This window comes from Bos indicus x Bos taurus, chromosome 13 (assembly GCF_003369695.1).
Source record: "Bos indicus x Bos taurus breed Angus x Brahman F1 hybrid chromosome 13, Bos_hybrid_MaternalHap_v2.0, whole genome shotgun sequence".
NCBI classification, from domain to species: Eukaryota; Metazoa; Chordata; class Mammalia; order Artiodactyla; family Bovidae; genus Bos; species Bos indicus x Bos taurus.
The window spans coordinates 30278793-30346722 of NC_040088.1; the positions used below are offsets into that span (position 1 = coordinate 30278793).

A 67930-nucleotide genomic window follows, 5' to 3' on the forward strand; every position below is an offset into this window, starting at 1 on the left:
GCTCCATTTTGCAGGTGGGAAAATATGCAGATGGAGAGCGGTAGAAAAAGGCTGTAACAAGAAACCAAAAATGGAAGAGAAATTCAAAGATGGAAAGAGAGCAGGCTAATGACATTATCAGTGATTGGAGAGTTCCCCGGACTTCACCTTGGGCATTTCAGCTATGTAAGTCAATAAATCCTCCCCTTTACTTAAACCAGCTTGAGTTGAATTTATTTCTCTCACTTGAAATTACAAGTCTTCTGATTATTATGCCCCTTGTATATAGTGTCTTTAAAAAGAAGAAAAAAGGTTTCCCAGATGGCTCAGTGGTAAAGAATTTGCCTGCCAACCAGGAGACACGGGCTTGATCCCTGGGTCAGAAAGATCCCCTGGAGAAGGAAATGGCAACCCACTGTAGTATTCTTGCCTGGCAATTCCCATGGACAGAGGAGCCTGGCAGGCTACAATCCATGGGGTCGCAAAGAATCAGACATGACTGAGCAACTAAACAACAATATACATATACACTAAATGTTATATATATAACATTTTAGTTCTTGTTTTACAAATTGCTCATTTAAAAAACCGAAATCATACAGAACTATTTAAGGTATAGAGTTGGGGTTAAGCAACTCTATGGTTATATGAACATAACCAGTGAAGCACATGGGCTTCCTCTGACCCTCCTAAATTCCCACTACAATTAAAGAGGTAAAAGATGTGGCCCACAGGGTGGGGAGAATGAGGATGAAGATGACAGCAATAACACTTAGACACTCTGTAGCAATGGGCAAATGGTGACTAACAGCCAGTCTAAGAAAGTTGAACCCTGTACAAGGCCTCAGAGAAGCAGAAAACCCATCAGATTTATGCTCTGGATCCTCCCAAAGGCTCAGGAATTGGAGATGTCATGTGCCTTTTAAAATAGGGAACAGAGAGGGAAGGAAATGGCAAGTTTATTCAAAGTCCTTAAAAGAAGTGATTAGGCCTACGTGTGAGGACCTCTCGGTCAAGCAGATTAGACGGTGTCTTTCTGGCTTGAAGCAAGAGACTCTGGCCTTGGGATTTCCATCTGGAAATCAGGGAGAGGCTGAGTTAAGAGAGAGGTATAATCTGAAGGCAGAGACCTCATTATCCTCTCTTCTCTGAGAATCAGGCTTTTACTCCACCAGGCAGGTAACTGGAAGGTTTCTAATATGGGAAAAATGAGCAATCCAAGAGAAAAGGCCTCCAAGTACTCAGAGTTGAGGCTTCCCTCAAATAAACAGCCCAGCCAATCAGGATTTTCCCAATCATCACCTTTCTCCTATGCATTTATTTACATATATAATACTTACAACGTGGGCAAGGCTGTAATTATCCACATTGTTCTGACACTTGTTTTCTTAATCTAATTATATACTTTGGACACAGCCTGGGTATGTTGTACACTTAAGCATTTATGTGCAATAGACTTATATGTATGAAGAACAGGATAGTCATGTAGTCTCCAAATGTCACTGCAGAGGTTCCTTATTTACCAAAGTTGGTGGGGGGGGGATCTTTTCCAATAAGAAATCTGATGAACACTGGTTTAACCAAAGGCTCAACTTTGGCATCACTGATACCACGTGTCTTTTTATGTGTTGCACGACCAAGGACATATTACTTCCAAGTCTTTCTTACGGAAAACACACATCCTGAACCTAACCCAGAGGAAACAGATAAATCCAGAATGTGAGAAAGTCTCCTAGATGCTTCAAAAAAGTCAATATTATGGGAGCAGGGGGGAAAAAAGTTGGAAATCTCTTTAGCGCTGCCTTCTAGATTGAAGGCAACTAAAGAGACTTGGCAACTAAATGTAGGGGAATTTTAGACTGGGAAGAAACTAGCTAAAAAGGAACTCTGAGGGACAATTGGAGAAATTTGAATATGGAATGTAAAGTTGAATATAGAATGTATTAATGTCGAATTTTCTGAGTGTAGCATAAACGGTGAAACCAGGTAAAAGATGAATGGGCATTCATTATACTTTTCTTTCAAGTCTTTAGTAGGCTTGAAAATTTTCAAAATAAAAAGCTGGTGGATAAGGCAGTTGACTCTGGAGTCTGATCTACACGATCCATTTGGGAAGGTGACTCAACTTTTCCAAGAGCTTCTCTGTCACAGGGTGATAATAATAAAACCTACCTCATGAACCTGTTGAGTTAAATGAGATGATGCCTGCAAAGTGTTTTTCAGAGTTCCTGACATAGTAAATGTTAACTGTCATTATCATCTGCCTCCTTCCTTTTAATGGATACATAATTCCATTGTCTTGAGTTTCTCTTGATTTAGCAGGAAAGTCATCACCCAGCTAAAGAGTGCTGCTTTCTTGTCAGCACAAGATAAGGTGGTCACAGTTTGTGCTGTGGGGTGGAGCAGAAGGAGGTCTCACTCCAACTGTTGAATCTGGGTGCCTGACTGCTGGACACCTGTGGTTTAGGGCCCCTTCCTCCACCTGTTTTGATTAATAAAAACCCGTTTATAGCTGGGAATCAACTCAATGTGATTTGAGTTGGGTTAACCCTGCTTCCTCTACTGCTACCAGAGCAGCCACCCACCCAGGTTCACATAAAGCTCCTTCCTCCAAGCCACAGTGCTTACTTTAAGGATAAGAAACATCTTGCCCAGGGTTCTTCCTGGGAAACCTTTGCTGCCACAATCCAGAAAACACCTACGGTGACCCAGAAATACAGAAGTGGATATATCCCAGCCCTGGCCCCAGGATCCCCTTGAGTCTAGAAGTGGAGACTGACAAGCTGCAGATCCAGCTCTCCAGAATCCCAAATCCCCAAAATATCAATGGCTTTCACTTCTTTGTCATTTTTTCAAATGAAGCAACTGGATTTTGAACTTCTCAGAAACGGGCTTTATCGGCAAGGCAGAGATTTAAGGTTCCCTCCAGAAGACCCTGAAGGTAATTTCCTCCCAATTACCATGAGTTTCTCATCAACACCATTCCCTTGGGAGGCATTACTAAAGGGGAGATGGTACCGGATGATAATGTCAGAGAACCTGCACTATTAAATAACTTCTGAAAATTCCCAAGGTTTAATGGCAATGCTTTTCCTTTGAACTCCTTACTTCTTTTTTTAATGCACTCTTCATTTTATTGTGTTCAGGCCATCCTTTGACGCAAGTGGAACAAATATAGTCATATCCGTTCCTCTGAAAGCAGAGAGGATAGTGCAGTGTCGCAGAGGGAAGCGTGGGCTCTGGCGTCAGACTGCCTGCAATCACTCTTGGTGCTGACAAGTAGCAGCTTTGTAATCTTGGGGACTCTTTCTTTGAGCCTCAGTTCCCTGATCTATCAAGTCAGGTGAAAAGTACTTTCTTCATAGTGTTGTCATAAGCTCAAATGAAATAATGAATGCAATAGCAAAACCTGGCACACAGCAAGGGCTCAATAAACAATAGCTATTACTATTATTGTTCTTACAGACAGTCCTGGGGTGACAGAGGTGGACGAGCAATCGGGGAGATCTGCATGTGGTGTTAGACACGGAGATAGACACAGAGGCAAGAAAACTGTCCTGCTCTTAAGGATCTCACCTTTAGATTAGGGGAAGGGCAAATGCAAATTAGGGCAAAATGCAGCAGGAAGCAAAACAATAATGCAAGCAATTAAAAAGGAGTCCCCTATAAAAGATGTTTTGAGGTAGCACTGATGCTCATGCAAATAGTAGGCGTTGGAGTGAGCTCCACAGAGTGAGAATGGAAACCGCTGCTGCTGCTGCTGCTGCTAAATCGATTCAGTTGTGTCCGACTCTGTGCGACCCCATAGACGGCAGCCCACCAGGCTCTCCCGTCCCTGGGATTCTCCAGGCAAGAACACTGGAGTAAGTTGCCATTTCCTTCTCCAATGCATGAAAGTGAAAAGTGAAAGTGAAGTTGCTCAGTCGTGTCCGACTCTTCTCGACCCCATGGACTGTAGCCTACCAGGCTCCTCCGTCCATGGGATTTTCCAGGCAAGAGTGCTGGAGTGGGGTGCCATTGCCTTCTCCAGAGAATGGAAACTAATTCATCTCTAACTGGGAATCAGCCTAGAATCAATCTCATGCTGATGCTCAGGTGAATACAAAGACATCTGTTACAGACAAACATGTTTTGAGATGTGTCCTGCCGAACTCTCGCAGGAAAGTAATGTTAGAGATCATGGAATTGGCCTGGTCTAGAATTCAGATCTACCTGATGCCAAAGCTCCTAATCTTTCTATGACATCCCATTGTCTTCACTGATTTCTCTCTACATCCTCACAAGTTCTGAAGCATAACAGCTGCCCATCCTATATTGGTGGAGAGGATGGAAGGATGGATAGATGGTGTGTGGTGGGTAGATTGTGAAGAGATGGATGGAACATGAATAGGATGTAGAGGAGAGATGAAGGATGGTAGATAGATGGATGGATGGTGGCTAGATAGACGTAGAGTGGATGGATGGGTGGATGGGGCCTGGAAGAATGGTAGGTGGATGGATAGTAGGGTAGTTGAAAGATAAATTGATGGTGAGGAGATGGATGGATGGAAGATATGTGGACAGAGGCACTGACTTGCTTTGTACTTATAAGCTCATGACAGTAGCCCAGGGTAAAGTGCAACAAAGTACAGCCAGGTACTTAACAGCTCTGTTGCTCCTCGTTAAAACAACATCTACTTAATGGTAGTTGATAAATACTATAGTTCAGTACTTGCTATGTGCCAAAACCAGTGTTAGGCCCTTTACAGAGATCATTTCACAAACGTCCTGAGGTCATTAATATTATTTGAAAAGGAACTAGAGCTTACAGAGCTGCTCCAAGATATACAGCAAGTAGCTGGCAGAATCAGGACTCAGGCTGCTAAAAACTCCAAGCTTCTGTTCTTAACCTGTGTGGTCAGTTTCTGTGATAGACTTTTTCTTTATGAGGAAGCTCATAACACCGTCTAGGAGTCAGGAAATATCTATCAGGGAAGGAGACACTTGAGCCAAGTCTTAAAGGCCAGGAGAATAAAGGGCTTTCAAGACAGAACAGAGAGCCTAGTGCTATATCAGTTCCTTCCTACAGGTGATAAGGAAGCAGGAAAAAAGACAAGATAGAAAAGGTAGGCTAGGACCAAGTCATGGAGGGTCTTTGAATGCCATAGACAGAATGATTAATGGTGATATTAGTAGCAATGAATGCTATGAGTCAAGCTCTTTGCTAGCTGCTTTTACTTGTATCCTCTCATCTTAACCTCTCAAATATGTGAGACTAATTGCTACTTTTACCCTAATTTGCAGCTGAGAAAGCTGAGCATGTGATTTAATAACTTACTAAAGGTTACATAGCTAAAATGGCAAAGTCAAGACTTGAACCCAGGTCTCTCTAACTATAGAGTTCATGCTTTTAACCACCATGCTATACTGCCCTGTGTGAACTCGAACTTTATCCATTCCATAAGAATTTTATTTTCATCCTGTCCAATGGGAAGCCATTGAAAGCTTTTAACAGGAAACAACCTGAATAATGTATACATTAGACATATCCCATCTGATGACTATGCAGGTTGGACAGAGTAAGACAAAACTGGTCTCTTCTGTAAGTCCACCATTTCTGCATGCCTGCCTTTGCCTGCTGCTGCTGCTGCTGCTGCTAAGTCGCTTCAGTTGTGTCCGACTCTGTGCGACCCCAGAGACGACAGCCCACCAGGCTCCCCTGTCCCTGGGATTCTCCAGGCAAGACATGCATTTTACCTCCCAGGTCCCTGAGTCTGTTTAGTGACTGGATGAAAAGCCAAGACAACTAACTTGCTGTGTGACCTTAGATAGCACCTGACCTCACTGGACCTCAGATTTTTCACAGGATAGGAAGGGGCTGGCTCATAGATTCTTAGGGCTCTCTCCAGCTCTGACATTGCACTTCCCTCTGTTCTCTGGGATTATGTGACTAAATGTGCCACGTTTTGCCACTCATAACAACCTCAGGAAAGTTGACATCTGCAATTTTTTTCTGCACTATCTTGAAGTTCCAAAGCATAGAAGAGTTATTTTTGGTCACTGTTCAATATAAAGCTTTGTTCTCCTGGCCCTCTGATGTCATTGCCAGCTTGTCTCTACACAATCCTCTTCAAGACACCTTGGCCTTCCAGACCCACTAACTCCAAGGAAGAAGCTATTTATAAACCTCTGACAGGGTATAATTGCTAACTGCATCTAGCTGAGGAGTTATCAACAAGTAGCATTAGACCAGAGATTGGCTCCCCAAATGCCCGCAGACGTGTCAACAGTCACTTCCTTGAGAATTGAGGAAAGTTCACACTCCATTTAAATGCAGTCTAGGAACTAAGCTGGAGAAGGCACTGGCGACCCACTCCAGTACTCTTGCCTGGAAACTCCCATGGATGGAGGAGCCTTGTAGGCTGCAGTCCACGGGATCGCTAAGGGTCGGACATGACTGAGCGACTTCACTTTCATGCATTGGAGAAGGAAATGGCAACTCACTCCAGTGTTCTTGCCTGGAGAATCCCAGGGATGTGGGAGCCTGGTGGGCTGCCATCTATGGGGTCGCACAGAGTTGGACACGACTGACGTGACTTAGCAGTAGCAGCAGCATCAGGAACTAAGCAGGGTGGGAGGATAGTTGTAAACCAAATAATGAACACGGCCTCTGGCTTGTGCCCTGAAGAGTACTTGAGTAGGACTGACCCCTCAGTCTTAGTGGAAAGACAGGTACTAATGAGCATGGGACAAGAGTGTGGGCCTCATGGATGTGGACTTCGGAGTCAGACTGCCTGTATCCCAAGCTTGCTTCCAGTTCTTACAGGTGATACAACCTTGAGCAAGTTACCTAACATAGCTGTACCTCGGTTTCCCCATGTGGATGTGGATGTGGTGTGTTTGAGTGAGTCATTGTGTGTGACATCATAAGAACAGTACATAGTACTTAGTACATAGTACATGGTACTGTACATAGAACTTAGTACATAGTACATAGTACTTAGTACATAGTACAGTACAACAGTACAAGTACATAGTAATTAAAACTCAACATTCAAAAACCTAAGATCATGGCATCCGGTCCCATCACGTCATGGCAAATACATGAGGAAACAATGGAAGCAGTGACAGATTTTATTCTATTGGGCTCCAAAATCACTGTAGATGGTGACTGCAGCCATGAAATTAAAAGATGCTTGCTCCTTGGAAAAAAAGCTATGACAAACCTAGACAGCATATTAAAAAGCAGAGACATTACTTTGCCAACAAATGTCTGTACAGTCAAAGCTATGGTTTTTCCAGGAGTTGTATATGGATGTGAGAGCCGGACCATAAAGAAGACTGAAGAACTGATGCTTTTGAACTGTGGTGTTTGAGAAGACTCTTGAGAATCCCTTGGACTGCAAGGAGATCAAACAAGTCGATTTGAAAGGAAATCAACCCTGAATAATCATTGGAAGGACTGATGCTGAAGCTGAAGCTCCAATACTTTGGCCACCGGATTCGAAGAACTGACTCATTGGAAAAGACCCCGATGCTGGGAAAGATTGAAGGCAAGAGGAGGATAAGATGGTTGGGTATCATCACCAACTCAGTGGATGTGAGTTTGAGCAAGCTCTGGGAGATGATGAAAGACAGGGAAGTCTGGTGTGTTGCAGTCCATGCAGTTACAAAGAGTCAGACACAACTGAGCAACTGAACAACATAGTAATTGCTAAATAAAATGTTGGATTATCATTATTATTGGGGCTCCAGGGGCCATGAGAGTCCCCACTAGCCTAAAGAAATAAGTATAGCATAAGACTGTGATCCTCAAAGTGTGTTCCCATCCCAGCCTTACCAAGCTTGTTTCTAACAAGGCAACTTGTTAGAAATGCAAATTCTCAGGCCCTACCCAGACCCACTAATTAGATGCTCTGGGGGTGGGGACCACAGATTTGGGCTTTAACAGACCCTCTGTGTGACACTGATACATGATAAAATCTGAGAGCTGTAAGCATGTCTCCTAAAACACCCCTCATGGTGACTGCTTTAAGACAGACAAACATAGTTGCAGTGGCGATGACTCAGGTGGGTCTTTCTCTCGCCTGAGCCATTGTAAAGTGTAAAATGGATGAAATGGGTGAAAACACAGGGTTGTTGTGCAGAGCCACCGAAGTCAGGGAAATGACAAGCCTGTTGTTGGCCCATTCTACCTGCTTTGTCTTCCTGGAAGTCCTTAGGAAAATGTCTCTGGGGAGGTAAGGTAGTCCCCTGCTAGTTTAACAGTTTAGTTCACTGGCTTTGGAAACATGCATATCTTTATAGTAAAGGGAACTCCAACAGAGAGGAAAGGCTCTGAGTGACTCCTGCAGGTGGCTTCCTCCTCTCTCAGCTCCGGTTCCTCCCAGCAATTTATAAACCTGGGAGCAGAGGACCTCCAAACCAGATGACTGAGGGGAGAGGAATGGCTTCCACATGACCAGAACTCAAATCTTGGCTCCAGGTGAGTGACTTGGGAGCTTTACCACACCTCTCTGAGCTTTTCCGTAAAGTGATTATCATCATCTTCCCCATTCAAGGTTGTGGAGACAACTAACTGAGATCGCTTGCCCAAGAGACTCTTATTAAGAACCTACTATGTGTAGGCTCTGTTCTAGCCCTTCAGATACAGTGATGACAGTGATCATGATCTGCCCTCATGGGGCTGATGTTTTAAAGAAGAAGATGAATATTCCATGTCTAGCTACAAAGTTAATTTTCTTATTATAATTGTGATGCAAACATGATGACATAAAGGGACCTAGTCTGATATATTGGAGAAGGCAATGGCACCCCACTCCAGTACTCTTGCCTGGAAAATCCCATGGATGGAGGAGCCTGGTAGGCTGCCGTCTGTGGGGTTGCACAGAGTCGGACACGACTGAAGCAACTTAGCAGCAGCAGCAGCAGTCTGATATATGGGGTAAAGGGCAGGTGAGGAAGTAACGTTTGGTCTGAGAACAAGCCCGACCTTAGCAAAAATATTCTACAGCAAAAGTATAGAATATTTAAGGCCTCTTTGAGAATTTTGAGTGATAAGCAATAAAAGATTTCAGCAAGAGTGTGAAGTGATCAAATAAGAATTTTTGAAAGAATCCTCTTAATAAAAAAAAAAACAATAGACCATTCCAAGAGCTGGTAAGGATGCAGAGCAACTGACCTCTCATACAACTCTGTGCAAATGATCACAACTATTAATACTTTGAAAATCATTACACTGTACACTTGAAATTAATATAATGGTGTATGTCAATTATACTTCAGTGTAAATAAATAAACAAAAAATAAGAAAAGCAGTTTGACAGTTTTATATGAAGATAAAAATACTCTTACTATGAAGCCCAGAAATCCCTCTAGGTATTTACCAGGTGAAATTAAACACATGTTCACACACATCAAAAAAATAATAGAGATGAATGTTTGCAGTGGTTTTATGTATATATAATCACCAAACACTGGACGCAATCCAGATGCCCATTTACTGATCAAGGGATTAACTAACCACAGACAGCCTTTCAATGGCATGCTCCTCCATAACAACAATACACACGACAACATGGATGAATCTCATAAGAATTATACTGAATGAAACAGACTCAGAAGAGTACTTACCGTATTATCCTATTTACAGGATACTTCAGAAAAGCCATAACTACATGGATAGAAAAAGGATCAGTGGCTACCAGGGAGTAAGGGAAGAGGGTGGGGTTGACTGAAAAGGATCATAGGGGAACATATTGGCTTGACAGAACTGTTTTATATCTTGACTATAGTGGCAGTTACCTGACTCTGTGTGTTTGTCAAAATTCACAGAACTGCACACTATTTAGTGTTCAGTGAATTTTATTTTCTATGGATGTGTGTGTGCTCAGTCACTCAGTTGTGTCTGACCCTGCAACCCCATGGACTGTAGCCCACCAGGCTCCTCTGTCCATGGAATTCTCCAGGCAAGAATACTGGAGTGGGTTGCCATTTCCTTCTCCAGGGCATCTTCCCAAGTCAGGGATCAAACCTGTGTCTCCTGCATTAGCAGGCAGATTCTTTACCACTGAGTTACAAGGGAAACCCTATTTTTTTTTAATGAATAATACCTTTTAAAAATAACACATTTGCTATCAAGAAGGAATAGTTCGGGTTGGAGGACAATTAGAAGGCCTTTACAGGTAAAAGATAAGAGATGATGGTGCCTGTTTTGGCACGTGGTGGTGAGGATAGAGAAGTAGGCAGGTTTAAGAGCCAGTTCAGGCCACTCCTTCCAGGTCAGCCCACTTCCATGTCACAGGAGTGTACTCTGCTCTTTTTAATAAAGGATTTGTCTGCTTGAGCTGTAACTGAGCTGTAACTAGTCTGTTGTTTTGAATCCTTGCTATGATAACACAGGAGCCTAGGAATCCTGTCTGAGCTGTAATTAGTCCATCATTCCAAATCTTTGTTACAATGAGGCAAGAACCCATGGAGAGAAATATACTGACCTGATGATAATAATGTATCAATATTGGTTCATTGACTATAATAGATGTACCATCAGTCAGTTCAGTTCAGTCACTCAGTCGTGTCTGACTCTTTGCAACCCCATGAATCACAGCACACCAGGCCTCCCTGTCCATCACCAACTCCTGGAGTTCACTCAGACTCATGTCCATCGAGTTGGTGATGCCATCCAGCCATCTAATCCTCTGTTGTCCCCTTCTCCTCCTGCCCCCAATCCCTCCCAGCATCAGAGTCTTTTCCAGTGAGTCAACTCTTCACATGAGGTGGCCAAAGTACTGGAGTTTCACCCTCAGCATCAGTCCTTCCAATGAACACCCAGGACTGGTTTCCTTTAGGATGGACTGGTTGGATCTCCTTGCAGTCCAAGGGACTCTCAAGGTCTTCTCCAACACCACAGTTCAAAAGCATCAATTCTTCAGCGCTCAGCCTTCTTCACAGTCCAACTCTCACATCCATACATGACCACAGGAAAAACCATAGCCTTGACTAAACAGACCTTTGTTGGCAAAGTAATGTCTCTGCTTTTCAATATGCTATCTAGGTTGGACACAACTTTCCTTCCAAGGAGTAAGCGTCTTTTAATTTCGTGGCTGCACTCACCATCTGCAGTGATTTTGGAGCCTCCCCCCCTCCAAAAAAAAGTCTGACACTGTTTCCACTGTTTAACTAATGTTAAAAAAAAAAAAAAAAGAGTTAGAAGGGGAGGCAGCTGAAGGCTGGCATCTTGCAGGCTCATTTTTGTTGCTCTCTTTGTATCATATATATGAGCCATAAGCATACAGAGTTGTTTAATTGTTAAGTCACGTCTGACTCTTTTTGACCCCATAGACTCTAGCCCTGCCAGTCTCCTCTGTCCATGGGATTTCCCAGGCAAGAATACTGGAGTGGATTGCCTTTTCCTTCTCCAGATCTTTCTGATCCAGGGATCAAACATGCATCTCCTGCTTGGCAGGTGAATTCATTACCACTGAGCCACCAGGGAAGCCCGTAAGTAAACATAGGCAGCTTTCAAATGTATACTTACAATTCCTGTAATTTAGAGCATGCTAAGGCCTCATGCTATTTCAAATCCTGAAAGATGATGCTGTGAAAGTGCTGAACTCAATATGCCAGCAAATTTGGAAAACTCAGCAGTGGTCACATGACTGGAAAAGGTCAGTTTTCATTCCAATCCCAAAGAAGGGCAATGCCAAAGAATACTCAAACTAGCACACAATTGCACTCATCTCACACACTAAGAAGGAAATGGCAACCCACTCCAGTGTTCTTGCCTGGAGAATCCCAGGGACAGGGGAGCCTGGTGGGCTGACATCTATGGGGTCGCACAGAGTCGGACACGACTGAAGTGACTTAGCGGTAGCACACACTAGTAAAGTAATTCTCAAAATTCTCCAAGCCAAGCTTCAGCAATACGTGAACTGCAAACTTCCAGATGTTTAAGCTAGTTTTAGAAAAGGCAGAGGAACCAGAGATCAAATTGCTAACATCTGCTGGATCATCGAAAAAGCAAGAAAGTTCCAGAAAAACATCCATTTCTGCTTTATTGACTATGCCGAAGCCTTTGACGGTGTGGATCACAACAAGCTGTGGAAAATTCTGAAAGAGATGGGAATACCAGACCACTTGACCTGCCTCTTGAGAAACCTGTATGCAGGTCAGGAAGCAACAGTTAGAACTGGACATGGAACAATAGACTGGTTCCAAATAGGAAAAGGAGTACATCAAGGCTGTGTATTGTCACCCTGCATATTTAACTTCTATGCAGAGTACATCATGAGAAACGCTGGGCTGGAAGAAGCACAAGCTGGAATCAAGATTGCCGGGAGAAATATCAATAACCTCAGATAGAAAGTGAAGAGGAACTAAAAAGCCTCTTGATGAAAGTGAAAGTGGAGAGTGAAAAAGTTGGCTGAAAACTCAACACTCAGAAAACTAAGATCATGGCATCTGGTCCCTTCACTTCATGGGGAAATAGATGGGGAAACAGTGGAAACAGTGGGAGACTTTATTTTTGGGGGCTCCAAAATCACTTCAGATGGTGATTGCAGCCATGAAATTAAAAGACACTTACTCCTTGGAAGGAAAGTTATGACCAACCTAGATAGCATATTCAAAAGCAGAGACATTACTTTGCCAACAAAGGTCCGTCTAGTCAAGGCTATGGTTTTTCCTGTGGTCATGTATGGATGTGAGAGTTGGACTGTGAAGAAGGATGAGTGCTGAAGAATTGATGCTTTTGAATTTTGGTGTTGGAGAAGACTCTTGAGAGTCCCTTGGACTGCAAGGAGACCCAACCAGTCCATTCCAAAGGAGATTAGTCCTGGATGTTCATTGGAAGGACTGATGCTAAAGCTGAAACTCCAATACTTTGGCCACCTCATGCAAAGAGCTGACTCATTGGAAAAGACTCTGATACTGGGAGGGATTGGGGGCAGAAGGAGAAGGGGATAACAGAAGATGAGATGGTTGGATGGCATCATCAACTCGATGGAACATGAGTTTGAGTGAACTCTGGGAGTTGGTGATGGACAGGGAGGCCTGGTGTGCTTCGAGTCATGGGGTCTCAAAGAGTCGGACATGACTGAGGGACTGAACTGAACTGAAGGCCTCATAGGTTCACAAGGGGAAGGAGACAGGGCCAGTCAGGTGAATGGGCAGAGGCATTGTTGGGAACCCAGTGGAACAGAAATTCACATATGATCTCACTTGTATGTGGAATTGAAATGGTAATCATTTCACAATACATATAAATAGCAAATAACTATATTGTATACAATATATGTTGTATGTCAATTATACCACAATATATGTTGTATTAGAGAAGGCAATGGCACCCCACTCCAGCACTTTTGCCTGGAAAATCCTATGGAAGCAGGAGCCTGGTGGGCCGCAGTCCATGGGGTCGCTAAGAGTCAGACACGACTGAGTGACTTCCGTTCACTTTTCACTTTCATGCATTTGAGAAGGAAATGGCAACCCACTCCAGTATTCTTGCCTGGAGAATCCCAGGGATGGGGGAGCCTGGTGGGCTGCCGTCTTTGGGGTCGCACAGAGTTGGACATGACTGAAGCGACTTAGTAGTAGTAGTAGTATATGTTGTGTATCAATTATATCTCAAAAAATTTATTATTTTTTAAAAGACACACCTAGGGTATGAACAGGGTCCCGAGTAATAGCTAGAGAGGGATAACCAGCCCCTGTCCCTGAGTAAGGACCCCAAGAATGGTGAAATATAATGCCATAGTGAGCAAATTCATTGACATAGTTGATCTTAATAGAGACTCCAGATATGTGTCATCTCATGCCCCTGGAGATGTCTCTGCTTACTTGGTGATTGACTAAAACAAACCAAGAGCGAGCGTCATCGAATGAGACTGGGATGCCAAAGCTGGGTTTATATGCCTGAATTATATGGAGGAGGAAATTCAAAGGCACGGGGATGTGAGAAGTTTGACTGGATTTATCATGTGCAGCTGTCACACCCACCCACCGACTGTGTTCATGAGAAGGCCTAGGAGACACTGCCTTGACTAAGGCCTTGAGATGGGAGCACCTGTGTCCCTGAAAGCTCTGTGGTTGATCTCTTTGAATGATAGGTTGAATCCTGGGGAATGTCACTATTGATACAGCCTCCTTGATTTCAGTCAAAATGATGGAATCCTAAAGTAGCAGAAGACAAATGGTAAGACTTAATAAGGACCAGGTGGACACATCTATCTTAAAGGGAAGGAGGGAATGTCCCAGTTATTAGACTGTCTTGGTCCACAGAGGGCTTTGATAATGTTTAATTGATCATAGAGTCCTAGGAATGAAATAGATGGGTACCCTACTAGAAAACTATTTGATTTCTGTAACTGGAAAAAGTCTAGATCCAGTAGCCAAAAATCTGACAGTCTCCACCACGAAGAATCATGGCTTTCACTCAGTTTTGAAACCTACATCAATTTACACAGCAACAGTGCTTCAGTTGTAAGGGAGGCTCGGTGTTACTGAAGAGTTGTTCTGTGCCATTGTCTCAAGAGCATACAGTAAATCTTCCTCTAAGCATTCCCCAAAAGGACCTGCAGCCATCTGCTAGAGTGACTATGTTGGGAGGAAAAAGAAATTTTCAGAGATTACATGAGCTCTGAACTGATGCTAATTCCTGGGGTTCCAAAATGTTCCTGTGGCCTCAAGTGGGGGTTGTAGTGTCAAGTGATAGCCATTCAGCTCAAGTCAGACTCGTGGGAGACCCAGCTTGTTCACATCTCCACCCTGAGCTCTGTTCTCGGTTTCTAAATTTATCATTTAAGTTGACACACTTGAAAACTCACAGAACCCGCATGTTGGCTCTCTGAGTAATAGGGTGAGGATCATTATGAAAGGGAAGACTACAAAGAAGTCCTTGCAACTTTCCCTTTTATTACTGTGGTGAACCTGAAGCAGTATCACATCACTGAGGAAACTGCAAAGATGAATGCTTTCGAAAAAGTAGGAATATTGTTACTTATTTTATCTCCCATTTAGCTCTCCAGTTTCTCTTAGACAGAAGTCATATGGATCTGGAAAAAAATGAGTGTGAACTATTATAAAACTAATCAGGTGGTGATTCCCATTGAAGTTGCTATTTCAGATGTAGTATCTTTACTGGAACAAACCAACATTGCCCTGGCACTCAATAAGCAGCTACTGAATTGCCTAATGCCTCCCTACCCCCCATACCAAAGTACAAGGACAATCAGAAGCAGCTTGCTTTTACCTAGTAGGGAAAACAGTCTACCTTCTCAGTCAAGCTTCAATACATCAATTCTCCTGTTCTCTGCCATGATCACGTAACCAACCATAGAGATCTTTATTTGTCTTGACGTTCCATGAAACATTACACTGGGCTACTCCATTTTGCTCACTGGATCTCATGAGCAGAAAGTAGCAGGTACTTTAGATGCCTTAGAAAGACTTATATGAATAAAGAGTGGGAGATAAAGTGTTGAGGAGTCAATAGATTATCAAGGAGTCAAGAAGATTATCTCCTCTAAAGTGAAAAACAGGTTACTCTACCTTACCACTTACAATGAAAATAGATACGATACTTAGTAGGCCTTTTTTGGATTTTGGAGGTGATATATATCATATTTCAGAGTCAGACATGACTGAGCGACTAAGCACAACACACAGCACAGCACATATCACCTTTAAGTATGAGATTAGACCCCTCTAAGAGTTGCCTGTAAATCAGCTTCAAGTGAAAGCCAGAGCACAAGAAGGCTCTACAGCAAGTCTAGGCTGCAATACAAGCCACTCAACCACTTTGGCCTTGTAATCTAGTATATCCAATAATATCTGAAGTGCAAATAGGGATGCTCTGTGGAGCCTCTGGAAAGTACCAACAGGAGAATCACAGCCCAGACCCCTAGGATTATGGAGCAAATCTATGACCTTTTCCACAGATAACTATTCTCCTTTTAGAAATAGCTTCTGACTTGCCACTGAGCCTTAGTAGAGACTGAACATTTAATTGCAGGACATGAGAAGCTGAGGTTCTCATCATGAACTGGGTGTTGCCTAACCCATCTAACATAAAATTGTGCTGCTGCTGCTGCTAAGTTGCTTCAGTCATGTCCGACTCTGTGAGACCCCATAGACGGCAGCCCATCAGGCTCCCCCATCCCTGGGATTCTCAAGGCAAGAACAGTGGAGTGGGTTGCCATTTCCTTCTCCAATGCATGAAAGTGAAAAGTGAAAGTGAAGTCGCTCAGTCGTGTCCGACTCTTAGCAACCCCATGCATGGACTGCAGCCTAATTGTGCATATGCAATATAAATCTATCATAAAATGAAAATGGCATATATAAGGCCAAACTCACACATGTCCAGAAGGTACAAGTAAGGTGCATGAGCAGATGGCTCAGACTCCTTTGACATAAACTTTTATTGCATCACCTCCCCTCTCTTAATCAATGCCTTTGGCTTCTTGAGTGTTTTTTTTTTTAATAATCAGTTGACTAAGGAAGAAAAACCCAAATCTGTTTTACAAAGAGTATGAACAAAATTCTGGTACTACCTGAATGTAGACAGTCACAGGACTACAGTCTACTTATGAGTGATGCTGAACAGCAATAATAAAGAAAAATCTTCCCAATGGGCAAAATTTCCAGTAGTACATCTGGTTGTCTACTATGTCTAGAGTGAGAGAAGGTAGACCATATGGTTTGGCCATATGGTCATGAACTTGGAAGGAACATAATTGGAAGATTGGTGACAAAGAAGTCTGAGGAAGGAACATATGAATAGACCCCCTCAGAATGGGCACGCACTATAAGGACATTCGTGCCCATAAGAAACTCTCCACAAAGAGGATCCACTGCAGAGGAGGTTCTTAATGATCAGGTAGACCAAATGATGCATTCAGTGAATGTTAGTCATTCCCTTTCCCAAAGCATCCCGTGCATGCTTAACGAGTCCATTAACAAAATTGCCATGGCAACAGAAATGGAGGCTATACATGGGATCAACAACTTGAATTTCCCCATAAGGTCAACTTGGCTAAAGCTCCTGCTGAGTGCCTGATCTATCAAGAGAAGAGATCACCACTGAGTTCCCAACGAGCATCATTCCCAGGGAAACCAACCAAACAGCTGGTAGCAGGTTGATTACATTGAGTCTCTTTGATCTCGGAGGGAGCAGAGATCCAGCCTCCCTGGAAAAGGCACATTTTCTGAAGACACGTGTGCCTTCTCTAGCCATATTGCATCTGCTAGAACCATCATCTGTGGACTCACTGAGGGCTTTAGCTACCATTTTGGCATTCCCTGTAATATTAATTCTGATCAAGGAACTCATTTTACAGCAAAGAAAGTGCAGAAATGGAATCATACCCATGGAATTAATTGTTCTTGCCACACATCCTATCTCCTGCAAGTGGCTGGACTAATCAGAAGGTGGAATAACTTGCTGAGGGCTCAGTTACTGCACCTGTTGTGAGTCAACATCCTGAAAGGACTGGGTTCTGTCTTACAGGATACTGTATGTGCTTTGAATCAGAGACCACTGATCCTGGTTATGAAGAACCGTAATAATAAAGGGATAGACACAGAAGTGTCTCCTCTCACTATTATACCCAACAACCCCCTTCCCATCTGAGGAGACTTGAACTCTGCTGGGTTGGAGGTCTTAGTCTCCAGGTGGGAACACTTCAACCAGAGGACACAAGAATTCCACTGAATTGGAAGATGAGACTGTCAACTCGGCAGTTTTGAGCTCCTTATGACACTGAAGCAATCAACACAAAGGAGGTTGTTTACAGGATGGAATGATTGATCTCGATTACCAAGAGGAAAGTAGACTGCAGCTAAAAAATGGGGATAAGAAGAACTATGTCTGCAATGCAGTGGATTTTCCAGATCATCACTTACTGTGTCCACGCCCAATAGTCAATGTTAAGAAAAAACTATAGAAAATGAACAGACAAAACGTAGTTTTTGGGGACCCAGACCCTTTGAGAGGGATGGTTTGGGTCACTCCATTAAATAAAAGAACTTTAATTAGCTCAGGCTCTGTCTGAGAGTAAGGAAAACACAGAATGTATAGCAAAGAAGGAAGCCACAGACATCAACCATGAGCCCCCGACCAAATACAGAGTGAAAGATTGTAATATGTGCAACTCTGCATATATTCTCTTTGCTTATTACACGCCTGTGCTTATTTTTATGTGCTACTTTCTTCTTATTTTTATTCCTATGTACAAAATTTTAACTTCAATTTTATATTTGGTCTTTAGGTAACAGACTTTTCAGTGGGATTGCGAAGAACAATTAATATAACTAGCAATGGACATGGAACTCTGCTCAATAATCTATAATAATGAAAATGGGAAAAGAATTAACACATGTATATGTATAACTAAATTGTCTTGCTGTACACCCGAAACTAACACAACACTGTAATCAACTATACTCCAATATAAAAATTTAGAAAAGCAAACTAGCAGTGGATACCATGACCACAAGGCTGGTGCTTCACCTTAGGGAGAAGGTGCAAACTTCTTCACTTGTAACAGGGATAACTATGTCTGATTAGATGAAAAGCTTAATCCTATTGGGAATTTTTGGGAGACGTGCAGCCCTCATGCCTCAGGGTATTTCTGCACAAATTCCCATCAGTCAGTGGTTGAAAGCTGCTGGGAAGGGGGTTGTTAATGTCCCCATTCTCCCAGACAATCAGCCTGACAGCAACAGGAAATCCTTGGGCAAAGCAATGCAGGTGCCATCAGAAGTCAGTGAGGTAGCGAGAGCAGAAGGATACAGGTGAGGCCCTGAAACTGTCCACTGCACCCAAGTTTCCCTCTCTACAAAAGGTGAGGAGAATTTCTGCCTCACAGAGTTGCCTCTGTGCTGCTGAACTGCAAAGTCCAGGGGTTACTGTTGGTGACTTGGAGGCCCTAAGTGGCTGTGAAGATTAAAGGAGAACAAGCAAATAGCTGACACAGAGGAGGCCCTCAGTATGAGTCCACTCCTTCCCCCTTTTCATTGAATAATTGTTTCACCATATCTGCTGGCTCAGAAGGTAAAGAATCTGCCTGCAATGTTCCCCTGGGTGGGGAACATCCCCTGAAGAAGGGAATGGCAACCCACTCCAGTATTCTTGCCTGGAGAATTCCATGGACAGAGGAGCCTCAGGCTACAGTCCACGGGGTCACAAAGAACCAGACATGATTTTCACTTTTACTCTATGGAGGACTTACTTGGTGCCACGCACTATATCAATGCTACCCTCACCCATGATACAGTATTAACCAATACAGTATTAACTCTTCTGTCATATGCAGAAGAGAAACAAAGGCTCAGAGAGCTTAAGTCATTTTGGCCCCTCCCTGAGCACATAAGCACCGTGTCTGTCTGACTCCAGGCCCCTGCTCTTAAGCTCTACCTTGCCCCACGCTGCCAAGGGCTGATTCTGACACGCTGCTCAATTGCACTTATTTCAGAGCATGGATGCCAGATGTCTCAGTCAGCACCCTCCCTTGTCAGACATGACCCAGATTAGCTTCGGGAGAAGCGGCTGCCAGGAACTGGTATGTCTGCTGCTGCTCTGCCTTCTTAATTGGTGTCCCACCAAGATAGCTCAGGTGGGTGGGAGAAAGTCTTCCTCCCTTCTGCCTCAGGCTTTGCCTCTTTGGCCCACACATGTCCCAGAGGCAGGGGCATCTCGAAGCACCTCCTTGGGGGAATGAATTTTGAATCTAGGCCTCAAGGCTTGCAGAGACGAGCGACATGGCAAGGCTCTTTGTTCTGTCAAATTAGTTCATCCAAGCACAGAAGGAATTGACATCCTGCCCACTTTCTCTCTGTCTGCCTTGGAAGACCCAAGCCATGGCTGCTCATCTTCTCCTCTTTGGGTTCTTGGTCTAGCAGGAGCAGACATGCTTAGGGTACCAGCAAAGCAGGGCACCCAAAAGACAGTAAATAGGTGCAAAGCATGGGCACTAAGCAGGACAAGTGATTCCTATATTTGGTGTGTTTCTGACATCACAGTTTGGCCCACTCATCTCCACTGGTACATGCTTTCAGTTCAGTTCAGTTCAGTCACTCAGTTCTGTCCGACTCTTTGCGACCCCATGAATCACAGCACACCAGGCCTCCCTGTCCATCACCAACTCCTGGAGTTCACCCAGACTCATGTGCATCAAGTCCGTGATGCCATCCAGCCATCTCATCCTCTGTCATCCCCTTTTCCTCCTGCCCCCAATCCCTCCCAGTATCAGGGTCTCTTCCAGTGCGTCAACTTTTCGCATGAGGTGGCCAAAGTACTGGAGTTTCAGCCTCAGCATCAGTCCTTCCAATGAACACCCAGGACTGGTTTCCTTTAGGATGGACTGGTTGGATCTCCTTTCAGTCCAAGGGACTCGAAAGAGTCTTCTTTAGCACCACAGTTCAAAAGCATCAATTCTTCAGTGCTCAGCTTTCTTCACAGTCCAACTCTCATATCCATACATGACTACTAGAAAAACCATGGCCTTGACTAGACGGACCTTTGTTGGCAAAGTAATGTCTCTGCTTTTCAATATGCTATCTAGGTTGGTCATAACTTTCCTTCCAAGGAGTAAGCGTCTTTTAATTTCATGGCTGCAATCACCATCTGCAGTGATTTTGGAGTCCCAAAAAATAAAGTCTCCCACTGTTTCCACTGTTTCCCCATCTATTTGCCATGAAGTGATGGAACCAGATGCCACGATCTTAGTTTTCTGAAGGTTGAGCTTTAAGCCAACTTTTTCACTCTCCTCTTTCACTTTCATCAAGAGGCTCTTCAGTTCTTCTTCACTTTCTGCGATAAGGGTGGTGTCATCTGCATATCTGAGGTTATTGATATTTCTCCCGGCAATCTTGATTCCAGCTTGTGCTTCTTCCAGCCCAGCGTTTCTCATGATGTACTCTGCATATAAGTTAAATAAGCAGGGTGACAATATACAGCCTTGACGTACTCCTTTTCCTATTTGGAACCAGTCTGTTGTTCCATGTCCAGTTCTAACTTGCTTCCTGATCTGCATACAGGTTTCTCAAGAGGCAGGTCAGGTGGTCTGGTATTCCCATCTCTTTCAGAATTTTCCAGTTTATTGTGATCCACACAGTCAAAGGCTTTGGCATAGTCAATAAAGCAGAAATAAATGTTTTTCTGGAACTCTCTTGCTTTTTTGATGATCCAGCAGATGTTGGCAATTTGATCTCTGGTTCCTCTGCCTTTTCTAAAACCAGCTTGAACATCTGGAAGTTCATGGTTCATGTATTGCTGAAGCCTGGCTTAGAGAATTTTGAGCATTACTTTACTAGCATGTGAGATGAGTGCAATTGTGCAGTAGTTTGAGCATTCTTTGGCATTTCCTTTCTTTGGAATTGGAATGAAAACTGATCTTTTCCAGTCCTGTGGCCACTGCTGCATTTTCCAAATTTGCTGGCATATTGAGTGCAGCACTTTCACAGCATCATCATTTAGGATTTGAAATAGCTCAACTGGAATTCCATTACCTCCATTAGCTTTGTTTGTAGTGATGCTTTCTAAGGCTCACTTGACTTCAAATTCCAGGATATCTGGCTCTAGGTGAGTGATCACACCATCGTGATTATCTGGGTCACGAAGCTCTTTTTTGTACAGTTCTTCTGTGTATTCTTGCCACCTCTTCTTAATATCTTCTGCTTCTGTTAGGTCCATACCATTTCTGTCCTTTATTGAGCCCATCTTTGCAGGAAATGTTCCCTTAGTATCTCTAACTTTCTTGAAGAAATCTCTAGTCTTTCCCATTCTGTTGTTTTCCTCTATTTCTTTGCATTGATTGCTGAGGAAGGCTTTCTTATCTCTCCTTGCTATTCTTTGGAACTCTGCATTCAGATGCTTATATCTTTCCTTTTCTCCTTTGCTTTTCACTTCTCTTCTTTTCACAGCTATTTGTAAGGCCTCCTCAGACAGCCATTTTGCTTTTTTGCATTTCTTTTCCATGGGGATGGTCTTGATCCCTGTCTCCTGTACAATGTCACGAACCTCCATCCATAGTTCATCAGGTACTCTATCTATCAGATCTAGGCCCTTAAATCTATTTCTCACTTCCACTGTATAATCATAAGGGATTTGATTTAGGTTATACCTGAATGGTCTAGTGGTTTTCCCTACTTTCTTCAATTTAAGTCTGAATTTGACAATAAGGAGTTCATGAGCCACTGTCAGCTCCCAGACTTGTTTTTGCTGACTGTATAGAGCTTCTCCATCATTGGCTGCAAAGAATATAATCAATCTGATTTCGGTGTTGACCATCTGGTGATGTCCATGTGTAGAGTCTTCTCTTGTGTTGTTGGAAGAGGGTGTTTGCTATGACCAGTGCATTCTCTTGGCAAAACTCTATTAGCCTTTGCCCTGCTTCATTCTGTCCTCCAAGGCCAAATTTGCCTGTTACCCCAGGTGTTTCTTGACTTCCTACTTTTGCATTCCAGTCCCCTATAATGAAAAGGACATCTTTTTGGGGTGTTAGTTCTAGAAGGTCTTGTAGGTCTTCATAGAACCATTCAACTTCAGCTTCTTCAGCATTACTGGTCAGGACATAAGCTTGGATTACCGTGATATTGAATGTTTGCCTTGGAAATGGACAGAGATCATTCTGTCATTTTTGAGACTGCATCCAAGTACTGCATTTCGGACTCTTTTGTTATGGCTACTCCATTTCTTCTAAGGGATTCCTGCCCACAGTAGTAGATATAATGGTCATCTGAGTTAAATTCATCCATTCCAGTCCATTTAAATTCGCTGATTCCTAGAAAGTTAACGTTCACTCTTGTCATCTCCTGTTTGACCACTTCCAATTTGCCTTGATTTATGGACCTAACATTCCAGGTTCCTATGCAATAGTGCTCTTTATAGCATTGGACCTTGCTTCTATCACCAGTCACTTCCACAACTGGGTATTGTTCTTGCTTTGGCTCCATCCCTTTATTCTTTCTGGAGTTATTTCTCCACTGATCTCCTGTAGCATATTGGGCACCTACCAACCTGGGGAGTTCCTCTTTCGGTATCCTATCATTTTGCCTTTTCATACTGTTCATAGGGTTCTCAAGGCAAGAATACTGAAATGGTTTGCCATTCCCTTCTCCAGTGGACCACATTCTGTCAGACCTCTCCACCATGACCCATCCATCTTGGGTGGTCCCACACAGCATGGATTAGTTTCATTGAATTAGACAAGGCTGTGGTCCGTGTGATCAGATTGGCTAGTTTTCTGTCATTATGGTTTCAGTGTGTGTGCCCTCTGATGCCCTCTCACAACACCTACCGTCTTACTTGGGTTTCTCTTACCTTGGGTGTGGGGTTATCTCTTCACGGCTGCTCCAGCAAAGTGCAGCTGCTGCTCCTTACCTTGGACGAGGTCGCCCCTCCTGACCTAGAACGTGGAGTATCTCCTCTCGGCCTTCCTGCGCCCCTGCAGCCGCCGCTCCTTGGATGGAGTACATGCTTTGCTGCTGCTGCTGCTAAGTCGCTTTAGTCATGTCCGACTCTGTGCGACCCCATAGATGGTAGCCCACCAGGCCCCACAGTCCCTGGGATTCTCCAGGCAAGAACACTGGAGTGGGTTGCCATTTCCTCCTCCAATGCATGAAAGTGCAAAGTGAAGGTGAAGTTGCTCAGTCGTGTCCGACTCTTCGTGATCCCATGGACTGCAGCCTACCAGGCTCCTCCGTCCATGGGATTTTCCAGGCAAGAGTACTGGAGTGGGGTGCAGACTAAAAACCTGGCAAGTTCAAGTCAAGGGTGCCTGATACACGTGTCTTTCAAAAATGGATGCACTGTTGCAAAGCCGGAAGTGCAGTAGAGAATGTATTTCCGTTCTCCGCTTTAGCAAGCATATGCTGTAAGCATTTGTTTTTTCCTGTAGTGGTGATAACAGAGGTCCAGCGATGGATGTTTCGTTCTGTATTACTGAGAGGAAGGTCATGCACATATGTTCTCTTGCCATCAACCAAGGCAGAGGCAGTGTGGCCCTGGAAACAACAGCAGTAACACAATTTCCTGATCTGTGCCTCTCAGCTGAGGCAACATGGTCATGGAGCCAGCAATAGGGACAGAGACTTCTTGAAATCCATCCTCCTCATCATAGAAAATTTAGAAGCTCCCTTGGCGCACCAATCTTGTTGATATATTCTGGGAGACATTCCTGAAAGTTCTTCCTAGAATTTGTTCATCCAACACGTCCAACAATCCTGCAAGCACCTAATCCTCTGTATTAAGTCTCTTTCAGCTTAACTGAGTCTGAATTATCTGCTGCAGAATCTGACTAATACTGGGTGCTTGTGATATACCCCACCTGTGCTAAGTCTTTGTATTTAATCTTCACAGTGGCCTGAGTTCACTATAGTCCAGGACTTGGTGGCAAGCACAAGAACCAACTTTGACTAATTTAAGCAGAAAATGAACTTACTAAAAAGATATTGATTAACTCAGTGAAGTCACTGGGAAGGGGAAGCCTGGAGAATGAGGCTTGGAAACTCTACAACCAAAAATTGTGCCATAGAACTAGTCAAATGAGAACACGCTTCCATGTGGTTCCCCGTCCTGCACACTACTGCACCTGACAGAACTGCTCACAGGACACACTGCAGTCTTGGAATGCTCCACTTTCCCCAGAAACACGGCACTGTAGTCATGGCTGCCTCTGCCCCTCAGCAAGTTCGCCACCCCTCCCTCATCTCTGTGTTCCTAGCCCCTGATTCGAAGCGTAGCACACATCTTATTTCTGAGCCAGTGCAGATGCTCAAACTCAGCTCCAAAGTGCCTGAGACCCAGACACCAGTCTTTCTGGCTTCCTAGGCCATTCACAAGGTAAGCCCTGCTCTCCTTTGCTCTCTTCCACTCTACACTGCCTCATGTATCTTCATTCAGTGAGGACTGTTGTTCCCATCTGGGTTAAGCACTGCCCTTGCCTGTTGGTTCTGTAGAAATGAAAATATGCTAGATTTCCTGTTGGCAACTCAGCACCGCTTCCCCACTTCCATGCTCTCCCCCCGTGGCAGGGACTAGATGCGTAGAAGGGACATTCCCAGGACTCCCTGGCCAGCAGGTTTGTAGGTTGGATGTGCCAACAAAAGGCACTCACAGCAGTGCTGGGAGGCAGAAGAGAAGCAGAAGGCATGTGCTCCTCTGTACTAGTGGACAGAAACGTGGGCTCCAGTGATGGCCTCGCAGGGGCCTGCAGCAGCCTCTAGACTTTCTCTCACAAGCGTGGGAGCTACGGGCAGTTGTGGACCGACAGGCAAACAGGCAAGAAGGCTTACTCTGAAGGGAGTCCCGAGAAACACATACACTGCCTCATTTAATCCTCACGACAACCTGACGAGGAAAAGGTTATTCAAAACCCCATTTTACAGGTAAGTAAGTAGGGGTTCAGAGAGGTTAAGTAGTTGCCCTAGGGCACATGCCTGTGTGACAGTAGAGCTCATGGTCACTTTCTCTTATCCCTGACATTCTGCCCAGCTCACCCCCATTCCTCATTTGCAAAGCAGACGGAGGAAGGTGCAGGAAAGGCCAGGGACCAGCAGGAAGGGCGAGAGGTCTAGAGCCAGGCTGTGCTCAAAGCACAGAGTATCTTTGGAATGTTGGAAAGTTCTCCTGGAAAGTCCTTCTGAGCCTGAGGCACATTCTTCTAAAGAATTTTCTTGATTGGAAAAATCCTGTGCTTTGAGGATGGAATTAAATGTGTGGGAACAGCCAAAGGTCACTGGGGACCACAGCTGCAGAGTAAGGACGCAGATCAAGCTAAGGGACACCAACGAAGATTGAGAGACAGCCGTGTCTCATACAGACGTAAGCCCAAAAGGGCAGGCAGTGCTGTCAGGGCAATTGCAGCTTCAATGGAGGAACCCAGAGAATAAGTGGTTCAAAATCTCCCATTAGCTGTGCAGCCTTGGGGAAGTCACTTCGCCTCTATGAGGGGTCTTCTCATCAATCTTCTGTCAGAGGCAAACAATTACAGTGATTGGATTGCTGGCTTTCAAATCTGGTTATTGAGTCCTTGGCTCTACCACCTTCTGCATGGTTTGGGGCAAGTTCTTCCATTTCTCTGTTCCTGTTTATCTGTAAAAGGAGGATAAGAGTACTTATAAAAAAGAGTTATTAGAACAACAAAATTAAATGAATTGCAAAAGGATTTTGAATTGCAGTAGGCATATAGCATGCACTCAGTAAATGTCAGCTATTGTCTTTCTTACCTTGGTGAGAAGTATGAGGATTAAAGGAGGCAGCATGTGTAAAAGGTTTCACATATAATTTGGCTTATTAGATCAGCTCAGAAAACAATGGTGTTCTGGTTATCTAATACTGCATAATAAACCATTTCAAAATGTAGCGGCTTAAAATAACAATAGTCAATTACTTTGCCCACAAATCTGTGATTTGGGCAGGGATTAGCAGAGTTGGCTCATCTCTGCTCCATGAAGCATGAGCTGGAGTGGTTAGAATAGAACTGAAGGATTCACTTCCAAGATGCCTCACTCCCGTGGGTAGCAGGTTGGTGCTGGCTGATGGTTAGGAGTTCAGCTGGGGCTATAGACCAGTGGCCCACATTATCTCTACCTGGGTCTCTCTACACGACTGCTTGGGCTTCCTCACAGCATGGCAGCTGCGTTCTAAGGGCAAGTGCAAACGAATGTGGAGCTTCCAGTCTCTTTCGGTCTCGGCCCACAAACAGACACAATTTCACTTCTACTGCATTCTGTTAGTCAAGTAGTCATTGAACCTGCCAGACTCCAGGGGAAGCACATAGATCCCTCCTCTTGAATGGAAAGAATGTCAAAGAATTTTCAGCCATCTTTAATTTATTACAGATAGTTTGTGTTTTCACTCCAGTACTGGCCCCAGGCACACGTACCCAGACGTAAATGGGTGAACTCTGCTTTCCTAAACCATGCTCCAACAGAGATGTAGATGACCAAAAGGGGAAAGAGAGAGACACACACACACACCCAAAAAACTGGATAAGTCCTACTTGCTCTTTAGGATTCCCCAGAAGAGAGTCTGGGAGTCTCTCATATTCCAAGAACCCTGGGTGAAGAGTCTGCTCTGCATCCCCAGTATTCCTGTCTCCCCCTCCTCAGAGCTGGTCAGGGAGCCCATCATTGTATTAGGGGCTGTACGTCAGGGTAGAGAAGCTCATAGTTTATGGAACCTCTAGCTAGCTTCCTGCACTCCCTCAGCCTTAGATGTCTCACCTGGAAAATAGCATGATAAACTCTACATCATAAAGTCTCCCTGAGGATTAATTGAGGTCACAAATAGTTGCTGCTGCTGCTGCTAAGGCACTTCAGTCATGTCCGACTCTGTGCAACCCCAGAGACAGCAGCCCACCAGGCTTTGCCGTCCTTGGGATTCTCCAGGCAAGAACACTGGAGTGGGTTGCTATTTCCTTCTCCAATGCATGAAAAGTGAAAAGTGAAAGTGAAGTTGCTCAATCGTGTCTGACTCTATGCGACCCCATAGACAGCAGCCTACCAGGCTCCTCTATCCATGGGATTTTCCAGGCAATAGTTAGAGCAGGGTAAATTAACAAGCCACCAATCAGGCTCATCAGGGCTTCCCTGGTAGCTCAGGTGGTAAAGAATCTGCCTGCAGTGCAGAAGACCTGGGTTTGATCCCTGGGTTTGGAAGATCTCCTAGAGGAGGAAATGGCAACCCACTCCAGTATTTTTGCCTGGAGAATCCCCATGGTCAGAAGAGCCTGGCAGGCAATGGTCCCTGGGGTCACTAAAAGTAGGACAGGACTGAGCGACTAAGCACAATCAGGCTCATTATTTAAAATGTGGCATATTGTTCATTTCAGAAACAGATCTCTTACTCTCCAGGCCCTCAACCTACTAGGTGGTGTGAGTGGACAGGAGTCAGGAGACTTTTGATAGAAGTCTAAGATAGAAACTGAATATGTATGATCTCATCAAACATGGTTTGATCTCAACTATGTAAATAGATAGAGGCTAGAAGGAAATAAGGCCAAGTGTTCACTGTGGTTGATCCTGGAGGGTAGGATTATAGCTGATTTTTTTCCTGCTGTTTCTTTATAATCTTGTTGAATGTATGTCCTCATGTCTTAGAGCACCTTCCTTGGTGGCTCTTCTTGGTAAAGAATCTGTCTGCAATGCAGGAGACCCGGGTTTGATCCCTGGGTTGGGAGGGTCCCCTGGAGAAGGGAATGACAACCCACTCCAGTGTTCTTGCCTGGAGAATTCCACGGAGAGAGGAGCCTGGAGGGCTATGGTCCATGGGGTCGCAGAGTCAGGCATTAATGAGCGAATAACACACACACAACAAAAACATACACACACACCTAATATTTTATCAGTTTGTGTGTGACTTTTATGAATAAATATAGGATAGCACCTGTCCTACCTGTGCCGCCCCCTCCCCCACACACACTGCCACACAAGTGTGTCTTTCCATGGAGCAGGCTTTCCACAAGGTGACGCTGTCCGAGTTTTGGGTAGACAATTCTTCCCTGAGCTGAGGTGAACCCAGCACTGCCCCTCACCCATGTTGCCTCCAGAAGCACTCTCCATTGTCGTCCAAGAATACCCCCGCATTATGCAGAAAAATGTCCTTATTTTTCAGAGATGTATTTGGGGTGAAATGTCAAACTGTTTGTAATTTACTGTACACTACTTCAGAGAAAATAGATAAAACAATTATGGCCCCCCAAATCCCCATAACAATTGAGAGATCTAAGTGATGGATGTATGTGCATTTGTTCAATTATTCTTTTTACATTTCTGTTTGAAAATTTTCAGGACAAAAAGTTGTGGGGGGCGGGAATGCCCCACCTATTTCCAAATGTCCCTTATTGGTGTGTTAACATCTCTGGTTGAAAACCTATATTTTTATTTTGTATCAGCTTCATTTTCATAAATGTTGTGGTCTGGTTTTTAATTTTAAACTGCCACGGGGCTGCTATTTTTTCTTCAAATTGTTTCCTCTTTGGCTTCCTTCTCCTGAAGACAACATCTGGATGTAGGGTAATGTCCTCATGGCAATGGGGAGAGGTGGCCCTCCTCTTGCTTTTGAGTCCTTGCTGGTTTCATGAGGTACCCCTTGCCCTGCCTGCTTGTCATGAGTTGTTACAGCCCGCAGCCACTAAAACTTATGATCTGTTCTCACTGACCTTGACTCAATGCCACCGCCTCTCTCCTGGGCACCTGAGCACCTCTGAGTCTCAGCTGCATCCTCCATCCAGCTCTGCCTTGGCTGGCTACCATACAGTAGCTCTTCACACTCACTGCTGTTTATGCCTCTCAGCAATCTCCTTCATTCCTCACTGTGAGCATATAAGGTCTTCCAGACCTCTTTCATGCTGTGTGCAACCTGAGATGATCCCTAACACAGGTGACAAAAGTGGGATGGGATAAGATGCAGTAACGGGGATTCCAGCCGTCCATCCTTACCTTACATGTATATGGCATTTTACAGACTTCAGGTACACTCTCCTTTCAACACCAAACTCTTTCTGATGCCTACTCTATGCCAGACACTGTTCTGAGGGTCTAGGACTCCCCCACCCTACTACACATACACACCAAGTATCTGTTGATATATGAAAGGGCAAACAAGTCACAATGCAGCTGTACCAGTGAATATCAGATCAGATCAGATCAGATCAGATCAGTCTCTCAGTCATGTCCGACTCTTCTCAACCCCATGAATCGCAGCACGCCAGGCTTCCCTGTCCATCACCAACTCCTGGAGTTCACTCAGACTCACGTCCATCGAGTCAGTGATGCCATCCAGCCATCTCATCCTCTGTCATCCCCTTCTCCTGCCCCCAATCCCTCCCAGCATCAGAGTCTTTTCCAATGAATCAACTCTTCGCATGAGATGGCCAAAGTACGGGAGTTTCAGCTTTAGCATCATTCCTTCCAAAGAAATCCCAGGGCTGATCTCCTTCAGAGCAGATGTTAAAAAGAATGAAATTAATTGGCAATTGGCAACCCACTCCAGTACTCTTGCCTGGAAAATCCCGTGGGCGGAGGAGCCTGGTATGCTGCACTCCATGGGGTCGCTAAGAGTTGGACACGACTGAGCGACTTCACTTTCACTTTTCACTTTCATGCATTGGAGAAGGAAATGGCAACCCACTCCAGTGTTCTTGCCTGGAGAATCCCAGGGACGGGGGAGCCTGGTGGGCTGCCGTCTATGGGGTTGCACAGAGTCGGACACGACTGAAGCGACTTAGCAGCAGCAGCAGCAAGGAAAGATATCCAAGATATGTTGTTCAATGAAAAGGAACGTTTCAATGTAATGAGTTGGGAAGACTATGATCCCTTTTCCATGAAAAAAAGTAATTATATTAATGAGAACTGAAAGCAACACACTTTTCTGTTCCACTGTTAAATAATACTAAGACCAAGTAATAGTTAAGGGGTTTGCTCCAAGAAGTATCCATTCTTTGAAGATAAGACAGAGAAAAATTAAACACTTTACTTATCAAAACAGAAAACTTGCTCATCTAGACTCACTTTAAGTGAGTCTAGGGGGCAAGTCTCCCTTGCCCTACTGTGTTCACCAATCTGAAGCTCTTATGTCACAAATTCTGCCCAAGCCCAACCAGTTACTTGCCTTGTATGACCCACCTTAAAACCATCCAGTGCAGCCTTCAAAACCCTGTAAGTATCATTCCTTAACATTTTCACTTGGAGATACTACTGAGACTTTTTTCATGATGTTATTCTCCCTTTCTGTGGTAAGTTTAATATACTTAGTTTTGTTCTATCATCAAGTTTTTTCTGGTGGTCTTTGAGGGAATTGGTGATCAATAATTATAATTAAATATGTGCTGAGAACTAAGCTGATTGTTTTGTAGACCAATCCAACTCTGTAAGACTTTTAATATTATTCCCATTTTACAGATGAAGAAACCGAGGATTTGAATTCGAGCAAGTTGCCAAATATTACCCAGGGAATAAGTGACAGAGGTCACACTGAAACCAAGAAGTCTAGTGCCACAGCATGAGATCACAACTTTCTAATATTGCCTCTATTCTAGTTATTATTACTATGTAACAAAGCACTCAAAATCTCAGTGGCTTAGAAAACACACACAACATTTACTGTGCTCACAAACCTTCCATCTGAGCTGGGCTTGATGGGGATACATGCCTTGGCCCCATGCAGCATCAGCTGAAGTGGCTCAAAGCCTGGAAGCTGGGGTCATCTAGAGGCCCATTCTTTCGCTCATCCAGCAATTAACGCTGAATGTCAGCTGGGGCCTCAGCTGGCAACCGGCCAGGATACTTGCACGTGGCATTTCATGTGCCCTGGGCTTCCTCACAACGTGGTGGTGTGTTCACGTGGTAAGCATCCCGAGAGAAAGAGGTTTCCGGGCAAATCCATTTCGCCTTTTATGACCTGGCCTTTGAAGCCATGCAGCATCATTTCTGCCTCATCCCATCTGTCAAGTCCATCACAAGGCCTCCCCAGGCTCAAAGAGAGAGCATACACATTGACTTCGTGATGGGGAGTGCCAGTATCAGAAAGACCACACAAGATCAGAAATATTGCTGTGGTAATTTTTGGACATACAATCTTCCACAGACCCACATATTCAGTGTGCATGCTAAGCCACTTCAGTCATGTGCAACTCTTTGCAACCCCATGGACTGTAGCCCACCAGTCTTCTCTGTCCATGGGATTCTCTGGGCAAGAATACTTGAATGGGTTGCCATTCTCTTTGCCAGGGGATTTTCCCCACCCAGGGACTGAACCCACGTCTCTTACATCTCCTGCATTGGCAGGCAGGTTCTTTACACTAGGGCCGCCTGGGAAGTGTGCATGTACATTAAGTCTGAAATGGTATATAACAAATAGGTAGCTGTTGTTAGTTCTCAGCATTATAAAGAAAGAAAGAGCACTAAGTCATGTCTTTGCGACCCTATGGACTGTAGTCTGCCAGGCCCCTCTGTCCATGGGATTCTCCAGGCAAGAACACTGGAGTGGGTTGCCATTTCCTTCTCTAGAGGAACTTCCTGACCCAGGAAGTGAACCCAGGTCTCTAGCATTGCAGGCAGATACTTTACCGACTGAGCTACGCGGGAAGTAAGGGCCTTTTATTTTCTATGATACGTTCAGATTTTTGTTAACAGGTGTATGAAAAACTATGGCAACATTATTTTTCTGTCCTTTCTCAAGAAGCTTATGCTGAAGATGAGTATACTAATCAGTACCTGTTTCTTCTCCTATATCCATTCTCTGCCTCTTGCTGCTTTATTTTGTGCCCCAGGAGGCTGATCTCTACAACCATATCACTTGGACTCTTTTGCCTTCTCTCTCCGGTTGGGTTGACCGAATGAGAGCTGAAGGAAATTGGAGGATGACAGAGGGGATGGGGTATTTATTCTCCCCTCTCTAACTGCCCGTGGTTCTCCCAACAGCTATGTTCCCCTATAGCTCATAGCACCTGTCAGACAGCCCCTCCCCCATAGCTACAGGTCTCACTGTGTTCCAATAATACTTCCTTTATCTCAATCCTTCAGACCCAAGAATGGTAATGACTTGCCTCTGTGGCTAGTCCCTGGGGTTCCTCATCATCCTGTGCGGATTTCCTTAATCCTGTCTATTCCTCTATAATTGTCCCTTCATTAAACTCTCTTCAATTAAGCCCTTTAAGCGCACCCTCTGTTCCCTGATTAGTAAGGTACTGATGGAGACAAGTATGCAAGCAATGATATTACAGTGTACTGATCGCTTTGAAAGGCATGCATAGAAAAAAATATCTAGGAAGTTTTACTGGAAGAATCAAAAGAGACATCCCAAAGAAAATGATACTTAAATTGAGACAAAAAATATGAGTCAGAATTCACTAGTTTGTGAAAAAGAGAAGAACTTTCCAACCCTATGAGATTTCCATGGATAAGGAAATAGGCCCAGAGAGGTTAGGTGACTTACCATGGCCACACAGGGAGTAGCACTGATTCAAGCCTTCTACTTAATCAATCCATCACACCACAGAGCAAGAATGTTATATCACTTGGGATGTTTTTAGCTGCAAGTAACCAGAAAAAATGCCTTAAGCAGTAATGAAAAAATATATATTACATTTATATAATCTTGTTTATAATAACAAGAAAAAGGTAAGGTAACTCCATGGTTGAGTAAATAAAATCAGATGTTCAACAAAGCCATCGAGAAGATCTAAATAAATGGATTGGAAGACAATCTTGTTAGATCAGTCCTCCTTACATTGACTTATAGATTTATTACAATCACAATCAAATTTCCTAAGTTTATATTAGAAATTATCAAGTCAATTCTAAAACTTATATCAGAATACAAAGGACCTAGAGCAACCTATACAATCTTGAAGAAGAATATACATCACCAGATATGAATGCTTAATATCAAGCTATAATTAAACCAGGGTGGTATTGATACAAGCATAGATAAATAGACCAATGGAACAGAATTGGGAGTCCAGGAATAGAGCAAAACACGTGTGTTCATTTGATTTACAGCAAGGGTGCCACTGCCATCCATACAGAAAATAATATGTATTAGAAAAATTAATCTTTACCCAACACTGTACCTAAAAATTAATGTGGTAGGGATCACCAACCTAAATATAAATGTTAAAACGAATCAGGCTTGCAGAGGAAATGAGGAAACTAAACTATCTCTATGATCTTAAGAGTAAGCAAATACCTCCAAAACAGAGCACAAAAAACACCATACTAAAAATATGGATCATTTGAACTTCATTAAATATAAGAACTTATACTCATCAGAACACATTATTAAGCAACTGAAGAAGCAATCTACAGACTGACAGAAGATACTTGCATTTCATGTATATGACCAAAGACTTATACGCAGAATGTAAACAAACTCCTACAAATTGATCGCAGAAGACAAAATTTTAAGAAGAGGAAAAGACTTAAACAGGCACCTCTTAGGAGAGGAAATGACCAAAAGGCACTTGAAAAGGTCTTCAGAGAAATGCAAACTAAAACTATAATCAGATGAATCAGATTCATCCACCAGAACGGACAAAATCAAAGACTGACTATACCAAGTGTTGCTGAGATAGTAGAACAATTGAATTGAAAAATCCCACACATCTGGTGGAAATGTAAATTGGTTAAATGACTCTGGAAAACTGTTTGGCTGTATCTAACTAAAGCTAAATAAATAGCTGTTTACCCCAAGTCCTAGCAATTTCACTCCCACGTATATGCACAAGAGAAACAAGGACAAAGATTCACTCAAAGACAGGTGCATAGATGTTCATAGCACCTTTAAAAAAAATAACAGCCAAAACCTGGAAATAAATGCCCATCCACAGGAAATGGAGAAATTGTGGTACCAATGGAATATCACACAGTGGTTTGATAAGCTATTGACAATCATAAAAACATGAATGAACCTCAAAGAAAACATTGAGCAAAGAAGCCCTGTGCAGAATAATATGTACTGTATGAATCCATTCATGTGAAGTTCAAGAACAGTTAGATAATGTATGAAGATAGGAATCAGTACAGTAGGTGTTGGCTATTTACTGTTGGCTGGGAAGGGGCAGGAGAGAGCTCTCTGGGGTGCTAGAAATGTTCTGAATCTTGATCTTGTAGTGGTTACACGGATGTGTACAAACATAAAATTTCACCAAACTGTACACTTAAGATTTTTGTAATTTATTGTATGAAATTATATTTAAGGTTTAAAAACGTTACCAAGGATTTTCACCCTGTTATCCCTGCATATGGACTTTGTCCCCACATAACCATAAGATGATGGCTGCAATATCCAGGCATCATATATAGTCAAGAATATGTTTTGGGGAAGAAGAGACCCTTTTCTCATGAGTCTTTTTGAAAAGTAAAGAAATGTTTCCTAGAAACACACACCATACCCCCAGCTGATGCCTCCTGACATTTTATTGGCTACAACTGCATCATAGGTCCTGGCTTAACCCAATTACTAGCAAGGGAAATGAGACTGTCCAGATGAGAGTTTATTTTTCTCCTGGTCAGGTGGGAAAGAGAAGTATCCTTACTGGGTCAGTAATAAATTCTAAGCTCCTAGCAACAAGTTGCTGAACAAGAAACAGGGCTTGCTCCATAGCAGTTACCCCATAGAGGAAAAAACAGCATTTCATTCCTTACAATGGCTTTTTTTTTTTTTCTTAAAAAAAAAAAAATTTTCCCCAAAATGCATGTATCTTCATTGTTTTCCTGATTGTGATTAATGTTCATGGTAAAAGTTCAACTAAGTGGAAATCAGCTATAATTAATTCTCTCCCTCATCACACCATGATAGTAACTATTAAAAGTTTGATCCATGGTCTTCCACAATTTTTTCTTGGCATATAGGTCATATTATACACGAAATAGGGGCACACCCTAAATGTCAAACACTATTATTTGCCTACACAACAAACACTTTCCATCATTTTCCTTGCTAACAACCTTACTATTCTCCAGGTGTCTAATGCCACGTGCTTCAGGGAAAATACCCCTTCCCTAGCTCCAGAAGGTGAATTATGTTTAGTGTAAAAGAGTGGTTCTGACCCCTGCTGCCCATCAAAAATACCTAGGGAATTAAAAATACTAATATATACAAAGCCCCAGGTCCAATCCTCAGAGACACTACTCAAAACTGGCCTGCTAGGAGCTCAGGGTACTGCTAATATGCCCCAGGCATTGAGAACTACTGGACTCATTCCCCTTGCCACTGATTGGCTTAAGAGTGGGACACACGACCCAGTTCTTGCCATGAGCAATGATGGGAAAGCTTATGGAGGTTCTGGGGAAGTTTTCTTCAATCTTAGAAAAGGATATGCTTAAGGTTTCTGTTGCCTGTATGCACTAACAGCAGAATGACAATCCTTGTACATGACAGTCATCCTGAGATCATGAGGGGAATGAAACGAAGAGGATGAGGCAATGACCTGGAGATGGCAGAGCAGGACTATGGAAAGGATCTGAGTTCTTTATGATGTCGTTTTGTGGTGCCAGCTCAGCCAACTGCGGAAATACTCTACTTCTCAACTTCTTGAGTGAGATAATCAGTTCAGTTCAGTTCAGTTCAGACACTCAGTCACGACAGACTCCCTGAGACCCCATGGACTGCAGCACGCCAGGACTCCCTGTCCATCACCAACTCCCAGAGCTTACTCAAACTCATGTCTATTGAGTCGGTGATGCCATCCAACCATCTCATCCTCTCTCGTCTCCTTCTCCTCCTACTTTCAATCATTCCCAGCATCAGCGTCTTTTCAAATAAGTCAGTTCTTCACATCAGGTGGCCAAAGTATTGGAGTTTCAGCTTCAACATCAGTCCTTCCAATTAATATTCATGGCTGATTTCCTGTAGGATGGACTGGTTGGATCTTCTTGCTGTCCAAAGGACTCTCAAAAGTCTTCTCCAACACCACAGTTCAAAACCATCAATTCTATGGTGCTCACCTTTCTTTATAGTCCAACTCTCACATCCATACATGACTACTGAAAAACCATAGCCTTCACTAGACGGACCTTTGTTGGCAAAGTAATGCCTCTGCTTTTCAATATGCTGTCTAGGTTGGTCATAACTTTCCTTCCAAGGAGTAAGCACCGTTTAATTTCATGGCTGCAATCACCATCTGCAGTGATTTTGGAGTCCCAAAAAATAAAGTCTCCCACTGTTTCCACTGTTTCCCCATCTATTTGCCATGAAGTGATGGGACCAGATGCCATGATCTTTGTTTTCTGAAAGTGGAGCTTTAAGCCAACTTTTTCACTCTCCTCTTTCACTTTCACCAAGAGGCTCTTTAGTTCTTCTTCACTTTCTGCCATAAGGGTGGTGTCATCTGCATATCTGAGGTTATTGATATTTCTCCCAGCAATCTTGATTCCAGCTTGTGCTTCATCCAGCTCAGCGTTTCTCATGATGTGCTCTGCATATAAGTTAAATAAGCAGGGTGACAATATACAGCCTTGAAGTACTCCTTTTCCTATTTGGAACCAGTCTGTTGTTCCATGTCCAGTTCTAACTGTTGCTTCCTGACTTGCATACAGGTTTCTCAAGAGGCAGGTCAAGTGGTCTGGTATTCCCATCTCTTTCAGAATTTTCCACAGCTTGTTGTGATCCACACAGTCAAAGGCTTTGGCATAGTCAATAAAAGCAGAAATAGATGTTTTTCCTAGAACTCTCTTGCTTTTTCAATGATCCAGCAGATGTTGGCAATTTGATCTCTGGTTCCTCTGTCTTTCCTAAAACCAGCTTGAACATCTGGAAGTTCATGGTTCATGTATTGTTGAAGCCTGGCTTGGAGAATTTTGAACATTACTTTACTAGCGTGTGAGATGAGTGCAATTGTGCAGTAGTTTGAGCATTCTTTGGCATTGCCTTTATTTGGGACTGGAGTGAAAACTGATCTTTTCCAGTCCTGTGGCCACTGCTGCATTTTCCAAATTTGCTGGCATATTGAGTGCAGCACTTTCACAGCATCATCTTTCAGGATTTGAAATCGCTCAACTGGAATTCCATCACTTCCACTAGCTTTGTTTGTAGTGATGCTTTCTAAGGCCCACTTGACTTCACATTCCAGGATGTCTGGCTCTAGATGAGTGATCACAGCATCATGATTATCTGGGTCGTGAAGATCTTTTTTGTATAGTTCTTTTGTCTATTCTTGCCACTTCTTCTTAATATCTTCTGTTTCTGTTAGGTCCATACCATTTCTGTCCTTTACTGAGCCCATCTTTGCAGGAAATGTTCCCTTGGTATCTCTAATTTTCTTGAAGAGATCTCTGGTCTTTCACATTCCATTGTTTTCCTCTATTTCTTTGCACTGATCACTGAGGAAGGCCTGCTTACCTCTCCTTGCTATTCTTTGAAACTCTTTATTCAAATGGGTATATCTTTCTTTTTCTCTTTTGCTTTTCGCTTCTCTTCACAGCTATTTGTAAGGCCTCCTCAGACAGCCATTTTGCTTTTTTGCATTTCTTATCCATGGGGATGGTCTTGATCCTTGTATCCTGTACAATGTCAGGAACCTCTGTCAATAGTTCGTCAGGCACTCTGTCTATCAGATCTAATCCCATAAATCTATTTCTCACTTCCACTGTATAATCGTAAGGGATTTGATTTAGGGCATACCTGAGTGTTCTAGTGGCTTTCCCTACTTTCTTCAATTTAAGTCTGAATTTGACAATAAGGAGTTCATGATCTGAGCCACAGTCAGCTCCCAGTCTTGTTTTTGCTGACTGTATAGAGCTTCTCCATCATTGGCTGCAAAGTATATAATCAATCTGGTTTCAGTGTTGACCATCTGGTGATGTCCATGGGTAGAGTCTTCTCTTGTGTTGTTGGAAGAGGGTGTTTGCTATGACCAGTGCATTCTCTTGGCAAAACTCTATTAGCCTTTGGCCTGCTTCATTCTGTCCTCCAAGGCCAAATTTGCCTGTTACTCCAGGTGTTTCTTGACTTCCTACTTTTGCATTCCAGTCCCCTATAATGAAAAGGACATCTTTTTGGGGTGTTAGTTCTAGAAGGTCTTGTAGGTCTTCATAGAACCGTTCAACTTCAGCTTCTTCAGCATTACTGGTCAGGACGTATACTTGGATTACCATGATATTGAACATTTGCCTTGGAAATGAACAGAGATCATTCTGTCGTTTTTGAGGCTACATCCAAGTACTGCATTTTGGACTCTTTTGTTACAGCTACTCCATTTCTTCTAAGGGATTCTTGCTCACAGTAATAGATATAATGGTCATCTGAGTTAAATTCACCCTTTCCAGTCCATTTTAGTTCGCTGATTCCTAAAATGTCGATGTTCACTCTTGCCATCTCCTGTTTGACCACTTCCAATTTGCCCAGATTCATGGACCTAACATTCCTGGTTCCTATGCAATATTGCTCTTTACAGCATCAGAATTTACTTCCATCTCAGTCACATCCATGACTGGGTGTTCTTTTTGCTTTGGCTCTGCCTCTTCATTCTTTCTGGAGCTATTTCTCCACTGATCTCCAGTAGCATATTGGGCACCTACTGACCTGGGGAATTCATCGTTCAGTGTCCTATCTTTTTGCCTTTTCATACTGCTCATGGGGTTCTCAAGGCAAGAATACTGAAGTGGTTTGCCATTCCCTTCTCCTGTGGACCACATTTTGTCAGAACTCTCCACCGTGACCTGTCGTCTTGGGTGGCCCTACACGGCATGGCTCATAGTTTCGTTGAGTTAGACAAGGCTGTGGTCCATGTGATCAGATTGGTTAGTTTTCTGTGATTGTGGTTTTCAGTCTGTCTGCCCTCTGATGGAGAAGGATTTGAGGGTTATGGAAGCTTCCTGATGGGAGAGACTGACTGAGGGGGTAACTGGGTCTTGTTCTGATAGGTGGGGCCATGCTCAGTAAATCTTTAATCCAATTTCCTGTTGATCAGTGGAGCTGTGTTCCCTCCCTGCTATTTACCTGGGATGAAACTATGGTGGAGGTAATGAAGATAACCTCCATTCAAAAGATCCCATGCATGTACTGCTACACTCAGCACCCCAACCCTGCAACAGGTCACCACTGACCCACGCCTCTGCTATGAAGTGAGATAATAAGATTTCATTAATGTTTCTACCATTTTAAGTTGGGCTTCCCTGGTGGCTCAGAGGTTAAAGTGTCTGCCTGGAATGCAGGAGACCCAGGTTTGATTCCTGGGTCGGGAAGATCCCCTGGAGAAGGAAATGGCAACCCACTCCAGTACTCTTGCCTGGAGAATCCCATGGAGGGAGGAGCCTGGTAGGCTACAGTCCATGAAGTCGCAAAGAGTCGGACACGACTGAGTGACTTCACTTTTACATACAGCCAAAAGTCCATACAGCCATACAGCCACTCGATCATTGAAAAAACAAAAGAATATCAGAAAAACATCTATTTCTGCTTTATTGACTATGCCAAAGCCTTTGACTGTGTGGATCACAACAAGCTGTGGAAAATTCTGAAAGAGATGGGAATACCAGACCACCTGATCTGCCTCTTGAGAAACCTGTATGCAGGTCAGGAAGCAACAGTTAGAACTGGACATGGAACAACAGACTGGTTCCAAATAGGAAAAGGAGTACTTCAAGGCTGTATATTGTCACCCTGCTTATTTAACTTATATGCAGAGTACATCATGAAAAACGCTGGGCTGGAAGAAGCACAAGCTGGAATTAAGATTGCCGGGAGAAATATCAATAACCTCAGATATGCAGATGACACCACCCTTATGGCAGAAGGTGAAGAAGAATTAAAGAGCCTCTTGATGAAAGTGAAAGAGGAGAGTGAAAAAGTTGGCTTAAAGCTCCACTTTCAGAAAACAAAGATCATGGCATCTGGTCCCATCACTTCATGGCAAATAGATGGGGAAACAGTGGAAACAGTGGGAGACTTTATTTTTTGGGACTCCAAAATCACTGCAGATGGTGATTGCAGCCATGAAATTAAAAGATGCTTACTCCTTGGAAGGAAAGTTATGACCAACCTAGACAGCATATTAAAAAACAGAGACATTACTTTGTCAACAAAGGTCCGTCTAGTCAAGGCTATGGTTTTTCCAGTAGTCATGTATGGATGTGAGAGTTGGACTATAAAGAAAGCTGAGCACCGTAAAATTGATGCTTTTGAACTGTGGTGTTGGAGAAGACTCTTGAGAGTCCCTTGGACTGCAAGAAGACCCAACCAGTCCATCCTACAGGAAATCAGTCCTGAATATTCATTGGAAGGACTGATGTTGAAGCTGAAACTCCAATACTTTGGCCACTTGATGTGAAGAACTGACTCATTTGAAAAGACCCTGATGCTGGGAAAGATTGAGGGCGGGAAGAGAAGGGGATGACAGAGGATGAGATGGTTGGATGGCATCACCGACTCAATGGACATGAGTTTGAGTAAACTCCAGGAGTTGGTGATGGACAGGGAGCCCTCACGTGCTGCAGTTCATGGGGTCGCAGAGTCAGACTCGACTGAGACTGAACTGAACTGAACTGAACAGCCAAAAGCTTCCTGACTGGTTCAGTATAAAAGTTGTCTATAACCTGCTTTTTAACTTAGTTTTTAAAAAACTGTTATTGCAGTTTTGCATTTCTTACTCATTTGCTCCCAGCCCCCCCTTCTGGGGGTCAATCCATTAGAAGGGAGGATTAATAACTGGTCAGGTAGGGACTTCCCTGGGTTCCAGTGACTAAAACTCCACACTCCCAATGCAGGGAGCCTCGATTCTTTCCCTGGTCAGGGAACTAGATCCCACGTGGTGCAACTAAAGATCCTGCGCACTACAACTAAGGCCTGGCACAGCCAAATTAATTAATTAAAAAAAAAAAAAAAAAAAACCTGGTCAGGCAACTGCCGGGCTCCAGCAGGGAATCTGGAAAGTAGCTACTCTCCCCAGATTAGGGCCACTGGAGGGCAGAAGGGAGAGATCCTAGAAAGGGGAAGGCCCTGCACAGCTGCAGGAGCAAGTGCCAGATGAGGTCAGGGTCTAGAGAGCACCTGCAAAGGCCAGCAGGTAGGCAGATCCAAGGCCCTGAGGGAGGGAAAGGGTGAAACTGGAACTGGGGACAAGAGAGCCTATGCAGATAGGAATTGGCTTCAGGGCAGCAGGATCCCCTCCAGACCTGGCATGTCTCACTTAGTAATCAGGTCCTAAAAAAAAGGTATTCTTAATGACAATGCTGAAAGGAAACCTATTTCCATTATATTGAATAGGAAAAATCATACACATATTAGCTCAAAACCCTCAATCAATTGCCTGAAATTTTACTAAAACTCAGTAAAATGTATACACACACACACACACACCACACATACATTTTTTTGAACCTTTTATTTCATATTGGGTACAGCCGATTAACAAAATGTGATGGTTTCAGGCCAATAGTGACACATGTTTTTTTAAAACTATACACATTAGGTTGTAAGACGCACAGCATTACTTCCAGATCATCAACAAACTTGTTGTAACATGGCCTCCCCCTCTGCTAATGACAGCCAAGGTGCACAAAATGCTTTGTTATCACTCCGTTGACTTTTAAAATTATATCTTCTTTTATTTCATTAGCCAGATATATTTATTGGTACATGATTTTTATCATCTGTTGTTAGAAAGATAAAAGGGGAACTGAAAACAATTGTATTGGGATTGTGTTTGGAAGTATATGACAGAAGATAAGAAAAAAGAGGAACGGGGACTTCCTTGGTGGTCCAGTGGCTAAGACTCTTGGCTCCCAATGCAGGGGGCTGGAGTCCAACCCTTGGTCAGAGAACTAGATCCCACATGCACAGCTAAGACCCAGCTCAGCCAAATAAATAAATATTAGAAAGTAAATAAATAAGGTAAAGATTTTTTAAAAAGAAAAAAAGAGGAATGAACGACTGCAGCCTTGTATGTCTCATGTAACAAGGAGCCCTGAGTATGCCTCTCTTTCCTTCTTTGCCCTCTGTCAGAGTGCAAAGACTTTCGTCTTCAGCATTGTAGCCTCAGAATTATTCGATGTTTGCTGTACCTCTAGGCATCATGTCAGTGTTCCAGGCAGGAAGAATGGCCAAAGGGCTCAAGAAAGTGGGGTCTCTTCCTCTACAAAGGCCTTCCTGGGAGTCTCACCCAGTGACCTCTGCACTCATCAACCAGAATCTTCCAGTACTAGAGGTTCTGGGTCACTTGTTTAATTTTTCAATACTTCTACATGTAATTCTGAGCTATCAATTTTATTTGGGATAAAACACAAGACATTTTTCTCCCAAGTAATTTGGTTTAAAATGCTCTATTGAGTTAGAGGGATGTCAATAGATATGCTTTCCTATAAAAACATTTGCCAAAAAAAGTTGCCATGAAGAGACACATAAACACTAAGTCTGTGTGCTATAAATGAACAGTCATTCTACTGGGCAAACATTAACCAGGAAAATGTTCTGCAGGATAAGCCTTAATACTGTGGAGGTTTCCCCTTACATACAATTCTATGTCAACTTTGGTAACAGTTCCAGAGTAAATATGTCATTGTTTATGCCATAATGGATATAAACTGTTCTCTATTGCTGGACATTTAGAATGTTTCCAATTTTTTACAATTATAAACACAACCTCATTTGAACATCTTTGTGCAAACATCCTTACCCATTTATCCAATTACTTCTTTGAGATAAATTAAATCCTTGAAATGAAATGGCTGGGCCAAAGTTTCTGCAAATTAATATTTTTGATCCATATTGCCAAACTGTCCTCCAGAAAGGTGGTACCAACTCCACTATATCTCCACTGCTGGAGCAATGAAAATGCATCACAGTGGCAGGCTGGCCCACCTAGATGGGCAAGAGGATGGGTGGCTCTGTAAACACAGCATTTGGAAGCAGAGAGCTTCCTAGTTACTTGTCAATTACATTTGGAAATGAGATTAGTACATGGAATCTTCCCACTCATCTCTCTGGAGTTTCAAGGTTCCATTCCTGGGCAGATGAAACAATAAAACAAAACTGCTGGAATGAAGTTAATGTGAACCTACCACATTTACACTCATAAATGTTTCCATTTAGGACAGCCTTTCAGGGCAGCTTCCTCAGCTCTAACTTGAAGAAGCATCAACATCACAGTCCCCAGTTTTTCCTGATCACTGACCCTTCCTTCTTCAAACATGTTGATCTCATCAGCTCCCTTCAAAAAGTATGTTATGATCAGTTCAGTTCAGTTCAGTGTCTCAGTCATGTCCAACTCTTGTTGACCCCATGGACTGCAGAATGCCAGGCTTCCCTGTCCACCACCATCTCCTGGAGCTTGCTCAAACTCATGTCCATCGAGTTGGTGATGCCATCCAACCATCTCATCCTCTGTCATCCCCTTCTCCTGACTTCAATCTTTCCCAGGGTCAATCTTTGCCAATGAGTCAGATCTTCACATCAGGTGGCCAAGGAATTGGAGCTTCAGCTTCAGCATCAGTCCTTCCAATGAATATTCAGGGTTGATTTCCTTTAGGATTGACTGGTTTGATCTGCTTGCAGTCCAAGGGACTCTCAAGAGTCTTCTCCAACACCACAGTTCAAAAGTGATCTATTCTTTGGTGCTCAGCTTTCTTTATGGTCCAACTCTCACATCCATACTAGATGGACCTTTATCAGTAATGTCAGGTCTCAGCTTTCTAATATGCTGTCTAGCTTTGTCATAGCTTTTCCTTCAAGCTTTTCCATAAAGTGATGGGACCGGATGCCATGATCTTAGTTTTTTTAATGTTGAGCTCTAAGCCAGCTTTTTCACTCTCCTCTTTCACTTTCATCAAGAGGCTCTTTAGTTACTCTTTGTTTTCTGCCGTAAGAGTGGTGTCATCTGCATATCTGAGATTATTGATATTTCTCCCTGCAAACTTGATTCCAGCTTGTGCTTCATCTAGCCCAGCATTTTGCATATGTACTCTGCATATAAGTTAAATAAGCAGGGTGACAATATACAGCCTTGACATACTCCTTTCTCTATTTGGAACCAGTCTGTTGTTCCATGTCCGGTTCTAAATGTTGCTTCTTGACCTGCATACAGATTTCTCAGGAGGCAGGTAAGGTGGGTTGGTATTCCCATCTCTTTAAATTATGATGCCCCATTCCAAATGTTCTTAAGAACGATGCCTAACAACCTAATAGAACAATTGCTGTTTCACTACATAATCTGATGAAGGTGAAAGAGGAGAGTGAAAAAGCTGGCTTAGAGCTAAACATTCAAAAAACTGAGATCATGGCATCCGGTCCCATCACTTTATGGAAAATAGGTGGGGAAACGATGGAAACATTGTAAAGTGACAGACTTTATTTTCGGGGGCTCCAAAATCACTGCAGATGGTGACTGCAGCCATGAAATTAGAAGACACTCGCTCCTTGGAAGAAAAGCTATGACAAACCTAGACAGCATATTACAAAGCAAAGACATTGCTGACAAAGGTCCATCTAGTCAAAGCTATGGATTTTCCAGTAGTCATGTATGGATGTGAGAGCTGGACCATAAAAAAGGCTGAGTGCTGAAAAATTGATGCTTAAACTGTGGTATTAGAGAAGACTCTTGAGAGTCCCTTGGACTGCAAGCAGATCAAACCAGTCAATCCTAAAGGAAATCAACCTTAAATATTCTCAGAAGCACTGATGCTAAAGCTAAAGCTCCAATACTTTGGCCACCTGATGCAAAGAGCTGACTCATTGGAAAAGACCCTGATGCTGGGAAAGATTGAAGGCAGGAGGGGAGGGGGATGACAGAGAACCAGATTGTTGGATGGCATCACCGACTCAAAGGACATGAGTTTGAGCAAGCTCCAGGAGATGGTGATGGACAGAGAGGCCTGGCATGCTGCAGTCCATGGGGTCACAAAGGTCACGCTCAGACACGACTGAGCAACTGAACAACAACACTACATAATATCAACAATAGCATCAAGACTAATATAAAAGCCAGCACTTTATATAACAGGGAGTCATTGCTTAATGAAAACAGGGTTTCAGTTTGGGATGATGAGAAAGTTCTGAGGATGCATGGTGGTGACGGTTGCACAACACTGTGACTGTACTGAACGCCTCTGAATGGGTCACTTGAGAATAGTTCAAATGATAAGTTTTATGCTATGTGTTTTTTACCACAATGAAAACAATGTAAAAAAAAAAATCACTGACTTCGTTTCCAGTCTAGCACACAAGAAACTCAGAAGTTGTCACTGTCCTAACAGAAAGTAAAAAGCCAAAAAATCAACATGTCTTCTTAGGTCTGTACGAGAAATGAGGTCACAGGGAAAATTTCAGCCCCTAGAATTGAAGAGACAGGCAGATACAGAGGGTTAGACTTACTGGAGCAGAAACCTCCACAGAAACCTTGGGTAGGAAAACCTGAACTGTAATTGACAGATAGCTGGAGACTCCTCATGGATGAGAATGAGAGATACAAACTCTAGTGGAATCTAGTCATCAGGAGACACCTCACTTTTGTGAACTTCACCTCTGGGAACCTGACCAAGCTTTCACAGTGAATACTGGAATTTCAGTGAATGTGAGAGAGAAATTCCTTAATGCCTCTGACAGGGGAAGAGGAAATATATAGTATTTTTAAATATGCTAGAGCATTCTGTTCTTCTTAAAAAGACCTGCCTTCAGGAGAAACTATTTTACCAGAGCCTAAAGGGATTGGATCATGGAAAAAGCAAGAGAGTTCCAGAAAAGCATCTATTTCTGCTTTATTGACTATGCCAAAGCCTTTGACTGTGTGGATCACAATAAACTGGAAAATTCTGAAAGAGATGGAAATACCAGACCACCTGATCTGCCTCTTGAGAAATTTGTATGCAGGTCAGGAAGCAACAGTTAGAACTGGACATGGAACAACAGACTGGTTCCAAATAGGAAAAGGAGTTCGTCAAGGCTGTATATTGTCACCCTGTTTATTTAACTTATATGCAGAGTACATCATAAGAAATGCTGGACTGGAAGAAACACAAGCTGGAATCAAGATTGCTGGGAGAAATATCAATAACCTCAGATATGCAGATGACACCACCCTTATGGTAGAAAGTGAAGAGGAACTAAAAAGCCTCTTGATGAAAGTGAAAGAGGAGAGTGAAAAAGTTGGCTTAAAGCTCAACAGTCAGAAAATGAAGATCATGGCATCTGGTCCCATCACTTCATGGGAAATAGATGGGGAAACAGTGGAAACAGTGTCAGACTTTATTTTTCTGGGCTCCAAAATCACTACAGATGGTGACTGCAGCCATGAAATTAAAAGACACTTACTCCTTGGAAGGAAAGCTATGACCAACCTAGATAGCATATTGAAAAGCAGAGACATTATTTTGCCAACAAAGGTTGGTCTAGTCAAGGCTATGGTTTTTCCAGTGGTCATATATGGATGTGAGAGTTGGACTGTGAAGAAGGCTGAGCACTGAAGAATTGATGCTTTTGAACTGTGGTGTTGGAGAAGACTCTTGAGAGTCCCTTGGACTGAAAAGAGATCCAACCAGTCCATTCTGAAGGAGATCAGCCCTGGGATTTCTTTGGAAGGAATGACGCTAAAGCTGAAACTCCAGTACTTTGGCCACCTCATGCAAAGAGTTGACTCATTGGAAAAGACTCGGATGCTGGGAGGGATTGGGGGCAAGAGGAGAAGGGGACGACAGAGGATTAGACGGCTGGATGGCATCACTGACTCGATGGACATGAGTCTGAGTGAACTCTGGGAGTTGGTGATGGACAGGGAGGCCTGGAGTGCTGCGATTCATGGGGTCGCAAAGAGTTGGATATGACTGAGCAAATGATCTGATCTAAAGGGATTGGGGGCAAGAGGAGAAGGGGATGACAGAGGATGAGATGGCTGGATGGCATCACTGACTCGATGGACGTGAGTCTGAGTGAACTCCAGGAGTTGGTGATGGACACGGAGGCCTGGCGTGCTGCAATTCATGGAGTCGCAACGAGTTGGACATGACTGAGCGACTGAACTGAACTGAACTGAACCTATTGAGGTTTTATCAGAGTCTAATTGGCCTGGGGGAAGGAAAATACCCAACTCCAGTCCTCTCTACCCATTCTGCCCCATCTAAGGGAGGGAAAAACAGACATGCTTATGAAGCTCATGGCCCAGAGACACAGGCTCACTAGAAGACTGAGACCCATTCATAAGACTGTGGAATGCTTCCCCTCACCCTACACCTTATCAACACTTCACTAAAAACCTGTTTACTAGAGTTCCTTTTATGCAGCTTGGCTTTCAACCAAAAAAACTACAAGGCATACTAAAAGGCAAAAACACAGTTTGATGATACAGGCAAAACATCAGAACCAGACTCAGAAAGAGCAGGGATGTTGGAATGACCAGACTGGGAACACAAAATAACTTTGATTAATATGCTAAGGATTCTAATGGGAAAAGTAGACATCCTGCAAGAATAGATGGGCAATGTAAGAAAAGAGATGGAAATTCTAAGAAAGAATGAAACAGAAACATTAGGGATAAAAAAGTCTGTAACAGAAATGAAGTGGTCTCTGCCCTCCATGAAGATGCATAACATAAGAAACTTTCCAAATAGAACAAAAGGGTTCAGATAGAGGGCAACCCCCCGATTAAATGTCTGTTCCACATATCATGTGGGTTCAGGCTGGACCAACTCAGACACGTCTCACCCTTCTCCTGACAGATGCTAGAAGGGCTGAATCAGAGGATGGAGGTATTGCCTTGACCTTGATTTTCCTTCACCAAGTTTAAGTTCATGTTCACAGTATTCAAAAGAGGCTCAGTAAGCCCAGCCTAGTAGGTAACCTAAGGACAGAGGCAAAAAGAGTTTTAATAATTGTCCTATCTTTCCCTGTTCCTTTTTCCAGTCAGCTCACTCTGCCTTCTGCTGCACTTTGAAGTGTATCACAAAGGCTGGAGCTGATTTACTCCTGAGCATCCATCCAGTCCAGCTCTCAAACCAATTAACAAGTGCTTTGCCCTGGGACTGGGCAGGCGGGTGCTGCTAGGATATTATTACTCAGCTCTCCAACCAGGCTCTTGAGAGAAGAGCGGCCTTTGCATCCAGAAGCAGCAGACACATCTCTTTAAGGGAGATGAGGACAGTGTACAGAGGTCTGAGGAAACCCAAGGGGTCGGCCACCCAACCCAGAAGGGAGGCTAAAGTCAAGGAAGACTTCCTAGAAAACCCAATATTTCTGATAAGTCTAGAAGAAAGAATAGGAATTAACTCCATTGTGAAGGAAAAGGTACTCCATTCAAAGTACCCGTGTGTGCAGAGTTCCCGAGGTGTGAGAGGGCAAAATATACTCAAGGAATAAGTGCTGGGAGAGAGCTCAGAAATCCAGTCAATAGGTGGCTTATCACTTGTTAGTGCATCTCAGACCCCCTGGGGACCTGGTGAGTGCTACCTCAGATTTGAGCTCATACGCACACACAGAGAAACTGACATCCACTGTCCAAGGATCTCCAGTTAAGAATTCTTTATGTAAGTCAATTCTTCATTCACAGATGCCCAAATAGGCCAAGAGAATGTCAAGGTGGCAGTCACAGCAAAGCATTGCCTCTGCAGCAGTATTTTCTTTGGTCTCTCTTGTTCAGACTCGAAACTCACCTTAAGTGACTAATGATCTTTATTTCAAAGCGAAGCAGGTGAAAGCTGACTGCAAGCTTGGCAAGCATGGAGACAGCTTGACAGCTGATGTGCTTCACTGCGGGGTAATTAAGTGCCAAGTCAGATTTTTCTGAGAAGGCCCAAACACCACAATAGCCAGTCTTTTCTCTGAGGCAGTTGGTTTTCTTCATATAGGGAAGCTCAAATCCCCTCCTTGTGGCAAGGGGGTGGGGGTGGGGGTGGGCAGGGCATGTTGCAGAATAAGCTTAGGAGTAAATATTATGGAGCTTGTCTGGGAATGAACTCAGGGTGTCAACATTCAGGGTGCAGATTTCCAGTTAATCCCTAAGTCGCAGTCCAGCCTCTACCACACCCTCACCTTTTCCCTATACTGTGGCCACTAAATCTGGGCCCTCGCAGGTGCAGTTTCTGTAGATATTCGATCCCGGGTATCCTCTGAGGGGTGAGTGCCTGACTGCAATGGGTCAAAATGCCACAGAGGCTTGGGGTCAATCCTCTGCCTCGTCTTCACTTCCTCCACTACCTGGTTCTCCCAGCGCCTGAGCCCTCCGGGGTTCCGGGGTGAATGGGCTGTTCCTGGATACACGCCCCTCCTTAGGTAGGACGGTTGACTCTCCTCCATTTTGCCAAATCGTTTGCCACTCCCCAGCCAACTTACTGTCTCCATTTGCTGTCTCAGGGTTGGAGCTGTCTCCTGGTTTCATCAAAGATAGAGAGGGTGCTTGCACATTCTCTCTGTGGTCTGGAATGGCTTTTATATTTTATAAAGAGAGAACAGCATAGACATAAGACTCAGCTACTCTTAAATATGCTTAACAATACTGAACTGCACACTGAAGAATGGTGAAGATGCTAAATTTAACGTTATTTGGTCTTTTGCCAAAATTAAAAACAAAACAAAACTCAGCCATCTTAAAACCAGAAGTCTCCCTGTTCGGTTTTCTATGAATTTTGAAAAACAAAAACAACAAGCCATTTCCTTGAACATCTACTTACGTGTAGAATGTGGATACTTTTATTCCTTCTATACAATTTATTGAGATAATTACAGGGAATATCTAAAGCTGTGGTTCTCAAAGTGTGGTCTTCAGACCAGCTACATCAGCATCACCTAGAAATTTGTTGAAATGCAAATTCTCTGGTTCTACCATAGACCTACTAAATCAGAAATTCTACAATCTGTGTTTTAAAAGCCTCTCCACAACTAAATATTGAGTGTTAGCTTTGTGACTGCTGATAAATAGTTAAATTGTGAGAATCACTCATCTAGAGCAATATGGGGGGAAAGAATGAAATTAAGCATAGGTTGAACATCAAAGGGAGGATATAACTCCATTACATGGAGAAAAGGTAAAGGAAATCATGAAAGTGGGGTAGTAGGTAATTCATAGACTGGCAACCATGTATCAGGCACCATGCTTGCCCATTTACATATTTATGTAATCTTCAGCTTCCTTGAAAAGAATTATTCCCCCACTTTGCAGATAAGAAAACTGAGGCTTAAGGAAGGTAACTTAGCTTCTTAAGAAGGATTTCAACCAAGATCTGCCTGATTTCTTAGGTCCTTCTCTTTATTTTCCACATCTCCCTCTTTTAAAATTAACCCCAACACTGAGAATATCTCTGGATATGGGAGACAGAGAAAACCAATAACCCTATCCATCCTTCAAAGTAGAACTCAAATGTCACCTCTTTTGGGAAGTCTTCCAATACTACCTTGCTCAAAGTTAACCTTCCCATAGCTCTTTGCACTTACGTGTTTCAGAGTATCTTATATACCTTATTGTAGAAGTTCTCAAATCTTTGGTCCCAGGATCCCTTATGAATTATTGACATTCATAGCAAATGAAGCTTCACCTAAACCCCACAACTTATGCAAAAATTAACTCAAAATGTATGAAAGATTGGAGGTAAAATGTTACACTACAAAACTTTTAGAGGAAAAAAAAAAAATCTTGAGGACCTAGGGCTGAGTAAAGAGTTCTTAGATTTAACACCAAAAGCATGATTCATTAAGAAAAAAAAAAAAAAGATAAATTGGATCATTCAAAATTAAAACTTTTTGTTCTGAGAAAGAGACTGTGAAGGGGATAAAAACACTAGGAGAAAATATTTGCTGATCACATAACTGAAAAGGTCTGGTATCTAGAATATATAAAGGACTCTCAAAACTCAAGAGTGAAAACAAATAATCCAACCAATTAGAAAATGAGCAAAAGACATGAACAGATATAGCAATGAAAAGGATATACAGTTGTCAAATAAACTCCTTCCTGGATCATAGCCTTGTTGTGGCAAAGGGGCTTGCATAACCCAATGAAGCTATGAGCCATGCCGTGCAGGGCCACCCAAGACAGTACCAGAGCACCTTACCTGTGTCCTGAGAAACCTGTATGCAGGACAAGAAGCAACAGTTAGAACTGGATATGGAACAACAGACTAGTTCAAAATTGAGAAAGAAGCACAAGAAGGGTATATAGTGTCATCCTAATTATTTAACTTATATGCAGAATATATCATGTGAAATGCTGGACTGGATGAATCACAAACTGGAATCAAGATTGCCAGGAGAAATATCAACAACCTCAGATATTCAGATGATACCACTCTAATGGCAGAAAGTGAAGAGTAACTAGAGCCTCTTGATGAAGGTGAAAGAGGAGAGAAAAAGCTGGCTTAAAACTCAACATTCAAAAATCTAAGATCATGGCATCCAGTCCCATCGTTTCATGGCAAATAGAAGGTGAAAAAGTGGAAGCACTGACATTTTATTTTCTTGGGCTCCAAAATCACTGCAGACAGGGATTGCAGGCATGAACAATAACGCTTGCTCCTTGGAAGAAAAGCAATGACCAACCTAGACAGAATATTAAAACGCAGAGACATCACTTTGCTGACAAAGGTCCCTATAGTCAAAGCTATGATTTTTCCAATAGTCACATACGAATGTAAGAACTGAATGTAAAGGCTGAGCACTAAAGAAATGATGTTTCCAAACTGTGGTGCTGGAGAAGACTCTTGAGAGTCCTTTGGACAGCAAGGAGATCAAATCAGTCAATCCTAAAGGAAATTAACCCTGAGTATTCATTGGAAGCAGTGATGCTAAAGCTGAAGCTCCAATACTTTGGCCACCTGATGCGAAGAGCAGCCTCACTGGAAAAGACCCTGATGCTGTTGCCAAAATCTTGGCTCCCTGTCCACCAATGCCAAATTGAAATATGGAGACAGAGTTTGGAGGAAATAGAAAAGAATAGGTTTATTATTTTTACCAGGCAAAAGAGAAACATAGCAGGATAACACCTCAAGAACTGTGCCCTCCTTTCTCAGGAAAAGGAAGAGGTTTTATATCCTCTTGAAGGTCTTGCTTAATTTTCTCTCCTGCAAAATTTCTGAATGGCCACAGCTGGCATCAGGCAACTCAGCAACTGGTTCTTGTGTCCCTGAAGTTATTGGCCCACGACCTTGCCAAAATGCAGAATGCTACAAGAGAGTGTATGGAGGAAAGTATGCCAGGGGCAGAGTATAATCTATATCGAATCAGAGAGTAATTAGCTTTGTGAAGGACAAATCCAACTACAAGTATTTGTTTGTAGTAACAGTTAAAGAATAACCAAGATTGTTTAACTCTCTTAGGCCTGTTTGACTTGTATGTGCCAAAGATTGTTCACTCATTTCTGTTTTGCTGCAACAAATTCCCCCCGTTAGTTATTGCCTCTGTTATCAGTGGAGGAAAGGAAACAGGCATTGTTCTTGTCTGACTGCAGACAAAAACTTCAGTTTTGCTCCATTTGACAAACATCAGCTGCCTGGCCCAGGGGCCCATCCATCTCCTACAACAATGCTGAGAAAGATTGAAGGCAAAAGGAGAAGGGGGAGGTAGAGAAAGAGATGGTTGGATAGCATCACTGACTCAATGGACATGAATTCGAGTAAACTTTGGAATATAGTGAGGGACAGGAAAGCCTGGTGTGCTGCAATCTATGGGGTGGCCAGAAGCCAGACACAACTTAGGGAAGGAACAACATGTGAAGGTACTTTCAACATTATTACCATCAGGAAATAAAAATTAATATCACAATGAAATATCCCTACACAACTATCAGAATGGCTAAAATAAAAAATACCAATGATACTATATGCTGGTAAGGATGCAGAGAAATCAGATCACTCATAAATTCCTGGTAGGAATGTAAATGGTATAGCCACTCAGGAAAAGTTGCTGTGATCTGTTACAAAATTAAGCATGTGCTTACCATACCACCCAGTAACTGTACTTTGGGGCATTTATCCCAGAGAAGAGAACTTAAGTTCATACAAAAGTCTGTACATGAATTATGAACATTCAGGTACTTTATTCATAATAAAGCAACTTTATTCATAATAGCCAGAAATCAGAAACAACCCTAATGTAGAACAATTAAACAAACGGTGGCCCATCTGTGCCTGGAACAGTCCTAAGCTGTAGCAGGAAACACGCTATTAACACTTGCAACAACATGGATAGGTTGCAAAGGAAATATACTGAGAAGACCAACCTCAAAACGTTATGTAATATAAATGAATTATTCCATTTATATAATATTCTTGAACTGACAGAACTACAGAGTGGGAGAATAGGAGTTAGGGAGGGAGGGAAGGAGGTGGCTGTGTCTGCAAAAGGGCACTGAGGCACCCTTGTCACGGAACTGTTCTGTGTCTTGACTCTGGGGGTGGTCACACCAATCTCCACACATGATATTGCCGCACAGTACTGAACACACTCACAAATACAAGGAAAATGGGTGAAATCTGGAAAAGATGGGTGCAGGGGCCAGTTTCCCATTTGTGATACTGTACTGAAGTTATACAAGACATTACCATTCAGGGAAATTGGATGAAGGGTACTCAGATCTCACCATATTATTTCTCATGATTGCATGTGAACCTACAATGATCTCAAAATTAAAAGTTTAAAAAAAGAACTAAAGGCCATAAGAGTCTTTTGTTTATTTAGGCTCTGCTCTGCTGTGCTTAATCGTGTCTGACTTTGTGTTACCCCGTGGACTGTAGCCCACCAGGTTTCTCTATCCATGGGATTCTCCAGGCAAGAATACTGGAATGGGTTGCCATTTCCTCCTCCAGGGGATTTTCCCAACCCAGGGATCCAACCCAGGTCTCCTACATTGCAGGCAGATTCTTTACCGTCTGAGCCACCAGGAAGCAATATTTAGGCTATATTACCAAATTTGAAGTTAAAAAGGGGGACATTTTAACAGTATTTATTTAGTGACTTATCTTTGAAACAATAATATGCATAAATTTAAAATGTATAAATACATAACAAAACATTCTGGTAAAATACAAGTCTATTTTCAAAAATATTGAGAAGAATGACCATATTTTACAAGTTGACAAACCACTTAAAAGTCTGACTTCAGAGACAACTGGATTCTCATGTCCATTTCTATATGCTGTGATATCACATATCATGCAGCTTCTGGAAAATTCCATTGTACACACATGGAAAACTGAGAGTAAAAGGGGCAAACAGAGTCAATATTCTTATGAAAATAATACAGATCCCCTAAAAGGGTCTCAGGGACCACAGCTGAGAAACCCCTGCACTTGTGTGACACATGTGTTCCTGCACGGAGTGAGGACCAGAGAACATCTTCATCTCTATGTCCAAGCACCTTGCACGGTGACTGGCACAAGGCTGAGAAGAGAGGAGGGGAAGGAGAAAGGAGGGGCCAGGGGACAGATATCGCCAATCTGGTCGACCGTGTATTACTTCAGACATTCAGTTGAGTCAGAATAAAGGTCAGCATGTTCTGGTGTAGCTTGGCCCCATGGAACAAACATTGCTCTGAGAAATCAGTTGGCTCCTGGAGCATGAAACCTGGGTCTGCAATGACTGATTGGCCTTTTGAGAAAGGTCTCGCAGTGTCAGTTTCTCATAGTCTTGAACTTGAGGTCTCTCCACGCTGCTTAGCCTTAGCATGGTGAGGACATGGCTAAATGGGCTGTGCAGAGACACAGTAAACACTTCTCTCTTGCCTTCTTTCTTTCCCCTCGTGCTCCTGACTCCCTAGGTCACCCCCCCCACCCCCACCAGCATCCTCAGTGGCCCATCTCGGTCCACTTGGTCCACAGCTGCTCTGGGGAGAGGAAAACAGCTTCTAGTCACTAGGCTGCCAATTGTTCTCAGTCTCATCCAAGGTATTCACCAAAGCACAGTTTATCAGAGAACGTAGAAAAGGCACAGGCTGGCTTAAAACTGCCTCTAAAAAATGCTTTTTGGTATCTGCTTTGTGCCAGACACTCAATCAGATGGTGGGATAGTTTCAGATGATGACCCTTGCCCCCATTTCAGGAAGCCCCGGCTCTAGTGGGGATATGACTTGACTCCACACTGGCTGGGAACAGGGACTCTGAAGTGAAACGAGTTCCTGGTGAGGAGAAATCACCTCTCATAGGATCCAGGAGAGAGGTGGATTGTGTCCTTGAAAGGAAAGAGAAGACTGTTGCCAGGCAGGTGGAGGAACAGCACACCAGAAAGCATTGTATTAGGGAAGATGGTCGATGGTGATCAAGCCAACCTCAGGGAACAGTGGGGTAAGTAAAATGAAAGTCTATCCCTTTCTACCATCACAGTCTAGGCTTAAGTGGTCTTCTGGCCCCGATAGTGACCCCACAGGGTCAGGGACCCAGGCCTATCCCTCCTGATGCCCCCAACACCTGAGGCCTGGCCCTCATCTGTTTTGTGGTTCAGAACCATCAAGTCAGCCAGTGGGAGTGCACAAGCAGAAGGTAGGCACGCTCCTTCCTTCTGAAGGCACAATTCGGAAGTTGTACACTTTACTTCCCATTTGCCAGAGCATAGTTGCAAAGGAGTCTGGGAAATGCAATTTTAAAATGCAACCGTCTATTGCTCTATAAGAAATTGGGAGACAACTAGAGGTTCCTGCCCCAAGCACAGAGGTGAGAAAGTGGAGGGAGTTTTGAGAAGCCAATAACTAGGTGTGTTTAGAAGTTGTAGGACAGAATAGGAAAGGTAGACTTGAGTCACAGGTTAGAAAGGGGCCACTTCATTCTGTAAGTCAGGGGTTTCAAACTTGAGCTCACAGCAGCATCACCCTTGCTGGAGCTTAGCCCCTCTTCCAGAGTGTCTGATGTAGTAGGTCTGCAGAGGAGTCTGAAAATGTACATTTCCAACCAGTTCAAGGGCACTGCTGGTTCAAGAACTTTGGTAAATGTGGAGCCACGGTAAGTTTAGACAGAAGAGCAAGAGAAGAGCAAGTCTGTATTTCAGAAAGCTGATTCTGTTACAGTGACAGGGAACAAACTGTACCAGAACTTCCCAGAGTACTAGAGCTTCTCACCCTCTTGATCCTTAATGTTCCTGAGAAATTTCATTCAAGAAAAATGGAGATGACAAAAAGCCTGCAAAGCAGAGTTCATGGAACTCCAGTGCCCAAGTGCCACTCCCACACCTAAGTTTTTCCATCAATAATAATAATGAGGACCATTTATGTGCCCAGGTTGCCAGATGAGACAGATCAAAAAGTTGGACAATGTCCCGAGGCTGTAGGGATTCGCACTTATCTATCCCATAGGTTGGAGAGAAAAGCGGTACAACTCTTGAAAGGCAGTTGACAATCAAACCAGAATTCTAAACGCCTATACTCTTTGACCCAATGGTTCCATTTCCAGGAATTGAGCATATAGATACACTCATGTTTATGTGCAAAAGACAGGTTATTTAATGCTCATTGTACTGGCAAGAGATGAGAAACAATCTGAATGTCACCCACAGAAGGTTGCTTTAATAACCCATGGTGCATCTAAAAATGGAATAATGGCAACCCTTAAAAATAACGTTAGGGCTTCCCTGGTGGCTCAGTGATAAAGAATCCGCCTATCAATGCAGGAGACATGGGTTCAATCCCTGCTCTGGGAAGACCCCACAAGCCACGTGGCAACTAAGCCTGTGTGCCATAACCACTGACCCTGTGGTCTAGAGCCCGTGAGCTGAAGCAAGAGAAGCCACCGCAACTAGAAGCCCATGCACTGCAATTAGAGAGTAGTCTCCCCTACTCAAAGAAACTATAGAAAAGCTGGAGCAGCAATGAAGACCCAAATAAAAAATAATTAAAAAAAAAAACAACAAAAAACAGATCTTAGAAGCCAGTTTAGAATAATCACAGTTAGAGATAAAACATATGTCTCAGTATGTGTGTCAAGGGGCAGAACACACACACACTGAGACATATATTTTATCTCTGTCTGTCTGTGATTATTCTAAACTGGCTTATAGATCTACATTTGTATACATGTCTATATGCTTATGGGCTTCCCTGGTGGCTCAGATGGTAAAGCATCTGCCTGCAATGCAGGAGACGTGGGTTCGATCCCTGGGTCGGGAAAATCCCCTGGAGAAGGAAATGGCAACCCACTCCTGTACTCTTGACTGGAAAATTTCATGGACGGAGGAATCTGGTAGGCTACAGTCCATGGGATTGCAAAGAATTGAACACAACTGAGCGACTTCACTTTCCTTTTTCACTATATGCTTATAAATGCAGAGTACATTTCTGAAAGGATTTCAAGAAACAGTCTGCCTCTCAGGATAGGAATTGGAATGGAAGTCCAGGTTGGGAAGGAAACTTACTTTTCACTGTAGCCTTTTTGTTTGATTATTTCAACCCTGCATATGCATTATTTATCTAAATAAATAAACATAGAAGCACTGCCATGTTTTATTTCACTAAATCTTCAGAAAACCTGGAAAGAAAGTACTCTTACTATTCACAATGTACAGGGAGCTTAAATCATTTGGGGAAGGGGCAGAGGGGGAATGGAAGGACTTCCTTTGTAAATATTCCCCCTGGCTGATTTCCAGCTGCCACCCTGACGTCACTGAGCAGAGCTTGGGAGAGATGTGCATGAACAGCTCTCATGAGCCTTGAGGAAACAGCTCCAGCACAGCCTTGTAGGGGAACTTGCACCCCCAAACCAGGCACCATTGACTCTTCCCACTTCATACCTGAAGTGATTATTTTACAACAACAAAACAAATGTAAGCAAATAAACCATTTCAGGACCTAAGAGCAGCTTCCAGGGATCTTTATAGACACTAGGGCATTTACTTACAGTATAAACAACCTGCTTGCACTAAATTTGAAACAGAAACCCAGAAATTAAAATTAAGCATCTGGGTTTTATATTTGCAAATTGCTTTGCCATTCTCTTTATGAAATACTGCACACAGCTATATAAACATAAGGCAATAAGAGAACAATAAATAAATCAGTGTTAGTATTCTGTCAACACAGCCCCACATTCTTACCAGGGCCAGCCATCTAAATTAGGAAGTTGGTTTAGAAACTCTCCCGGTGGCTTGATTTTTTTTTTCTTCTCCGGTGGCTTTAATGGGAGAGGGTGAGTGAGAGGATCAGACAGACTCTGGTTTGAGCTGTGTTTCAGCTCTGCCATTTGTGAGGTCCCTCGGGCAAGTCACCTCACCTCTGAGTCTCAGATTACTCATGTGTTAAGTGAGGACAGGGCCCACTATACAGATTTGTACAGGCAAGTTTGCCAAGTTTAATAGATAAGGTTAATGTGTGGTCTACACCTGGATATAAGGCAAGTGGTTTTCACCATAAATTATCCCTCAGAGGAAAGTGGGAATTGCTTTGTATTTCATTTTTTACAAAGCCTCACAGTCTTTCGTATTACCTAGACTATCTCACGGAGAAGGCAATGGCACCCCACTCCAGTACTCTTGCCTGGAAAATCCCATGGATGGAGGAGCCTGGTGGGCTGCAGTCCATGAGGTCGCTAAGAGTCGGACACGACTGAGCAACTTCACTTTCACTTTTCACTTTCATGCATTGGAGAAGGAAATGGCAACCCACTCCAGTGTTCTTGCCTGGAGAATCCCAGGGACAGAGGAGCCTGGTAGGAGGCCGTCTATGGGGTCTCACAGAGTCGGACACGACTGAAGCGACTTAGCAGCAGCAACAGCAACAGCAGCAGCAGACTATCTCAACTACTATATTTTTTAAGTTATTTTCTATGTATTTGTTTGTTCAGCTTCACCAGGTCTTAGTTGTGGCACGCAGAATCTTTAGCTGCAGCATGCGAACTCTTAGCTGTGGCAGGTGGGATCTATTTCCCTGACCAGAGAGTCTTAGCCATTGGACCATCAAGGAAGTCCCTCTTCAATTACTTTAAACAACAAAGTATTGTTTGCAAAAGACCAATTTACAGAAGTCACCTGACGAAGGGGTTTAAAAAGAGTTTTTGACACAGATGTAGTCATTATACTAGAGAAGGCAACGGCAACCAACTCCGGTACTCTTGCCTGAAAAGTCCCATGGACGGAGGAGCCTGGTGGGCCACAATCCATGGGGTCACTAAGAGTTGGACACAACTGAGCGACTTCACTTTCACTTTTCACTTTCATGCATTGGAGAAGGAAATGGCAACCCACTCCAGTGTTCTTGCCTGGAGAATCCCAGGGATGGGGGTAACCCTAGTGGGCTGCCGTCTATGGGGTCACACAGAGTCGGACACGACTGAAGCGACTTAGCAAAGATGCAAGCCTCATAAAGAGGACTTTAAAAAGGATGTTGTGATCACAAATATCAACCAACAGGACACACACAAAAAAATACTGTCCTAAGATTAAGTGAACTGGGACTTTAAGTATAAAATATCTCAGTGACAACATCATATAAAGCTCAGAAAGTTCTGGATAACAAACAAATTATATAGGAGTGAAATGTATGTCATCTAGAAAGTGAGTTGGGTGATTCAGAAACCATCTGCCCATGAAATTTTCCAGGTAAGAATACTGGAGTGGGTTGCTATTTCCTATTCCAGGGGTAATAAAGATATGAGGTCAAAGATGCACAGGATGAGATGCAATAAAGATGTTTTGTAAAGCGTCAGTTTGGGGGAAAAAAACAGTATTTCTAAATTAATATATAATATATGTAAATAACATTTAAGTATATTAACAATATTTAAAACATGTACATACCTAAAATAATACATATTATACATAGACATTTGATAATTTCATCGACGTCTTAAGAATTTATATATTCAAGATGGGCCTCCAAATATTTTCTTTTTTGCAAACTTCTCATTGTGAAAAATGGGAGGATCATTTTATATTGGGGATCGTCTATCATGGAGACATTATTCAAAAGCACTTAAAACTCACAAAGCTCTGTGTGGTTGTGACAGGTACTATTAGGGCTGATAATACAATTTTTTAATCATGATTGTTCTCCCACACATTGGGTTCTTTAGTTGTGCTCTTCTAAGCCCTTACCTGGATTGGAATTTCCTAGTCTTCAGTGGAATTTCTTAGTTGTGTGATCTTGGGTAAGTTGCCTAAACTCTTCTGCCTCAGTTTCCTCATCTGTAAAATAGAGATAAAGACAGTATCTCAGAGGGTTAAGAATTCAGCAAATTAGTATATGTAAGAAATGTATGGGGAGTATGGAGCATAGGTGCAAGTTATTACACATAAAATGGATGGACAACAAGGTCCTACTGGGAACTACAGGTCCTACAGAGAACTATATTCAGTGTCCTGGGACAAACCATGATGAAAAAGACTACAAAAAAGAACGCATATATAACTGAGTCACTGTGCTATGCAACAGAAATTAGCACAACATTGTAAATCAACTATACTTCAATTTAACAAGTGGTGCTGGGAAATCTGGTCAACCACTTGTAAAAGAATGAAACTAGAACACTTTCTAACACCATATACAAAAATAAACTCAAAATGGATTAAAGATCTCAACGTTAAGACCAGAAACTATAAAACTCCTAGAGGAGAACATAGGCAAAACACTCTCCGACATACATCACAGCAGGATCCTCTATGACCCACCTCCCAGAATATTGGAAATAAAAGCAAAAATAAACAAATGGGACCTAATTAAACTTAAAAGCTTCTGCACATCAAAGGAAACTATTAGCAAGGTGAAAAGGCAGCCTTCAGAATGGGAGAAAATAATAGTAAATGAAGCAACTGACAAACAACTAACCTCAAAAATATACAAGCAACTCCTACAGCTCAACTCCAGAAAAATAAATGACCCAATCAAAAAATGGGCCGAAGAACTAAATAGACATTTCTCCAAAGAAGACATACAGATGGCTAACAAACACATGAAAAGATGCTCAACATCACTCATTATCAGAGAAATGCAAATCAAAACCACTATGAGGTACCATTTCACGCCAGTCAGAATGGCTGCGATCCAAAAGTCTACAAGCAATAAATGCTGGAGAGGGTGTGGAGAAAAGGGAACCCTCTTACACTGTTGGTGGGAATGCAAACTAGTACAGCCATTATGGAGAACAGTGTGGAGATTCCTTAAAAAACTGGAAATAGAACTGCGTTATGATTCAGCAATCCCACTGCTGGGCATACACACTGAGGAAACCAGAAGGGAAAGAGACACGTGTACCCCAGTGTTCATCACAGCACTGTTTATAATAGCCAGGACATGGAAGCAACCTAGATGTCCATCAGCAGATGAATGGATAAGAAAGCTATGGTACATATACACAATGGAGTATTACTCAGTCACTAAAAAGAATACATTTGAATCAGTTCTAATGAGGTGGATGAAACTGGAGCCTATTATACAGAGTGAAGTAAGCCAGAAAGAAAAACACCAATACAGTATACCAACGCATATATATGGAATTTAGAAAGATGGTAACAATAACCCTGTGTACGAGACAGCAAAAGAGACACTGATGTATAGAACAGTCTTATGGACTCTGTTGGAGAGGGAGAGGGTGGGAAAATTTGGGAGAATGGCATTGAAACATGTATAATATCATGTATGAAACGAGTTGCCAGTCCAGGTTCGATGCACGATACTGGGTGCTTGGGGCTGGTGCACCGGGACAACCCAGAGGGATGGTATGGGGAGGGAGGAGGGAGGAGGGTTTAGGATGGGGAACAAATGTATACCTGTGGCGGATTCATTTCGATATTTGGCAAAACTAATACAATATTGTAAAGTTTAAAAATAAAATAAAATAAAAAAAAAAAAAGAAAACTAAAAAAAAAAAAAAAAACCACCTAAAAATGTATATGAACCAGTGTCTAGTGAGTACTTCTTAAGTGTTAGTTATTATCATTATTTTCACCAGTGGGGAACTGTACTATTTAGAAAAATAGCAGTTTTCCTCACAATACCAGATTTTGCCAGCAGAAAGTGTGCCTTATTCATAACAAGATCCTGAAAGTGTATTATGTTCAGGTCTCTGCACAGTACCTGGTACCATAAGTTGAAAGAGGCAACACTTTGAATGTTGATACCAATGCTGCAACCTCATTGCTCTCTGGCCAACGAAAGTCTCCAGGAAAGTCTCAGTGCAATACAGCCGGAAGACTGAGGACCCAGTGCTTCTTTCTGGTCCTCCTGAGATCCTATGTTCCTCCATGACAGGAACTGGGTTTCATTCATCTCAGTCCCTAATCCAGCAGACAGTAGGAGCTTAATCAATATTCACTAAGCAAGTGAGCAAGGAAGTGCAGTCTACATTATTGCACATTCTAGTAAACTGAATTTTATTTCTTTTTATATCTACAAAAAAGTACTTAAAAACTAATACTAAAGATTAAATGCATAAAAAGTTCAAATAATACAGAAATGTTGAAAGAATCACCTAGAGAGAATTCTTTTTGGCATGTAGAGTATTATTTATCCAAATGTTTCCTTTATGTATGTAGAAACTAACATGAGTACATGTAAGTACCACCAGCTTTGGAATCAGATATACCTCAGTTTGAAACCAAGCTCCATCACTTCTTAGTGCTATGGCTTTGAGAAAGTAACCTAACCTCTCTGAGCCTCAGTTTCTATGGAAAATGGAGATAATAATGAAAAAACTTATAGATGTATTGGAATAAATTAGTATTTATTTATAGCACCTACTGCTGCTTCTGCTAAGTCTCTTCAGTCGTGTCCGACTCTGTGAGACCCCACAGATGGCAGCCCACCAGGCTCCCCCATCCCTGGGATTCTCCAGGCAAGAATACTGGAGTGGGTTGCCATTTCCTTCTCCAATGAATAAAAGTGAAAAGTGAAAGTGAAGTCGCTCAGTCATGTCCAACTCTTAGCGACTCCATGGACTGAAGCCTACCAGGCTCCTCCATCCATGGGATTTTCCAGGCAAGAGTACTGGAGTGGGGTGCCATTGCCTTCTCCATTATAGCACCGAGGACAGTCCCAAATACAGAGAAAAACTCAGTGAAGGCTAGCAGCCATATATATATATTTCAACAAAATTTGAGGTTATGCTAGTTTCTAGTTTATATTTGCATTTTATGTAACAATATGTTCAGTTTCCTGATAGCTCAGTTGGTAAAGAATCTGCCTGCAATGCGGGAAACCTGGGTTCTATCCCTGGGATGGGAAAATCCCCTGGAGAAGGGAAAGGCTACCCACTCAAGTATTCTGGCCTGGAGAATTCCATGGACTGTATAGTGCAAGAGGTTGCAAAGAGTCAGACACAACTGACCGACTTTTCTTCTTTCTATGTTCAGTTCAGCCACTCAGTCCTGTCCAACTCTTCTCGACCCCATGGACTGTAGAATACCAGGCCTCCCTGTCCATCACCAACTCCCAGAGCTTACTCAAACTCATGTCCATCGAGTCGGTGATGCCATCTAATCATCTCATCCTCCGTCCCCCCTTCTCCTCCTGCCTTCAATCTTTCCCAGCATCAGGTGAGTCAGTTCTTCACATCAGGTGGCCCAAGTATTGGAGCTTCAGCTTCAGCATCAGTCCTTCCAGTGAATATTCAGGGTTGATTTCCTTTAGGATTGACTGGTTTGATCCGCTTGCAGTCCAAGGGACTCTCAAGAGTCTTCTCCAATACCACATTTCAAAAGCATCAATTCTTTAGCACTCAACTTTCTTTATCGTTCAACTCTCACATCCATACATGACTACTGGAAAAACCATAGCTTTGATTAGATGGACCTTCATAGGCAAAGTAATGTGTCTGTTTTTTAATATATTGTCTAGGTTGGTCATAGCTTTTCTTCCAAGGAGCAAGTGTCTTTTAATTTCATGGCTGCAGTCACCATCTGCAGTGATTTTGGAGCCCAATAAAGTCTCTTACTGTTTCCATTGTTCCCCCATTTATTTGGCATGAAGTGATGGGACCAGATGCCATGATCTTTGTTTTCTGAATGTTGAGTTTTAAGCCAGCTTTTTCACTCTTCTTTCACTTTCATCAAGAAGCTCTTTAGTTCCTCTTCACTTTCTTCCATAAGGGTGGTGTTATCTGCACATCTAAGGTTATTAATATTTCTCCCAGCAGTATTGATTCCAGCTCATGTTTTATCCAGCCCAGAATTTTGCATGATGTACTCTGCATATAAGTTAAATAAGCAGAGTGACAATATACAGCCTTGACATACTCCTTTCCCAATTTGGAACCAGTCTGTTGTTCCACGTCCAGTTCTAACTGTTGCTTCCTGACCTGCATACAGGTATCTCAGGAGGCAGGGAAGGTGGTCTGGTATTTCCACCTCTTGAAGAATGTTTCACAGTTTGTTGTGATCCACACAGTCAAGGGCTTTGACATAGTCAATAAAAGCAGAAGTAGATGTTTTTCTGGAACTCTCTTGCTTTTGCTATGATCCATTGGATGTTGGCAGTTTGATCTCTGGTTCCTCTGCCTTTTCAAATCCAGCTTGAACATCTGGAAGTTTTCAGTTTATATACTATTGAAGCCTAGCTTGGAGAATTTTAAGCATTACTTTGCTAGTGTGTAAGATAAGTGCAGTTGTGCAGTAGTTTGAACATTCCTTGGCATTGCCTTTCTTTGGGATTGGAATGAAAACTGACCTTTTCCAGTCCTGTGGCCACTGCTGCATTTTCCAAATTTGCTGGCATATTGAGTGCAGCACTTTCACAGCATCATCTTTTAGGATTTGAAATTGCTCAGCTATTTGTTGTGAATTCTTATTCTGTGACAGCATATAGGAGATAACTCATACATTTGGGCTACATTGTATTCAAATGTGTGGCTGTATGTAAGTAATCCCCTGTCTCTGGCCCTTGAATATTTCTAATATTTTACTATTACAAATGACCAGAATAAAAATCCTTGTAGCATACATACTCTTCCACGCATGGGCATGTATTTCTATAGGATAAATCCTAGAAATGAAATCCCTGGTTCAAAGTGTATGAATTTTTAAATATATTAATAAACAATGAATTTTCAAATTCCCTTCGTAAAAGGCTGTATGCTTCACACTTTGATCATTTTGTGTACTTTGGTGCCTTCCAGTCATGTGCATTTCAACTAGACTCCTCAATAGTTTATTTTGAATGTCCCACAATAGTTATAGAATCAAGGACTTTGCCCAGCTAGCTCATTGTATTCCTTTACCTTTCGAAGAATCAAAAACAACTCCTGAGAAATTAACAGCAAATTTTCTGCAGCAAATACTCAGATGAGAGCTGAACAAAGAATTTCTATGCCATTCCCAGAAGAGAGAAGTGGAAATTCTGAGCACTGATAGGAAGAACATTTGAAATGAGAACAATCCGTTAAGTTTGGGAAACAGAGTGGCTGTATCTGCTTCTATCTTTGTTTTCTGACTCAGGTCCTCAGTAAATAGACAAGAGGCCTCCTCTGTTGAGTCTCACTGGATGTAAAGTCTCCAGTGTAGCGTCCCCAGGGTGTGATTTGGATACTTACTGCTTGTAGCCCTCCAGATGCTTCTAGGCAATTCAAGGACAAGAGGTGGGTATTGTGGCCAGAAGCTGAACAGCGCCACCAAGCTGACAGGCTGTTTCAGCGGTGGCTAAATCCACTTTTATTTTTAATTTCAATTTTAATCTTGGTAATAAATATATACAATGTTTAAGAGTCAGTTACTGCTACAAGTTAGGTACTACAAGGCTTAAAACAAAAATCCCTTTCTCGCCACTGAGACCCATCCTATAAAGCAACATCTCATTCTGTGGTTACTTTCTGGAGGCGAGGAGCTGTGCTAGGTCTTCGTTGTGGTGCTTGGGGTAGTATCTTTTGTTGAGGTGCACAGACTCTCGAGTCAAGGTGCGTGGGCTCAGTAGTTTCGGTGCTCAGCTTAGTTGCCCCGTGGCATGTGGGATCTTAGTTCCCTGACCAGGGATCGAACCCAAGTCTCCTGCATTGCAGGGTATCCACCTGCCACCTGGGAAGTCCCTGCTTACTTCTTTATACCTGATTGTGGTGTCACGTTAAGATTTTAAAATTTTAGACTTTTTCTATTTCTTTCAGCTGTAAAGAATAAAGATACGGTTTTTCTCTTTCTCTATACACACACACACACGTGTGCACGCGTGTGCGTGCACGCACTCACATGTACACATGCTCCCACTCCAATTTTCTCCAAATAATTATATCATAATTTCTGGTTAAATCAATGTACTGTTTTTACATTATAATGACAATGTAATATTATTTCCAGCTGAGTGTTATAGTTTATGATGATTACAATGTTTTTGGTAAAAATTGTTTATATTTTCTTGGCTTCAATAATCACCTTGTGACTTATTTGCTTACATTTTCAATGTAATATCTTCAATCCATCCCCAAATTCTTTGCCAGAACTCCAGTCCTCTACAACTGCATCATTGTTGTGCTCAGTCCAGGGGCAGTATAGTGTGTGCATTAGTTTTCAAAGTGTGGTTCCTGGACCAGCAACATCAACATCGGCATCACCTGGGACCAGTGAGATGTAAATAATCAAGCCCAATCTAGGACTCACTGGTTAGTGGCTCTGGGGGTGGGACCCAGCAATCTAGGGGATACTGAGGTGCACTCAAGCTGGAGAACCTTGGTTTGTATAACAGTTAAGAGTTTAGATGGAAACAGTGACAGACTTTATTTTCTTGGGCTCCAAAATCACTGCAGATGGTGACTGCAGCCATGAAATTAAGACTCTTGCTCTTTAGAAGAAAAGCTTTGACCAATCTAAACAGCATATTCAAAAGCAGAGACATTACTCTGCCTACAAAGGTCTGTTTAGTCAAAGCCATGGTTTTTCCAGTAGTCATATATGGATGTGAGAGTTGGACTATGAGGAAAGCTGAGCACCAAAGAATTAATGCTTTTGAAGTGTGGGGTTAGAGAAGGGACTCTTGAGAGTCCCTTGGACTGCAAGCAGATCAAACCAGTCAATCCTAAAGGAAATCAACCCTGAATATTCATTGGAAGGACTGATGCTAAAGCTGAAGCTCCAATACTTGGGCTACCACGCGAAGAGCCGACTCATTAGAAAAGACCCTGGTGCTGGGAAAGATTGAAGGCAGGAGGAGAAGGGGACGACAGAGGATCAGATGGCTGGATGGCATCACCAACTTGATGGACATGAGTTTGAGTAAGTTTTGGGAGTTGGTGACGGACAGGGAAGCCTGATATGCTGCAGTCCATGGGGTGGCAAAGAGTTGGACAGGACTGAGCAACTGAACTAACTAACTAAGAGTTTGGATACCAAAACACAAGGCTGTTGGGGATCAGATTTCAGCCATTCAGCTTGTTTGTGATGTGACAGCTTCTGAGGTTCTGTCTTCCCATTCATAAAATGGAGTCAACCGTCTCTCCCTGTAGTTGCGAGAGACTAGTTAGAAAGCATGACAGGCTCCAGTTTTTCTTGGGGACAGGGCTCCTGGAGCCTCAGAAATACAGTTCTGTCAAGGGAGGGGAATTCAAGCCAACTGCATAGTCTTCCCCCCAGCTCTTCCCAGGGTCCCCGGCTCAGAGTACACCCTCTACCTGAGGCATCCACCTCAAGCTTCTGTCCTTCAGCACCTCCACAGTCCTCTCCACATACCCTGTATCA

At 42.9% G+C, this 67930-nt stretch overlaps 1 long non-coding RNA gene across 1 annotated transcript; it reads right to left on the reverse strand.

Annotated features, from left to right (window-relative positions):
* Nucleotides 1-23636: 23636 nt before the first annotated feature.
* On the reverse strand, nt 23637-60461 carry LOC113903311. Its single transcript, XR_003514073.1, has 3 exons — nt 60377-60461; nt 32897-32993; nt 23637-26050 (listed from the first exon to the last, which is right to left on the reverse strand). It is a non-coding gene; the product is annotated as an uncharacterized LOC113903311 (long non-coding RNA).
* Between the last annotated feature and the right edge of the window lie 7469 nt (nt 60462-67930).